At 40.2% G+C, this 72089-nt stretch overlaps 2 protein-coding genes and 1 long non-coding RNA gene across 9 annotated transcripts in view; 1 reads left to right on the forward strand and 2 right to left on the reverse strand.

Annotated features, from left to right (window-relative positions):
* Positions 1-6988: 6988 nt before the first annotated feature.
* Positions 6989-43217, reverse strand: il6st (interleukin 6 cytokine family signal transduce). Of its 2 annotated transcripts, XM_049738450.2 has the most exons (16): positions 42995-43217; positions 42404-42488; positions 41018-41320; positions 40225-40372; positions 39926-40083; positions 38767-38921; positions 38503-38665; positions 37877-37959; positions 37298-37550; positions 35934-36104; positions 20517-20618; positions 15941-16084; positions 15172-15315; positions 13055-13151; positions 12614-12695; positions 6989-11647 (listed from the first exon to the last, which is right to left on the reverse strand). In XM_049738450.2, the coding sequence occupies exons 2-16, from the start codon at positions 42480-42482 to the stop codon at positions 11039-11041; spliced, it is 2691 nt and encodes an 896-aa protein (XP_049594407.1). In that variant the 5' UTR covers positions 42483-42488; positions 42995-43217; the 3' UTR covers positions 6989-11038. The 2 variants fall into 2 exon arrangements, with proteins under 2 accessions (XP_049594407.1, XP_049594408.1); XM_049738451.2 differs by lacking the exon at positions 41018-41320 and having other exon boundaries at positions 42995-43216.
* Positions 43218-45507: 2290 nt separating this feature from the next.
* Positions 45508-72089, reverse strand: part of tpm2 (tropomyosin 2 (beta)) — a 72473-nt gene continuing 45891 nt past the window's right edge. For 2 of the 6 annotated variants that reach the window (XM_068652672.1, XM_068652673.1), the window contains 3 exons: positions 52396-52458; positions 52203-52272; positions 45508-45746 (listed from right to left, as the gene is read on the reverse strand). In XM_068652672.1, coding sequence (XP_068508773.1) covers positions 45664-45746; positions 52203-52272; positions 52396-52458 — 216 coding nt within the window. In that variant the 3' untranslated portion in view covers positions 45508-45663. Of the gene's footprint in view, positions 45747-46878; positions 47250-49593; positions 49680-52202; positions 52273-52395; positions 52459-53028; positions 63369-72089 lie in introns of those variants that run through there. The other 4 variants (XM_049738593.2, XM_049738592.2, XM_068652674.1 and 1 more) reach the window with 3 other exon arrangements.
* Positions 53315-72089, forward strand: part of LOC125979860 (uncharacterized) — a 55792-nt gene continuing 37017 nt past the window's right edge. The window contains exons 1-2 of the long non-coding RNA XR_011087939.1: positions 53315-53452; positions 53532-53742. This is a non-coding gene — a long non-coding RNA (uncharacterized lncRNA). The remainder of the gene's footprint in view (positions 53453-53531; positions 53743-72089) is intronic.

A 72089-nucleotide genomic window follows, 5' to 3' on the forward strand; every position in this document is an offset into this window, starting at 1 on the left:
CGAGGCCTTAAGTCCAGACAGGCTATGTTCACGTATGCTAAATCACAAAGCGAGGCTGCTGCCAAGGCTAGCTTTATTGTGGCAAAAGAGATCGCCAAATCAGCCCGGCCCTTTGCAGAAGGAGAGTTGATCAAAAACGGGTTTTGAGCCTCAGAGCCTAACCCCGAACATTGATGAACTTGTACAAACAATGAGACACCTCTAAGTATCAGGCTCAGCCTCAGACAAGTGAGCATCACAGAACAGTAACGTATTTTCCGTTTTTTAATTCGGTTACATTTTTACATTTGTTTCTACAAGACGTGATTTTTTCTTTGAAGTATTGTTTTGTCTGTGTGCCGTAAATTTTTGAATTTTATTTATTTATATTTATTTTTCAGTTGAATGGACCAAGGGAAAATTGCAGATAAGAGCCATGAGAAAGAATACAACTGATTTGATTATTTATTTATTTTACGATTTGAAAGCAATGATCGGTAGATCATAGAGCAGCACAATAATACATTTTCAGTTTATAATGCATGCACTTTTACTTATGCATTTATGTTGATATTAAGAAACACATTTTGTTTTTAAAACAATTGAATTTTTTGCTGTTTGGCTGTTAAAAATGTTTTCCCTTGAAGTTACTGACAGAGCCATAACAAAATATTGCCATATTCATTTAATCATTAAATAATGTACACTGTGTTAGGTCTTAGTTCAAAAGGCTATGTGCAATCATTCCGATATATTTTAATAAACATTGAACCAGTCCGGCCCTCGGCTTGTAGCAAATTAGTTTTTTTGGCCCTCGGTGTGTTTGACTTTGACATCCCTGATCTAAATGAAGATACAACGATCTTCTTCCAAAGTTCCCAAAGGGGCAGAGGAAGAGTTAGATACCAACAAGGTCGCAAGCCACCATTCAGATCAAAACCCCTATCAGATTCAGACAACTGTTGGAACTGTGGGAGACGAGGACACTATGCAAGAGTGTGTCGTTTTGCAAAACAATATCAAAGGGTGGAGGAAGGAGCAGAGGAAAAGCCAAATTTTTAGCATGACAAGCTTCCTCCTCTTTGACCGCTTATGCTCATACAGACAAAGAAAGAATAGATGCCCATATGACAGCAAAACATGTCATTGTCAGATTATTAGAATTTTTTTTAGATTATTAGAAGTCCTGTCCATCCAAGAAGTATGACAATGCTGTTTGTATGCCCAAATTACAAATGACTAGAGCTCAAATTGTGTTACACTGAAGTTAAAATATGCAAATCAAGTGGTAAAGGAATGCAACTTGCTTCTAGAAGATAAATAAATAAAATTAGAATGTGCTGTCCTCGTGTGCATGGGAGGGACCAGCTCATGATCGACCACAGGAAATGGCCAGCCTGTGACGAATCATTGTTACTGAGACCTACCTTTTGCATGCGAGAGCTGTGCATATGTGTGCGTATATGTTAAAATGATGAACATTGGCTAAAGTTTTAGTATAAAAAAATTTGCTAGACTGTGGTCTATCCAATTTGCACCGCAGAACAGAAATGATTTTGAAAGATAAAAATGAGAGGAAAAAGAGAGAAATCTGTTTGCGAGCAGAAACTAATCCACACTAGTGCATGTTAAGTGTCGAGCCCACATGAGAAAAAAAAAAAAAAAACGACAGAACATGCTTTCAGGAATTGGAAGAAGCTAAATTGTGAATTTAAGATTTTGCAATGCTACATTTAATAGGAATAATTGATTGGTTGTGTTATAAGATTATACAAAATTCTAAATGCAAGCTAAATCTGAGAGATTGAGTTCTTCAAATTTAAAAACAAAGAAAAAAATTCAGATTAATTTGCCAATTGTTTGTTTTAGTGTTTTTTGAATTGGTGGATTGTTCTACCAGGAAACCTGAGTTGAAAATGATATATGAATGTTGTGTGGTGAGCTTGGATGAATTGGGACCAATGTGATAGAAAGACTCCTTTTTGGAGACTGTGTGTGAGATGCAAATGAACATTGATGAATGATAGCCTGAATGTAAAGAAATTACAGGTTGAATGGTTGAAGTCGTTGGCGACTACTATGGAAAATTAGTAGAGCGACTTTGATGAAAGAGTGATTTTGAGCAGGTTGAATGTTAGAAAGAAACACGTAGCTTTTGGATTGATAATTAATTACAGAAAAAAAACTGGAGAACCAATAACACATGTAGAAGATGTGTGAACTGAGAAATTGAGAAGCGTTTTGGAAAGAAAGTCAAATTAAATGATGATGGAATCGTATGTAGTAAAGAACGCATTCTCCCAAAAAGTTTGTCAAGGTGTGAGGCATGGGCGTTGCCAAGCCTCAAAAGGAGGGAGTGAGTAGGACAGATAGTGGAAGATTGTAATAATACAACACTTTATGACAATGAATTTTCTAATACATTTGGTGTTATATTGTGGTAAATTTTTTGTTCTGGTGTAGATAGGTTAGCAACACGAGAGATTTAGAGGTTCAAAAGAAAGACAGTTAAAAGAAAACATTTTTGATTTGGACAATTGCAGGCTAACAGGAACATGAGAACGATAAGAACTACGAGGTGGGATCCAATTTCATTGGGGAGATTGAGAATTCACAGCACCATACTCTAAGTCACATTTTTGAGCAAGCATGACAATAACATGTGAGAGGTCAAGACATACAGATCAGGGCTTGATGTGGAACGCAGACCTCGATGAGTTGATTTTCAATAATGATACTGAAGACAACATAATGTCCGATTAAATTGGAACTATAGATAAAATGTAGCTCAAAAATAGGATGAGTTGCAGGATTTACGATATAAAAACGAGACCGCTGTTATTAGAAGAATTTGAAGTTTGGTAAACAAACGTTACCAGCAAATTGATGGAAGCAGCTACATTTGGAGATAGTCTTACAAGTTTGATGTCCCAGCCTGTCATTCTCAGTGTCAGAGTCCCTGAAACCCAATCCAAGACTTCGCCTGCAGCCGTGAACAACCACAAAATGGTGCCTGGCTCTGAAGCACCTTTGACCTTTGGCGAAGGACAAGAAAAGACTGCTGTTGTGCTTGGAGGAGGACAAGTACACTCCGGAGGAAATACAACATCCTCGGGGACGGAAAAGACAGTGAAAAACGGAGGAACTCACAATGATGAAAATTGACTCATTTGAACAATGGACTCATTCAAGAGTGATGGATGGGGTCGCTCTGAAGCAACAGCCAAAGAACACCAACTTGAGAGGGTGAAGTGCAGCAAAAAGATATGGACTTAGAATGTCCGACGACCAAATCGCAGTCCTTGCTACGGCGTTACCAAATTTGGTGAAGCTTGGTTCAAAGTGGAAGGGAGGTTCATTGTGCACTGAGTTTGACAGAACTAAGGAGATTTGATAAATAAATAAATAAAAATTTGAAAAATACGTAGGGCTACAGAGAAAAGCATTATAATCAGAGATTGAACGGATTTGGATAAAACAAATAGGCTAAAATGGTAGGAAACAAGAGCAAGATCTTATATTTTGGCTCATCAAGCTTAAGACGTAGAGGTCGAGTTATATAAATTTTAGAACAGGACATTTGGCAGTCAGGAGGAAGCTAGGTTGCTCAATGTACCTACTCAATACAATAGTAAGTTTTTTTGCACCACAGTGGAGGTTGGATGGTCAGAAAGTTAGGTACGTTCAATTTTTGACATTCACACAATCATGCATAAGAGCCACACGGCGACAGTTAACAAGACAATGACTGCAATAGGGGCCACCTACGACTGCACCGACATGAAAAAGTAGAAACGAGAGAGCAGAGTATGGGATATGCTAAAACGTCTGCTATACAGTTACCGATAGGAGATTCTATCAAAAGAAGCTACATGAGAGATGGATTAGAATCTCTTTGTGTGTTCTGTTTGTGAGTAATCTCTGTAAAATTGTGACAGTCTTGTTGTCGTTCGTCTGAACTTTGTATGCCGTTTTGTGTATGTGTGCGTGCAGATGTGTGTGTGAGTGTGTGTGTTCACACCCTGTGTGGGTGCGAGCGTGTGAGGAGAAAGAAGGCATGGGTAAGATAATCTCTTTTAAACCAGGAGGCAATAAATGGGAACGCCCCTGTCATAAATAGTTTTTGGTTAAAGGGAATCATTAGGAGGTGTTCAAACTCTTCCCGCAAACACTCCTATTTGCCAGTTAAATGGGCACGACAATTGACTACGAGAGTTGCAAACAACAGATGAAGAGCAGTCCTTGGCAGATTATATGATCAGGACGCTCAAACTGTGTCAAAGACAAATTTACTGCCGCTTGATCTTTCCTCCTCACAGGTCGACAACCCCATCAATCCAGGAGACTGGGTCTACATCGAGGTCATCAAAAGAAGGAACTGGGCCAGCCACGACGGGAGGGACCATTCCAAGTCTTGCTGACTACGCATGTTGCATCCAAGGTTGCAGGACCCACAAATGCATCAACGACGACTGCTCTCCAGGAGGAAACTGGATGGGAGCTTTGGACATCACCGCTGTGTGCCAGGATGAGAGAGCCGTTTTCAAGGTGTAAGGGCTCTACTACCAACATGGCTGCACCATCGGACGGGACCTACTTCATCCAGAAGTTCAGAGGCACTGCCTCACCTGCATCCTAAGAGTGCACGTGCCTGTTCAGTACGGATCATGGTTTTGTGGTCACGAGAGTTGTCCGATGCTGCCTGCCAACTGGACACGAGTGTGTGCGCCAGTGTGTGTGACAGACCTCACCTACAGACTAGAACATCATCAGCTGACGAAAACACGGGCACATATACAACTTCTTAGACGTGACAGTTGTGATAATGATAATGAGACGTGGATTGCGTAGATGCTGTTCTGTTGAGCATGTTTTACAGAAACTTGATGATTTGACCATCGAAAATGCTTCGCAAGTGATGGATACAATGATGTACTGTTTCTGTGTTTTTCTTTTTCTTTTTTATTGATAGCATTCTGGTCGCCTGTGGCACAGGGGCCGTGTAAGAATTTTCCTGCTAATAACATCTGGCCAGCAGGTTTTTCGCTTACACAATAAGTTTGATCTGGGGTATTGAGGTAATGCCTCATCTTCACTGGAAAGTGTTGCTATCATTGTTTGTTGTTTTTATTTTTACCATTCTACTTTCTTCATTATACGTATATATGTTTTTTTTTCTTACTTGTCTTTGTTGTTTGGGGTGACAATCATATGATAAAACAGGAGGGAGATGTTAGGGTTTTCCAGGTTATCTTTATCGTAGGATTATGTTGGAATGTCACCTGTAATAATTACCCTCGCCTGTCCTGTCTTAACAAAAGTAGTAGAACAAAGTGCTAAGATCTTTTGAACTGATTGACTAGCTGCAGAGGAAGCAATCAAAGTTGTTTTGTTTACACAACATCGTGAAAGACCCCCTGCTGTGCTTTGATCAGCAGGCCAGGGCCTTCGGCCCCATCCTGTTTGCTCTCACACCCACTCTCAACCCCCACTCTGTTTCTCTCAATAAAAATGCTCCTGCAAGAGGCCTGAGTCAGACTTCATTCGATCATCGCTGTTCAGACAGCGACGAATGGACTCTCCACCTGCAGGTGCTTAAGAGGACTTACTTGTCTCCTGTTTGGTTCTTGCAAAATAAGTTGGAGTGTGCACAACTCTAACAAGTAGGCTGGTGCATAAATTTGGGCACCACAACAGAAAAATGACATCAATATTTAGTAGATCCTCATTTTGCAGAAATAACAGCCTCTAAACGCTTCCTATAGCTTCCAATGAGAGTTTGGATTCTGATTGAAGGTATTTTTGACCATTCTTCTTGACAAAACATCTCCAGTTCAGTCAGGTTTGTTGGTTTCCGAGCATGGACAGCCCGCTTTAAATCACACCGCAGATTTTCAATCATATTCAGGTCTGGGGACTGAGATGGCCATTCCAGAACGTTGTACTTGTTCCTCTGCATGAATGCCTTAGTCGAATTTGAGCAGTGTTTGGGGTCGTTGTCTTGTTGAAGTATCCAGCCCCTGCGCAACTTCAACTTTGTCACTGATTCTTGAACATTGTTCGCAAGAATCTGCTGATACTGACTGGAATCCATGCAACCTTCAACTTTAACAAGATAGCCAGTACCTGCATTGGCCACACAGCCCCACAGCATGCTGGAACCACCACCAAAATTGACTGTGGGTAGCAAGTGTTTGTCATGGAATGCTGTGTTCTTCTTACTCCATGCATACCGCTCCTTGTTATGTCCAAATAACAAAATGTTAGTTTCATCAGTCCACAGCACCTTATGCCAAAATGAAGTTGGCTTGTCTAAACGTGCTTTAGTATACCTCAAGCGACTGTTTGTGGCATGTGTGCAGAAAAGGCTTCTGCCGCATTACTCTCCCATATAGCATCTCCTTGTGCAAAGTGTGCTGAATAGTTAAATGTACAGTGACACCATCTGGAGCAAGATCATGTTGTAGGTCTTTGGAGCTGGTCTGTGGATTGACTTTGACTGTCCTCACCATCATTCGCCTCTGCTTATCTGAGGTTTTTCTTGGCCTGCCACTCCGGGCCTAAACTAGAACTGTGTCTGTGGTCTTCCATTTCCTCACTATGTTCCTCACAGTGGAAACTGGCAGCTGAAATTTCTGAGCTAGCTTTTTGTATCATTCCTCTCAGGTCATTTGTCAGTTGTTTTGAGGCTCCCATGTTGCCACTCTTCAAAGAAGATGCAAAGAGAACTTGCAACTGGCCACCTTAAATACCCTTTCTCATGGTTGGCTTCACCTGTGTATGTAGATCAAAGGTCAATGAGCTTATCAATGAGTTTACCAAACAAATTTTGTGTTCCAATAATTATTGCTAAAGGTATTCAAATCAATAAAACAACAAGTTGGGGTTTTTGGGTTTTTCCTTGCCCTTCTGGGAGTTAAGTTCAGGGGATGTTGAGAATAATTGTCAATTTTGCCCATGTAAAGCCCTTTCAGACTTTATTTCAAACAACTCCATGTGGCACCGCACCTCTGCTGAAAACAGTGTGATATATCTTTATTTTCATTGTGAAAGTCACTTCAAAATATATTTTAATGAACAGTGAATATGATAGTGTGAGTTGATATGCATATAGTTCACTATGTAGATAAAGACAGTGACCAATGTTACAAAAACAGCAGGACATGAATCAAACAGACTAATCTCAAAGATGCTTAGGTTCAATTCCTGCCACATTCCAAAATGGCACACGCCTCAGCCATGCTCAAGAGATATTTTGAAATGCAATGCAGTATGTGGAATTAACTCAAAGTATTTTAATGTATTTCTGCTATCCTGGTCCTACAAAGTCGATAGAACCTACACACTGGAGTGGTCAACAGTTCACTGCATGGCACATATAAAGCCACATTCAGTCACCCTTTAGGGATATTATCCTTCCCCGTTTGGAAGCAATAACAGTTGTAACTCAATTTCACCTGCTTCCCTCTCCACATCCTTACTTGAAGATTAATGACTAATTTTCTATTTTTACACAGTCAGCGTCATAGGTAGGCAGCATGGTATCTGCAGCACAAATAAGTTACTCCAGTATGGCACAGTCATACCTGCCGTGGCCGGATGGTTTGTTGTGCCTCCCAGCATGTGCATGAAAGCAATATCAGGAAAATGAGGAAATGAAAGAGCATTGCTTGGGTTCCACAAATTGACCTCTAGCAGGCTTCTGGTGAATGTTTCTGCTAAAAATGGATAAATTGCCTTGGGTGGCACCTCCTTGTAGTAGCCAGAGAGATCCTTAAACCCTCTGTCAAAACCACATGCTAGTGTAGTGGGTTCCTTTTGATACATGGAAATTTTGGTCAAATAATTTTCTAAAAACGTGCTCTACCAAATGGTTTGTCACTTTATGGTACAAGTAGTGCAAGCTAAACAAAAGTAATCTAAGAAATACTATTTTCTATGAATAAATACAGCTTATGCTCATGCATTGTTGTTGTCACTATGATATATTGAATGTTTTATCATTATAATATTCTGAAATAGTTCTACAAGAACGATTGTATTCCTGTCTAAAACCATGCTCTACAAAATGGGTTGTTTGTCGATTTATGGTAAAATTAGTGCAAGCTAAGATGAAATAATAATAAAAACATATATTTGCTATGAATGAATACAACTTCTGCAAGTTCATCGTCGTTATTAGGATATATTGAATGTTTTTTCATTATAATATCCTGAAATAGTCATATAAGTATGATCTAATTCAGTGGTTCTGAATCTGGGTTTGATCGAACCCCAGGGGTTCGGTGAGTCGGTTTCAGGGGTTCGGCAGAGCTGGTATGTCATTGCCCCGCCCCCGCCGTCTGCGGATGGCCGAATACACCGGTAGCAAATGGGCCTTTAAATTGTTCTGCCGTGCCAGTTCATGTGGGATAATCCATGATCTACTGCTCTGTCAAGGGGCATCCACCTTCTTCAATGTTGACCAAAGTGAGCAGGACCAGGGACTGAATCTAGGGGCCAAAGTGGTGACAACGTTGTGCAAGATGATCACACTGCCATGGCTTTGAGTCATTTTCTGTGACAACTATTTCACCAGCTTCGCCTTGCTGCAGAACCTGCAAACGACGCTGGGAATAAAGTGCATCGGCACGATCAGATCGAACCACAGTGGTGAAGCACCATTGATGCCAGATAAAGACCTGATGAAGAAAGGACGTGGTGCTTTTGATTACAGGTCTACGGCGGGGGTGATAGCAGTGAAATGGTATGACAACAAATGTGTCAACCTTCTCAGCAATGCCTCTGGCATTGAGCAACCATCAAGCGGTGGAGCAAAGAGGCCAAGGCCAAAGTCGACGCTGCTTTGTGGCATACCACCGCAAATGAATCATCAATCCAAAGCTTTTGTTTGTGGGAGGGCTGGGATTAGGGACAGAAGTATTGCATGTGTGGGACATGTGGGGAAATTCAAATACTTTTTGAGCTGTTGATCGGCTATTTCTCATGTTCTGTCAATTGTTCAGTTATTCATTTTCAAAGAAATAAAGAATGTCCTCCTTTTTATTTGTATTTGTATTTTGCAGTTGCTATTGCAAGGCTGATTATTGATTATTTTTGTTTGTTTGTTTGTTTACATATTCAACTTTTATTCTATTTCAAGTTCATAGTTAAGAGATAAGCGTAAGATAAAATACACTTTTTTTAGTTAAATGCAAATACAGCTAAACAATGTATTACATATTTACCTTACCATAAAGAGGCACCTCTACCATTTGATAGAGGCTTATATTTAAAAAACTGGTGGGTATGTTGAAAACAGAATTGATTGTTGTTATTAGTGCCTAAAGGAAGTAAAACATGGAAAAAAATATTTTTTCTACTGCTTCTTTCTTGGTGGGAACTTTAAAGGGTTAATGAAGGATATCTAATGTGCCGATGCAGTGCTCCAGGTATGGGTGAAAAGTCCCCAGTTAGACCATGTGTCGTGTCATCTCAAGGGCTAAGCCTAGTCATTATACAATGGAACCTCAATTTAACTGGACATAAAATCTAGTCCAGTCCACTCAAAATGCAACTTCGTAAAGTATTTTTCAAAGTCTGTTAATGGCCACAGCGCAAGTACCATAATTTCTGGACTATAGGTGGCACTTGAATATAAGCCGCACGAGCAAAAATTTGGGGAAAATCCTGCTTTGTTCATATATAAGCCCACTGGACTGTAAGCTGCGGGTGTTTTAATGTTTAATTTCCATATACAAACGAATATGCACAAATCATACAATATCATAAAAATCATGAAAAATCCATAGGTAACCTGCATTGGACTATAAACTGTAGGGTTCAAATATTGCGCAGAAAGTAGTGGTTTATAGTCTGGAAAATATGGTAAACAGCGCTGATGTAGGGACTCAACAGACAAACTCGTCACGCGTTTCCCACGAGAGCTGCTTTGTCAGAGATAAAAAGACTTGGAGTAGACCAAAGCAGACTAAAAAGTACGCCATGTGGCGGCCATGTTGGCCGTGACAATTTTCTCAACAAAAGCTGCGCGATACCTGAGATTTTGGTATCGATCAATACCAAGTAAATACTGGCGTCGGTATTACTAATACCGGTACTTTTATTTAAAAAAAAAAAAAAAAAAAAAAAAAAGCGATTTTAAATTGCTTGTCCTAACATGTTTTGTGCAAATTAAGCGTTCTTGTTGAGTTCTTAACCGTGCCATACTTTCTTCAATGGAAACATAGAGCATGGAGATTAGTTTTGCATCATTGAAAGCACACAACTCATAAGGAACGTGTAATATGTACATGCTCAATGATTTTTTTGTGCTCATCGTGTAAATGTCTATTGAACATGCTTTTTGGGAGGATGGGGTATAATACATTGATTTTATTTGTAACGACCTTATCAATAGCATTTAATTAAATGCAATTGTAAGGGAGGTGATAAAGTAACATTGTGGCTCTTGACTGTGACCACCCACCATTATCCTTCCCCAAGCATGAATAAGGAAAGTTTGGATCAACTTGAATACTTTTTAAACAGTTTGAAGTTTTTATATATACATATATTTATAGTAATTACTATTATGTTGTACTGGGAATTTTTAAGCTACAAAAAAAGTAAAAAATAATTTTGTACTGCATTGTGTGGTTTTTAGGACGAGAATTTTTTTTTACTTAGGTGTAATGAACAATAGGCTCTAACAGACAACCCCTTCCACTAATTAGTCCATTGAATTGAGGTTCCAATGTATAAAATACACATAGCAACATGGCAACCATGCATACAGCTTTACTACCAGACAAACTTTGATATTGAGGGATTTGTATAGGCATTTGGGCAGAGCTTTCAGTGATCATTCCGAAATAATGCTGTTCTCAATTCAACAATATAATCAAAGGGTTTTCAACTGGAATATACTCGATGCATTACTATTACTCTTGAAAAGATTAGTTCTGGTTAGTTGAGAGCAAACACAGAACAGAATTAGTCTTTTGCGATCACCAAAAACTTGAAATGACCATGCGACATTAACACAGGCAGATCTATTGTCAATCTCCTGTACGTGTTCTTACTGTGGCCTATAGCCACCAAGCTGTGGCATATAGCTGGAGAGAGATTGGCCACCTGTAAGTGTTTTCTGCTGATTGTCTTTTCCCGAGGTACACGTGTCCAGCGGCAACAGCACTCGGTGTGGCTCCTCCTCCAGGTGGTTTGACTCAGGAAAGCTGCCATTGTCTTGGTTGCATTCACTGTGTGTGAAGCAAGGCAGTCGTGAGAACGGTTGGGAAGCTTTGTTGCCTTCCTGCATTAAAAGGTCTGGGTTCTCCTCAGAGTCCAGGAGTGGTTGTGTGGACTCTGAGCGGGAAAAAATGAGCTGCTGAGGTTGAGCACTCGGGGTCTGGCCTTTGTAACCATTAGAGGCTACCACTGAAGAGTACTGAACAGTGCTGGCAGTGGTGTCAGCAATGTCAGCACTCTCGTCGCTGTCAGACACACTCTGACGAGGTGAGGACATGCAAGAGGAGCCTCCGATACCACTGCTGTGTTCCTCAGACAGATATTTGTCCTTCTTGAGAGCCAGGCTCATTTTGTCTTCCTCAGACACAGATTTTCCATCACTTACATCCACATCAAGCACACTGATGCCAGACAGAGAGTTTTCCTTTGGTGTCTCCGGCTGCAAAGCAACATACAGAGACAATCTTAAAAGAGCACTAGTACAACATTTTGTGAAATGTGTAATGCACATTACGTTCCAGGTAACAGACAAAATTTACAATGTAGTGGAAGTAGCTATGGTATTATTTATATAAATATGTTTCATGCGTACTCTTCACCAACAACGTGAGGTACAGGTAATATTTTTAGGGTTGCCATCCACACATTCCAAAAACAGCTGATGACTATGAATGTGTGGTATGCCTTTAAAAGGCATGTTTGGACTGTTGAGTGATGTGGAAGTGACTATACAGTGTAAGATTGAACTATTTTCTGTAGAAAATAACATTAGCTTTTGTGTTGCACAGTGACATTACAAGTTGAGACTACCATCAGATATACTAAAAATGTGTAATGACTATTTTGCTACCATTTGTTTGCTAATGCGATTAAAGAAGCACCAACAGCTGTTTACGTCATCCCTCTATAACAGGGGTCACCAAGCCCTTGAGGACCGGACCTGGTGAATGATGTTTTCTTTACTGCAGATATGCAATTGAGTAACTTTACTGCACCATACTGTATAATAATAAAACATATATAGTACATATAAACATTTGTAATAACAAAACAAACAAAAATCAGTGATGAATGTACATTTCACATGACCAAAGGAAGTAATAAGCCAATTTAATGGTTGCCAGCTGCCTTGGTACATCCAACATTAACGTCGTATGTTAACTTTCATATTTACTTATGACAAGTAATTAATATTTTAATGTGCGTGACACATGCCCCCGTTGTTCTCCATTCAAATTTGAAATTTTATAGTTTGTGAGAACATCTTATATTTCGTATTCTTGTATGACTGTCAATGTTACATGTTATTTGAAACAATTTTACTTAAAACACTGCCTGCAGAGTTTAAGTTTTTATAATGGCAAAAGACACTGACTATCTTGATTATTTCAATTACAGTCCTTACTTTTAAAGGATAATCAGGTGACCAGTCTCCAATGGTGCTCTTTCTAGGGTTTGGGATCCAAGGCCATAAATTCTTCCTTATCCTGTGCAAAGAAATAGATGACTATAAATTAGCTGCATTTATAAAAGAGACACAAAGCTGCACTTAGTGGCGAGTCACAGCTGACATTTTTTTATCAACAGCCAACCATGGTGCGGTGCATACACTCCCATTGTTTATTTATGGTGTAGACTGAAAATGTTGGTATATCACAACAAAAGAAGAGATTATCAACTAAATATTTATTAATCATAATCAAAAATATCCATTAAATAAATACTCAACTAAATGAGTTAAATTTCACACACTTTATCGCCTCAACAGTAGTGTCTTAAGAGAAGATTTGATAAAAATGTCTTACCTATCGCCTCCAAAACATGCAAACAATTCTTCTTTACTTACACATCTTTTTTGTAGATACACAGCAACATGGTTAAGAGAACCACAAAGAGAAAGCCAAGACTAACTCCAACCACAATCATCTCAATCTCCCCTGGTGCTGTGGGAAACAAACACAATTTCAGGACAATTCTAAAACAGAATCAACAACCTAAATTATAGCTACTCCTATAATGTAAAGTAAATATGCCATGTGCATTTAAAATATATTTAAAAAAAAACAAACACAAAAAAATCAATGTTTTCAATGTTCTGACATTTTTACATAAAGACCTATCATAGCTGCCAATGTTCAGTCCATCCAAGTGTCGTTTTAATGTCACTTAAAGAAAAAAACGCTTGTGTCCATTAACTCCAAAATATTGAGGTGCTCATAGTCATATTTTCCGAGACCTTTGTGAGCATGAGTAAAGATGCGTATGCGAATTTTGGTGACGACAGATAACAGTTTCCTAACTGTCCTGTTCAAACCTATGGCAAAAGCTTGCGTTCTGAAAATGTAATCTTTCTTATGCGTTCTGAAAATGTAATCTTTCTCATCCGAATTGCCAGTGTTCTGCCAGGTGCAAAGCCAGCATTTCTACTTATTACAACTAGGGGTAAAATCAGTGGTGGTCCATCCATCTATATCGCTTGTCCCCACGGGGATCGCGGGCCTATCCCAGCAGTCATCGGGCAGTGGGCGGGGGTCAGCCAATCGCAGGGCACACAGCGACGAACAACCATTCGCACTCGCACTCACACCTAAGGGCAATTTGGAGTGCTCAATCGGCCTACCAAGCATGTATTCGGGATGTGGGAGGAAGCTGGAGTGCCCGGAGAAAACCCACGCAGGCACGGGGAGAACATGCAAACTCCACAAAGGGAGGGCCGGACGTGGAATCGAACGCGTCCGTACCGTCCTAGCTGTGAGTCGGACGCGCTGACCAGTGCGCTAACCCGACACCGAGCCGCCCTCAGTTCATTCGTGTGTCATTCGTGCAAAATCCTTTCAGAATAGCACGTTAAGACGGAGCTGCAATTGGAGGTACAATCAGTGGTCGCAATTCATTCTTTGTAATTTCTGCCAAACCATTTTAACAACCCACAGTATTATTAGGTAACCATTGAATGTTGATCTCGGCCAAATTAACAGCCTTAACTAATAGAGCACCTGTGAGGCGGAGTGATATATGTAAAGTTAAAAGTTCCAGTGTTGTTGTAAAGCGTATTGTCTGTCACTCATGACTAGTACAATTAATCTGATTGGTTAGATTTCACATTTTTATAATCAGCACTAATATTTGGATAGATTACATGAATGAAATTGGATAATTTGCTGCAGCAACCTTCATGATATTGCCGTGGCACTTTGCTTGGAAATTAGTGGCTACGTTTACATAGACAACATTTCTTTAATCTGATCAGATTTCGGGTTAAAATTATGATCGGATCCATTGTTTTCATGGACACAGAAAATATTGATACGAATAAGATTTGCATGTTTATGCTTCACACTCTCAAGCGGAAAAAAGCATTTTGACATGCGGAGATTGACCAAATATACCAGAAATAGTAGAAGAAGAAGCCGTTGCAACTTCCATGTCAACAAAACATTACTTTTCATTTCTATTTTAAAGGTTAATATTTTTCCCCATTTGCGCTAAGTTAACACTTCTTAATGGAGCTGCAATGTAACCTTCAGGAGGACAATTCTTGCACCCGCCATACATTTCGCTCTTTCGCTTCTACTAGCGCTTGGGAATAACAGAAACGCATATACAGACGTCACAGACATGCAAAGTGAAGAAGTTGTATTCAGACATCTCGGAAAAAGTGTTTTCACGCGTGCTGTTCGGATTATCAATCGACATCAAAATAAAATCTTGATTGGAATGGGTTTGACTGGGGCTGAGTATTCTGAATGTGGTGTGCACATAAAGCATTTTTATTCTCATCAGGCTTTCAATCCAAATAAATGCCTCCATGTAAACATAGCCACTGTTTCAGAGCAGCAATATGAATAACGAATCTTCTATTTTGATAAATACTTATAGAAGTATTACTGATGTATTTGAAACATGCAAATTAACAAGCTGAAGTGCCTTAAGAATGTTTGTGCAACAGATGATCCCACTCACCGTATCTCTGGGTAGTAAAAGAGTGGTTTGTGCCATTTGTTGAGCCTCCATTGGTGGTTGCCCTGATCCAGGCATCATACTTGGTGTTAGCTGACAGTGAAGTCAGCACATATGAGGTTACGTTAGCAGGAACAGTGATTGTTGCTAATGAGGGAAAACAGATTTGTGGACAGTTTTTAATACAAGAAAAGTACATGTACACTCCCCTACTGAAGAATTAGATGATTAAAAATGTCGGTTTGCCATCAAAAGAAGATTATGAAACAAAAGCGATATTTATAAGTATTTGCAACTGAATGTGATACACAACTTATAAATAGTGAATAGTTTCTCGGCCTCTGTAATTCACAGAAAATCTTGAATTTGCTCTATTTATGGGTCAAAGCAATTATGACTGGCGTCGTCTGGTGGAATGAGTGCTATTTTAAACTATTTTTTTAGGCAGACAGGGAAAGGTTTTTACCTAATGTACATGTTTCAGCTACTTCCTGTAACCTTCCTCAGAAGCATCACAAGATGACGCTTGTGGGCCGTTCCCAGTTTTACATTTCAGTGTGCTTGTGGCGCAAAATGCAAATGTTGACTCTTGAACTGCGATGTGAATCTGCTATTTTCGAGCCTTGCTCTTGTCTCATATTACTTTCTTGACTTGCAACCGAAAGATTTCAAGCAAAAATAAAGATTTGTTCCAATACATTTAAGGGAGAAAATTACAAAGAGATGTGCAAAACTAATTAGTCTAATTCAGGAAGCTACCACAAATACATACAGAATTCAGTTCCACTTGAATAGAAAATTGTGTAGTTTGTGATAAAGCCTTGTCGTTGATTTTGAGGAATTTCATTCCAGACAAGCTCTGCTTCATTTCGTCCTGGTTTACCATTCAGTCGAACAGAGGGGCCTACCAAAGGAGCTGGGAAAAAAAACAGACCATCAACACAATGTAACCAAATTTATTTAATGCTAATATTAATCATATTTGTGGAAAAAGAGCATACTATATTTTCTGGATTATGAATCGCATTGTTTTTTTTCATAGTTTGGCCCGGGGCGTGACTTATGCTCAGGAGAAATTATGTGAAATTACTAACACATTATTACTTGATCAAATACATTACTTACTCACTAGTACAAATCGGATTCGGTTGAAGTTGGGACATTGTGTAAAATGTAAATAAAACCAAAATACAACGATTTGAAAATCCTTCTCAACCCATATTCAATTGAATACATTACAAAGACAACATATTTAATGTTCAAACTGATAAACTTAATTGTTTTTTGCCAAATAATAATAAACTTCAAATTTCATGGCTGCAACACTTCCAGTAGAAGTTGGGAAAGGTGGCAAAAAATACTGAGAAAGCTGAGAAAAGCTCATCAAACAGATATTTGGAACATCCCACATGTGATCAGGCTAATTGGGAAAAGGTGGGCACCATGATTGGGTATAAAAGAAGCCTCCCCAAACATGCTCAGTCATTCGCATGCAAGGATGGGGTGAGGTTCACCACTTTGTCCACAACTGCGTGAGAAAATAGTTTAACAGTTTAAGAACATTTCTCAATGCAAAATTGCAAGTAATTTAGAGATTTCAACATCTACGGTCCATAACATCATCAAAAGGTTCAGAGAATCTGGTGAAATCACTGCACGTAAGCGCCACGGCCAGAAACCAAGACTGAATGACCGTGACCTTCGATCCCTCAGACGGCACTGCCTTAAAAAACGACATGAGTGTGTTAAGGATATCACCAAATGGGCTCAGGAAAACTTCAGAAAACCACTGTCAGTAAATACAGTTCATCACTACATCAGTAAGTGCGGGTTAAAACTCTACCATGGAAGGCAAAAGCTGTTTATGAACAACATCCAGAAACGCCGCCGGGTTCTCTGGGCGCGAGCTCATGTAAAATGGACTGATGCACAATGAAAAAGTGTTTATTTGAAAAATAAAATAAAGTTTATGAGTTTGAGCATTAAATATGTTGTCTTTGTAGTGTATTCAATTGAATATAGGTTTAAAAGGATTTTCAAATCATTGTATTTTGTTTTTATATACATTTTACACAATTTCCCAACTTCAACCGAAGCCGGTTTGTACATCACTTCACCTGTTATTTTCACACTAAACCGCATGAGGCCGCTCTAGGCCTGTGGAATAATTGGAACTGCAACTGACGAGGAGTCTGACCTCAGCGCCGCATATATTTCTGGAGTCATCGGAGTTGTTTACAAGTGATGCCAGAGGACGAAGATTTGGATGGTTTGGAGTGACACAGATGGTTCGATAAACTTGTTATTTACTATGTTATAGTTATTTGAATAACTCTAAATATGTTATGTCAGGCACGTTCTCAGTTCCTCATTTATGTGTTTATGTGCAGCCTTGGCGGAGTCCAACCCTCACTGGAAACACATCCGATTTACTGCCGGAAATGCGGACCAAACTCTGGCATTGATGATACAGGGACCGAATGGATGGACGGATGGATATATATACATAAATGAAATAAAAATAATGTAAATTAGTTTGAAGTTCACATACTGTAAGTTACAGTAAGTTAAGGAATGTATGTACTGTATTTTCTGGACTATAAGTTGCAGTTTATTTGATAGTTTGGCCGGGGGTGCGACTTATACTCAGGAGTGTGTGAAACTATTAACACATTATATCATTTCACATGTTATTTTCACACTAAACCGTGGAATAATTGGAACTGCAACCGACGATGAGTCTGACGTAAGCCACATAGGAGAGGAAGCACTGCATCTTCTACCTCCGGAGTTAGTGGAGTTGTTTAAAAGTGACACAAAGGATGAACATTTCATTGGATTTAGTGATTTGGAGTGACACGGATTGTTTGGTAAACTTGTTAGCATGTTATTTACGCTATAGATATCTGAATATGTTACGTCAGACACGTTCTCAGTTCGTTGTTTGTGTCATGTAACAATAGCACACCGTACAATTATTCAGCCTGTTTTTGCCTCTATTGTATTTTTATTTTAAATTGCCTTTCAAGATGACATGTCTGTTCTTGGTGTTGGATATGATCAAATTTCCCCCAAAAATGCAACTTGTACTCCAGAGAGACTTATACGTACGTATATGTCTTTTCCTTCTTTATTACACATTTTATGGCTGGTGCGACTTGTACTCTGGAGTGACTTATAGTCCGGAAAATAAGGTACTTAAAATGTAATGTCCTTTGATTGGTTTATCGGGTCTACATACGCCTGTATATTACATCCCTGTGTGGCAGAAGCCACACAAAGCAACTTTGCAGATTTTGGAATTCAGTCCACACAAAAGGTACACCTTATTAAAAGGCGCACCTTTGTTTTTTGAGGAAATTAAAGGCCTTGAAGTGTGCCTTATGGTGTGGAAAATACGATAGTTATATCAGATGAATTGCATCGAAGGTGCTGTATTATTCTCGTGGAACACAATAATGTGTTAAATGCATTTGTTAACTTCTCGCTAACGCTAGTATTACCTCACTGGTTAACTTGACTGCAGTGCTCGTTTACTTAACTTCTCGCTAACGCTAGTATTACCTCACTGGTTAACTTGACTGGAGTGCTCGTTTACAAGACATGTTTATAAATATTGTGAGGGGATTTATTTTGTTACCTGTTATGTATAGTTGCATGGACAAGTCTTCTGCCATTATATTTTTACTCAATCAAAAAGTTTGGGGCAAAAATAAACTCTACCTCTGCTAAAAAACTACAAATATGTCCGACCGGAAAGGGAGGTGCACGTCTTGTGGCTTGGAGGGAGTGGGGTGTGAAGTATGTCATTTGCATTTAAAGAATGCCTTGCTCTGAGATAAAAGAGCGACCTGTGATGCTATCAAAATGGGGAATTCAGACAAAAGCATCGCTGTTACATTTTATATAGACCGCAACTGAATGAGTAAAACGTAAAACAGAAGAATTTATAAACACGATATGTAAGCTGTAAGGAGTTATCATTGGTGTTTTGGCTGTGAAACGAATTAAACGAACTACGGTATTTTCCGCACTATAAGGGGCACTTAAAAACTTAAAATTTACTCAAAAAAAACACTGTGCGCCTTATAATGCAGAGCGCCTTATATATGGATCAATTGATGAATTTGTTGATCCATACTGGTTGTAAACCGCGCTCTGCCAAAATGTTTCAGTACGTTTTAGTACGGCAAGTAAATTACAAGGTCGCATCGCTTTCCAGCATTACGGCAACCGTGGTCAGGGGGCGTCACTGAATAGCTGTTGTACCCGTGAGGCTATTTCATTTAAAAATAGGCTGTTCCGTTATTGTTTTCAAGCACGTTTACGGATCAATATCCAACAGAAACACAAATAAGCAGCACCAATGTGTTAAATCAGTCTTTACTCAGTTCCTATCACTATATGGGAGAGAGTTTGAGAAACGTTTACATGGGGCTGCCACGACACTTTGCTGAGGCTCATGGGAGTCTGCAAGCTGAGGCTCATAGGAGTTTGCGGGTGGCTAATGCTATAATGATAGCTGCTATATGCACGAGGCTATTTCAATTCAAAATAGGCTGCTCCGTTAATGTTTCGAGTAAATTTACGGATCGATATGGAAGGGAAACACAAGTAAGAGTACCAATGTGTTAGATCAAACTTTAGTCAGTTCCTATCATTTTATAGGAGATAGTTTGAGAAACGCGATTGTTTACAGAGGGCTCATTTATTGGCTAGTGGATGCATACTGCAACCCTAGTCAACCTCAGTTTGTTGCAGTATAGCTTCTATTTTATGCGCCTTTTAATCCGGTGCACCCTATGTATGAAATAATATCTAAAATAAAAAAATCAATGAGGGTGCGCCTTATAATCCAGTGCGCCTTATGGTGCGAAAAACACGGTACACTGTATTCTTACAGAAAAAAAAAAAAAGTGTATTCTTATGGAAATATTTAACGTACAAAGTAAGTCCTGGAACGAATAAAATTTTTATGTAGTGGTTTGTCTGTACAGGCTTTATAGAGTCTCTACCTGATTGCGTTGACTGAGCCCCCAATCCCTTTTTTATTTTTATTTCTCAACCCCTATCCTTTTTTTATTTTATTTTTTAACATTATTATTATTTTAGTTTACTGTTTTAACTGTGTTGCGTTTTGATCGAATGCATTCATGAGCATCCTTGGGTTTGAATTTTGGGTTTGAAATGTTTGGAGGCAAGACTTGTATCTGTTGTTTGATGACATTTGTAAACTCCACTAAACAAAGTTGATTAAAAAAAAAGAGAGAAATCTGAACTGTACTGACATGTACTGCCTGGTGGAATTGTCAATTAACATTTAAGAAAAGGTGATTATGCAGTCTTACCTCGTTCCTCGAGAAAAGCTTCTACTCTTGCTGGTTTTCCTGTCCATCCAGAATATATGGGATACACAGATATGTTGTAGCAAAGAAACTTCTCTAGGATGCCTATGTGTAAGAGAAGTAAAGTGAAACATGTTAAGTTAACACTATTGGAAAATAGGCAACAGTGAGATAGAATTTTGACTTTGACATGTTTTTAATGCCTTTATTTATCAAACTCTTTCGAATAAATGCGGAGACTGAGTGGTCATCTCTTAATAGAAAAAAAACAATCCAGCAATTTTGGACGAGTGTTAAAAACAACACATTGATTTATGTAAATGTTGTGTGGCTACCGTCACACAGGAACGTAATATGTAATATGTAACATAATCACATAATGATCAATAATGAGGAAACAGAAGTGGTTAATAGCTTTGTACTCCTTCGGTCACGTATCAATCGCAATGGAGGCTCGACAGCAGAGATCAAGCGTCGATTAGCGCTGGGGCGTACGGCCATGGTAACCATGAACCAAGTATGGAAGTATGAAAGTGTTAGGGTTGACAAATGATCTTGATCGTATGATTTTGTTGGAATGTAGACTACAATTATTAACTTTGTTTAAATCTTTCAGCTTTCCTTGATTCTGGGAAGTTTAACCATTCAGTTGTTGAAACTTTCCAAATAGTGTGGAAACATTCTTGCTTAGTTATCTAAAATGCTCCACCAGTTTTTGTTTACATTAGATCGTAAAACACCCCCTGCTCTGATCTCACCAGACGCCGGGGGTTTCATCAAATCTGTCACCCCCACCCTGCTTGTTCTCAATAAATTTGATCTTGCAAGAATCCAAAGTCAGACTTCGTTCGAATGTTGCTGTATTCACAGTGCCGAACGATTTCTCCACTTGCAAGTGCTTAAAGGGCATACTGTCTCCCGTGTGGTTCTTGCAAATAAGTTAGAGTGAACACCACGCTAACAGAAAGGACATCTCAATCACGACCAAACGAAGGCTGATCATAGCCATCATGTTCCCAATTGCAACATATAGTGTTGGAGAAGACTTCTACGGATTGCGTGGACAGCTAGGGTCAGCAACAAAGCTGTTCTGGAGCGCATCAGCACAGATATCTCCCTGGAGGGCAAGATCACGAGGCAGAGGCTTACGTATTTTGGGCACGTGATGAGGGCCAATTCTTTGGAAAAGGAGATGCTACTGGGAATAGTTAGTGGCAAAAGGAAGCAAGGAAGACCGAAAACCCATTGGCTAGACACCATCAAGAAAGAATGAGCATCGAGCAACTGAAAGAAGCCATGAACAACAGGCGTATCCAAGGGTCGGACACGACTGAACGGATGAGAAGAAGAAGAATATGTAGACCTGATGAATCAATCAGAGGACATTACATTTTACATAGACTGGGGCGGTAACCCAATAAGACAGGCATGTCAAACTCAGTTTGGCTCTGGGGCCGGACTTTCTGTTCTCAGGTGGGCTGGATCAGTAAAAGAATGTCAACTCCAAATATTTTGCTTTGTTTTTCAGTACTATGCTTTATCATTCAGCCTACATTTGTAGCCTACCCTACATATTATAATCACGGATGACAAGGAATCTTTTCTAAGCACAACACATTTTTTTCACAAACAATGAAAAAAAAAAATGATTTCATGGTTCACTGGTTTATTTTAACAATGAAGTGAATGCAGTTTTACACCTGAACCAACTCACCACACTTAACAAACTCAAGTGGGAGCTATGAAAAAAATATTCTCGCCTTAATTGTCGTACTGCCTTGAAATAAATAAAAAAAGAAATACAAAATAAAAGTTATAGCAGTGCATGCTTATACTACATCCGATCAAACTACTAGGCTGGGCCTACTGAAGCTGAGAATATACTGCACAATATTAACTGTCTTTAGTATGAAACCAGATTAATCTTATTTTTAATGATCTGTATTAATGAGTGCAAACAAATTTTGTGTCATCACATTTTTTTCTCTTTCACTGCACTCCTGCAGTCTACTTGCTGCTGCTGGCTCCTGAAACTTGGGATCTTTTTGCCTTCACAAGTGTATCAATATTGGGTGTCAAATCCTGAGTAGCAGCACATTTAACAATATCATTCAAGTGTTTATTTGTTAACCTTGAGTGCTGCTTTGTTTTATTATTGTTCATTACGGAGAAAACCTGTTCACAAAGATAAGTAGTCCCAAACATGGATAGAACGTTTGCAGCCATGGCTGTTAATTTGGGGTAACCTGGCACGAGATATTGATAAAACGTATCCAATCCCACGGACCCAAATTTATCCTTCATAGCGGAATCGCACTGCAAGTCAATAAGCTCGAGTTGAATGTCAGCTGGCATATCAGAAGGCTTCACTGTAAATGGCGAGCGAAAAAAGCCAAATTTGTTCTCAAGTTCACTGAATACCTGAAACCTCTACTCAAACTCTCGCAGAAAATCTGTTATGTTGTCTTTATATTTTTTCAAATCATTATCGGGACGGTCCGGTTCCTCCGGACGAACAGCTGTGAGACAAGAGAAATGCGCAGAGTAACTTCTGTAAATAAATAATGCTCAGTCCATTTTTCCTTGAAAACTGCACTCCGTGTCCACTTTTCTTTGTTTTGACAGTGCCATTTTGGGAAGGGTGTGTTGACCGATAACTTGTGGTAAATTGTGAAGCAAGATTGACGGTTTGGTTTTAGTACTAACTCGTGTCAATGCCGCTGGACGTGAGCTCTTTTACACATTTACTGCCCTCCCGTGGCTGGAGGGAGCACTTAGTTTGTATTTATTTTAAAAAATCATAACTTGTGATAGAAATGACCTAGAGACTCGCTTCTTTTTTTGACATACTCAGAAATTTATGCCGGGCCGGATTAAATGATCCAATGGGCCGGATCCGGCCCGCGGGCCGTATGTTTGACATGCCTGCAATAAGAGGACTGTACGTATACCTCCGCCACCATTGACAACTAAATACCGTATTGGCCCGAATATAAGACGACCCTGATTATAAGACGACCCCCTTTTTCAAGATTCAAGTTTGAAAGAAGACTTTTTGAGCACCAAATTAAAATTTTATACAAAAAATGATTACATCTGAAACAAATGATTATAACAATTTATTCGAGAGAAAAAGCATGTTATTTTGCCTCATTCAAATCATGTAATTGTAAATAAACCAAGCTACAAATGTAAATAATCAGAATCAGAATCAGAAAACCTTTATTGTCATTCTACATAGTACAATGAAATTGGAGACCTCCATCCAGTGCATGAGGTAGATACGAGTAACATAGTCAAGTAATCGACTAATAGAAAAGTAGATGAATAATCGGAAACAATAGTGCGGACAAAGTGCAGTAGTAGTGCAGGAGGAAAGTGTCATCAGTGTCGGCTGGAGTTGAGGGCGGCTATGGCTTGGGGAAAGAAACTATTTTTGAGTCTGTTTGTCCTGGTCTTCATTTGCCTGTAGCGTCTTCCAGAGGGCAACAGGTCAAACAGGGCGGAGCCAGGGTGGGAGCTGTCCGCTGAGATGGCCTTAGCCCTGCTGAGGCAGCGGGTAGTGTAGATGTCCGTAAGGGAGGGGAGAGGGCGGCCGATGATCCTCTGGGCTGCCTTCACCACTCTCTGCAGCTTCTCCCTGTCAGCGGCGGTGGAGCTGCCGAACCATACTACGATGCAGTAGGTCAGTAGACTCTCAATGGAAGATCGGTAGAAGGTCAGCAACAGGTCGGTGTTGAGGTTGTACCTCCTGAGGACTCTCAGGAAGTGTAACCGCTGCTGAGCCTTCTTGACGATGGTGGTGATGTTCTCTGACCAGGAGATCCGGTCAGAGATGTGGACGCCCAGGTACTTGGTGCTGTGGACCCTCTCCACCTGCTCACCGTTGATGAAGAGGGGAGTTGGCTCAGGGCTGTGCCTTCTGAAGTCTATGATGAGCTCGTTGGTCTTCTTGGTGTTCAGAGCGAGATTGTTCTCAGAGCACCAGTCGACCAGCTCCAGGACCTCCTCTCTGTAGGCTACCTCATCGCCATTGGAGATGAGACCGACCACAGTGGTATCGTCGGCGAACTTGACAATCCGGTTGTGGTTGTGAGCCGGTCTGCAATCGTGAGTGTAGAGGCAGAAGAGGAGGGGGCTCAACACACAGCCCTGTGGGGAGCCGATGCTCAGCGTACGGGTGGAGGAGAGGCGGGAGCCAACTCTCACAGCCTGGAGTCGGTTGGTCAGAAAGTCATTAATACAGGCACATGTGAGAGAGGGGAGTCCGAGAGTGTCCAGCTTTGTGGTGAGTCTGTCCGGGAGAATGGTGTTGAATGCCGAACTGTAATCCACAAAGAGCATCCGGACATAGCTCTGCTGCTGCTCCAGGTGGTTCACCGCACAATGGAGGGCTACGGCGATGGCGTCCTCTGTGGATCTGTTGGTCCGGTATGCAAACTGGTGGGGGTCGAGGTGTGGGGGAAGATAATCCTTGATGTGCTGAAGAACCAGCCTCTCAAAGCACTTCATGATCACCGGAGTGAGGGCCACTGGTCGGTAATCATTCAGGCTAGAGATGGCCGACTTCTTCGGCACTGGGATGATGGTTGAGGTTTTCAGGCAAACCAAGCTACTTGCAAACAGCTGAGATAATTGCATGCATATGTTACAATGTCAACATCAAAGTGACAAGGGTGTGAACAGTGCGAGTCTAGGCCCTAGAGTAGACTCACATCCTAGACTTTAGGGCAGATATTGGCAAACTACGGCCCGCGGGCCACATCCGGCCCACGGGTCCGTTTAATCCGGCCCGCCAAACCTGATTAATTGTATTATTAAAAATGTTTTGGGGTCATTTTCCCTGCAATGACTGTTTCCCCAGTAGATGGGGAACCGCCCGCCCGTGCATTTACTCCCGGAAGCCGTGTCAGAAAGCTCAGTGTACACTCACAAGTGCTTGTACGTACTAAGTAGTATGGACCCGGCGCACTCCGCGCTCAATTTCTATCAGTGCCGAATTTTGAGTGCGGGCTGTGACGATAGCATTCTCGTAATTTGCGCACTGAGCTTTCAGATACAGTTTTACGCTAAAGCCACCAACAAACCTTCCCCTGAAATATTTCCATTAAAATGAGTGGCCCAAGGAAAAGAAAGGTGGACTCTGAGTGCCAAGTGTTTAAAAACGAATGGACGACAAAATATTTTTTTGCTGAAGTCCGATCAATGTCGGTTTGTCTGATATGCCAAGAAACGGTTGCAGTATTCAAGGAGTACAATATTAGCCATCACTTTGCTACAAAGGAATGCTAACTACGCTAGCAGTCAACACATGAACGGCCGGCTACAGCGGAGAGGTTGACAGCTACTTTGAAGACTCAGCAAAACTTTTTTCACCGACAAACTGCGGATCAAAAGTCAAGTACAGAGGCAAGTTTTTGATGCACCACCTGTTTTCGACTAATCTTAACTTAAAGTTTTTAAGGCTGACTTTAAGGAAGTGTTTCCCGTTTCCTCACCTCTGTCACCAGGTGTTTGTGAGTGTTGGAATAATTTTAAGTGAAGCTTTGGCCTGCCAGACCTGGAGGCCTCGCCTTTACGAGTTTATCTTTTCCTTTTATCTAGGTTCTTCCTTTTTTTTGATAGGGATGTCTTTTGATCCCTGTCAGCCATTTGTATCCTTCCTGTCCTTATGTTGTCTGTGTGTTTTGGTTCCCGTAAGAGGCCTTCACTAACAATGAGCAGGGCTTAACATGATCTTTGTTTGATTCACAGGAACTTCATTCCTTTTATTTAGTGGTAGGTTTGGTTCATAGCTTGTAGTTTATCAGACCTGTTTTTCTTTGTTAAAGGTTACATACAGTTAGAAGTAGTTGCATAAAAGTTATCCCATATTTACTCAATGTTTGTTTAAGGAACTGCATACCGGTTACCTCACGTTTGCTTAATGTGTGTTGAAATGTTTAGGACAAGTTACTTATTACTATTGTGTGTTAATTACCAAGTAGATAAAGTTAGCAAAGATCTAGTTGCATTTGTTCCACAGCAAAGCGGCAATCAACGTGCGTCAGGGTATTTGTTGACCCGGGTCGAGGAAGAGTCAGCCAACTGAGGGAGGACAGCTGGGGACGGCCTCTGCGGGGGGTCACGAGCCAACAACGAAGTGCTAATTCACATCACACTACATTCTTTTGCTAATCAGCGTTGCTACAGACACAATCCCCCCTCCCTTTAGTGTAGCAACGCCTCTGTAACCAGGGCAACCATAACATTAAAAAGAGGGGCACGTGGAGGAAGGACTCAGAACTGATGGAGGTTGTAACTGAGATTGCTTTCTCTATCGTTCTCCTCGCGAGTAAACCTGTTCTGGTTGTCTTCTCCTCTTCATTCCAGCGAGTGATTTAATGTCAAATCGTATTTAGACCCAACAGTGAGTTAAAGCTCTGCTCTGATTTTCAGCTATCCGTCACCGTGTTGCCGTTTTGATTTCTTTATTACTTTGTTTAGATGTATTCTTTCACTGATTCTTGAAGATAATGTATTTAGTCAGGATGTTTGCCGTTTGATGTGATTTCGCCTCATAAGATAAACATTTTTTATAAATCTGACCTGCAGGCGCTGAAGTGATGGATACTGTTATTCATAATAACAGTGTCGTATTTAATGAGAATCACTGATAGTAGTTTTTGGGTGAAATATTTTATTTAATGCTATTAATGAATGCATTTGTTTTCAAAAAGCTTTTTTTGAATATCCATGCTTTACTACCTACTAAAGGCCAAAACCTTTTATGCAATGACCTTTACATGTCGTTTATATTACTTCACACAAACACCACATCCATCTCCTCCTGGTTCAGCCCCCTCGTCAAAATTTAGAACCCAATTCGGCCCGCAAGTCAAAAAGTTTGCACACCCCTGCTTTAGTGTCTTAAACTTAACTCTTTGGTTGGCAGCACTCCTCATCTGTTAAGCCTCTGATACTATGGTTGATTCTAACAGATCAACATCTCTCCATTTACACTGCAATTGCATTGGCAGATATCTGATACATACCGTATTGGCCCGAATATAAAACGACCCTGATTATAAGACAACCCCCTCTTTTTCAAGACTCAAGTTTGAAAAAAGACTTTTCGAACACCAAATTTAATTATATATCTGAAACAAATGACTATCACAATATATTTGAGAGAAAAAGCATGTTATTATGCCTCATTCAAATCATGCAAAAACTGTCTATCACATCTTAATACCTGAACATTTTAATATGTAAACTAAAGTGCAATCATATTTGTAAATGAATGGCTTCTGGTTTTTGAAATGTAAATAAACCAATCTACTGTGATAAAAGAACAAAATTGCAATAACTGCATTAACCATCAAAGGGAAGTCTAACTGTAACTGTAGTCTCGAAACAAATCTGAATAAGGAAAATCATTGCAATAAAATAATGCAAACTGTTACCGCTATTGTTGGGGAGCCTGAGGACTGTATAGAGGGTTGGCTCGGATGGTTATGCTCTTTTCGACCCCGGGTGTCGGTCAGAACACAGGAGGGAAGACGTGGTTCAGTTTTGATTGCTTTACTGAATTATTGGCAAAAAACTATAAGGCACTGTGGCTCATAGGGGCATACAGGAAAACTGGCAAAAGGGTATAGGCACACGCTTGGTCGTAAGGATGTGAGAGCAGGTGTGTGTAGTGTACATAAGTGAGTCTTTGGGTGTGTGAATGTGATGGGTGTGTGTGTGTGTGTGCGTGTGTGTGTGTGTGTGTGTGTGAATTTTTGATGTAAAGCGGCTTTGAGTGTTTAGAAAAGCGCTATATAAAATCGATCTATTATTATTATTACGAGGGTTGTGTGACGTCAGAAGTTGAGCGTTAACATTCTGTCTGTTGCAGAATCACACAGACACACCCCACAAACCAGTGACGTGCGGTGAGGTTCATGACTGGTGAGGCACTGACGTCACCCCCCCCCCCCCCCTCACAAAAAAGGTTGGGGAACGCTGCTCTAGTGTGGCTTATTCATTATTTAATTTGAACTGTTTTAATTAAAATCTCATATCAGCAGTTTTTACACATAAAAACACTCAAAGCACATGGAATCAAAAACTTGTTTTCAATCGTGCGTACCACTCCGTTCCGAAGTCCCGTTGTCCGAATCAAACCTTTTAACTTTAAGTTGCTCTTCCGTTACTGATGACCTCCTGCTTCTACCAAAAATCCATAGTTGAAAATCGTTTGGACATGTAATCCTCCATTGTAATACGAAATGTAAAAACGGGGGGAAAAAAAAACGAATGTAAAACGAAATAAATGGATGACTGCTCAGTTGCGTACTGTAAATTTGCACTGGAGATCTCTTATTCTACAGGTAGGCGCATGAAACATCCCGGGATCACTAGCACCACCTGCCATAAGGCTGGAGAACCTTTTTTCGTAGCCTCCGTAAGGTCTCTTTTCAAAGCCGTTTTGTTCATCTTAAGAAACACGACGTTACAGACAGATGACAAAAAACACTAGATATTCAATACATCAGCTTAACTACAGAAATGTGTTAATCTAGCCACAGTGTTTGAACACTTAAACAGCGACATAAAGACAGAGAGCAGTTCTGTCTAACTGCATAGCCTGTCAACATAGGCAGCCGTGTGATTACGCAATCCTCAGAGGAGGCTAGACAGAAAGTTGGCTCCTCCGAGCGAATCGTCTTTGGTTTTAAAATAACTATAAAAACTCAGCGATTTTGGTTCAAAATGATACAAAACTATTGAAATTAAAAGGAAAATGACTCTATAATAAAAACAATTGAATTTGCTTTTCCCCTTTTCATGATGGCAGGGGTGGCGTAGCCTTCCTTGCCTCCTTTGACTGCACGTCCCTGATATATGTATCAGTGACGTGTAGTGAGGTTCATGAATGGGGAGGTAATGACGTCCCCCCCTCCCATTAAAATTTGCCCGACACCTAACCGTGTCTCAAAAAAAGTTGGGGATCGCTGCTCTAGAGTAGCGTATTCATTATTTAATTTGAACTATTTGAATTAAAATCCCATGTCAGCAGTCTTCACACATAAAAACACTCAATAAAGCACATGGAATCTGCTCCGAAGTCCCGTTGTCGGAATCAAACTTTTTAACTCCGGAGTTGGTCTTCCTTTGCTGATGACCTTCTGCTTCGATCGAAAATCCATAGTTGAAAATCGTTTGAGTTTGGATATGTAATCCTCCATTGTAAAACGAAATGTAAAAACGGTAAAAAAAAAAGTGAAACGAAATAAATGGACAACTGCTCCTCAGTTGTTCACTGTAAATTTGAACTGGAGATCACTTATTCTACACGATGGCGCATGAAGGATCCCGGGATCACGAGCGTCCCCTGCCATAAGGCTGGAGAACTTTTTTTCGTTGCCTCCGTTGGGTCTCTTTTCAAAGCCGTTTTGCTCATCTAAAGAAACAAGATGTTACAGACAGATGACAAAAAACACTAGATATTATATGGGTCAGCTTAACTACGGAAATTAGTTAATATAGCCACAGTGTTTGAACGCTTAAACAGCGACATAGAGACAGACAGCAGTTCAGTATAACTGCATAGCCTGTCAGCATAGTGATTAAGCAATCCTCAGAGGAGGCAAGGCAGGAAGTTGCCTCCTCCTAGCGCAGGGGTGGGCAAACGTTTTGACTGGCGGTCCGCCAGTCATAAATTTTGATCGGGGGGCCGAACCAGGAGCAGATGGATGCAGTGTCTGTGTGAAGTAATAGAAATGACATGTAAAGGTCATTGCATAAAAGGTTTGTACTTTTAGTAGGTAGTAAAGCATGGATATTCAAAAAAAAGCTTTTTGAAAACAAATGCATTTATTAACAGCATTAAAAAAATATTTCACCAAAAAACTACTATCAGTGATTCTCATTAAATACGACACTGTTATTATGAATAATAGTTTCCATCACTTCAGCGCCTGCAGGTCTGATTTATGAAATATGTTTATCTAATGAGGCGAAATCACATCAAACGGCAAACATTCTGACCAAATACATCATCTTGAAGAATCAGTGAAAGAATACTTCTAAATAAAGTAATAAAGAAATCAATAGTATTGTTGGTCTCCCTTTTTTGCTAGTGCATTATGGTCTGGAGTAAAATTTGTTGTGGTAATTCTTAGGATAGAGCCGAGGTGTCGGTCCGTTAACCTAGAGCTGTGACGGGCTTTGTTGACGTTCATGTGGCGGAACGTCTGCTCACACACGTAGGTCGAGCCAAATTGTCCTCTCTTTTTTTTTTTAAAACACTCGGTACTCAGTGTCCACCTTTCTTTTCCTCGGGCCACTCATTTTAGTGGAAGGATTCCAGGGGAAGATTTGTGGGTGGCATTAACGTAAAACTGTATCTGAAAGCTCAGCGCGCGAATTACGAGAATGCTGACGTCACAGCCCACACTCGAAATTTGGCACTAATGGAAATAGAGCGCGGAGTGCACCGGGTCCGTACTACTTAGTACGTACACGCACTTGTGAGTGTGCACCGAGGTTTCTGACACGGCTTCTGGGAGTGAATGCGCGGGCGGGCGGTTCCCCATCTACTGGGGAAACAGTCATTGCAGGGAAAATGACCCCAAAAAAAGTTCAATAATACAATTTATTCAGGTTTGGCGGGCCGGATTAAACGGCCCCGTGGGCCGGATGTGGCCCGCGGGCCGTAGTTTGCCCATGTCTGTCCTAGCGACTCGTCTTCGGTTTTACCGTAATAAAAATTCTGCAATTTTGGTTCAAAATGATACAAAACTACTGAAATTAAAAGGAAAATGACTTTATATTATAAAGTTTATTATAAAAAAATTTGATGAATATGACAATTGAATTAGTTTTTTCCCCTTTACATAATGGCAGGAGAGGCACGGCCTCCATTGCCTCCCCTGATATATATATATATATATATATATATATATATATATATATATATACATATACGCTCTCGCACGCGCTCTCGCACACGCTCTCGCACTCGCGCTCTCTCTCTCTCGCGCGTTTTTATATATTATATATATATATATATATATATATATATATATATATCTCCATCCATCCATCTTCTTCCGCTTCCGGGGTCGGGTCGCGGGGGCAGCAGCTTCAGGAGGGACTCCCAGACTTCTCCCCGGCCACTTCGTCCAGCTCATCCCGGGGGATCCCAAGGCGTACCCAGGCCAGCCGAGAGACATAGTCTCTCCAGCGCGTTCTGGGTGATTCCCGGGGTCTCCTACCGGTGGGACATGCCCGGAACACCTCCCCAGGGAGGCGTCCAGGAGGCATCCTGATGAGACCTCATCTGGCTCCTCTCAACGTGAAGGAGTAGCGACTCTACTCCGAGTCTCTCCCGGATGACCGAGCTTCTCACCCTATCTCTAAGGGAGAGCCCGGACATCCTGCGGAGAAAACTCATTTCGGCCGCTTGTATCCAGGATCTCGTTCTTTCGGCCACGACCCATAGCTCGTGACCATAGGTCAACCGGTAAATTGAGAGATTTGCCTTTTGGCTCAGCTCTCTCTTTACCACGACAGACCGGTACAGAGTCCGCATTACTGCCGACGCTGCACCGATCCGCCTGTCGATCTCGCGCTCCATCCTCCCCTCACTCGTGAACAAGACCCCAAGATACTTAAACTCCTCCACTTGGGGCAGGGTCTCATCCCCGATCCGGAGAGGGCATTCCACCCTTTTCCGATCAAGGACCATGGACCCGGATTTGGAGGTGCTGACCCTCATCCCGACTGCTTCACACTCGGCTGCGAACCGCTCCAGTGAGAGCTGGAGATCACGGCCTGAAGAAGCCAACAGCACCACTTCGTCTGCAAAAAGCAGAGACGCGATGCTGAGGTCCCCAAACCGGACCTCCTCAACGAGGCGGCTGCGCCTAAAAATTCCGTCCATAAAAATTATGAACAGAATCGGTGACAAAGGGCAGCCTTGGCCGAGTCCAACCCTCACTGGGAACGGATCCGACTTACTGCCAGAAATGCGGACCAAACCCTGGCATCAGTGATACAGGGACCCAACCGCCCTTATCAGTTGGCTCGGCACCCCGTACTCCCGAAGCACCCTCCACAGAACCTCCCGAGGGACACAGTCAAACACCTTCTCCAAGTCCACAAAACACATGTGGACTGGTTGGGCGAACGCCCATGCACCCTCGAGGATCCTGTTGAGGGTGTAGAGCTGGTCCACTGTTACACGGCCAGGACGAAAGCCACACTGCTCCTCCTGAATCCGAGGTTCGACCTCCCGACGGACCCTCCTCTCCAGCACCCCTGAATAGACCTTACCAGGGAGGCTGAGGAGTGTGATTCCCCTGTAATTGGAACACACCCTCCAGTCCCCCTTCTTAAAGAGGGGAACCACCACCCCAGTCTGCCAATCCAGAGGTACTGTCCCCGATGTCCACGCAATGTTGCAGAGGTGTGTCAGCCATGACAGCCCTACAACATCCAGAGCCCTTAAGAACTCCGGGCAGATCTCATCCACCCCCGGGGCCTTGCCACCGAGGAGTTTTTTAACTACCTCAGTGACTTCGATCCCAGAGATTGGAGAGTCCGCCTCGGAGTCTCCAGGCCCTGCTTCCACAATAGAAGGTGTGTAGGTGGAATTGAGGAGGTCTTCGAAGTATTCTCCCCACCGACTCACAACATCCTGAGTCGAGGTCAGCAGCACGCCATCCCCACTGTAAACAGTGTTGACGTTGCACTGCTTCCCCCTCCTGAGACGCCGGATGGTGGACCAGAATTTCCTCGAAGCCGTCCGGAAGTCATTCTCCATGGCCTCGCCAAACTCCTCCCACGCCCGTTTTTGCCTCAGCAACCGCCGAAGCCGCGTTCCGCTTGGCCATTCGGTACCTGTCAGCTGCCTCCGGAGTCCCGCAGGCCCGATAGGACTCCTTCAGCTTGACGGCATCCCTTACCGCCAGGGTCCACCGGCGGGTTCGGGGATTGCCGCCACGACAGGCACTGACAACCTTACGGCAACAGCTCCGGTCGGCCGCCTCAACAATGGAGGCGCGGAACATGGTCCACTCTGACTCAATGTCCTCTGTGGGAAAAGCTCTGCCGGAGGTAGGAGTTGAAGCTCTTCCTGACAGGGGATTCTGCCAGATGTTCCCAGCAGACCCTCACAGAGCGTTTGGGTCTGCCAGGTCGGACCGGCATCTTCTCCCACCATCGGAGCCAACTCACCACCACCATCAGTTGACAGCTTCGCCCGAGTGTCCAAAACATGCGGCCGCAAATCCGATGACACGACTACAAAGTCGATCATCGAACTGCGGCCTAGGGTGTCCTGGTGCCAAGTGCACACATGGACACCCTTATGTTTGAACATGGTGTTCATTATAGAAAATTCGTGTCGAGCACAGAAGTCCAATAATAGAACACCGCTTGGGTTCAGATCGGGGGGACCGTTCCTCCCAATCACGTTCTTCCAGGTCTCACTGTCATTGCCCACGTGAGCACTGAAGTCACCCAGTAGAACGATGGAGTCCCCAGAAGGAGCGCTCTCCAGCACTTCCTCCAGGGACTCCAAAAAGGGTGGGTACTCTGAGCTGCCGTTTGATGCATAGACACAAACAACAGTCGGGACCCGTCCCCCCACCCGAAGGCGGAGGGAGGCTACCCTCTCGTTCACTAGGGTTAACCCCAATGTGCAGACGCCCAGCCAGGGGGGGCAATAAGTATACCCACACCTGCTCGACGCCTCTCACCGTGGGCAACTCCAGAGTGGAAGAGAATCCAGCCCTTCTCGAGAGGGCTTGTACCGGAACCCAAATTGTGCGTGGAGGCAAGTCCGACTATGTCTAGTCGGAACTTTTCTGCCTCACACACCAGCTCGGGCTCATTTCCAGCCAGAGAGGTGACATTCCATGTCCCAAGAGCCAGCTTCTGCAGCCGGGGATCAGACCAGCAAGGTCCCTGCCTTTGGCCGCCGCCCAGCTTGCACTGCACCCGACCCCTTTGGCCCCTCCCACAGGTGGTGAGCCCATGGGAAGTGGGACCCACATTTCCTTTTTGGGCTGTGCCCGGCCGGGCCCCATGGGCGAAGGCCCGGCCACCAGACGCTCGCCTTCGAGCCCCGCCTCCAGGCCTGGCTCCAGAGGGAGGCCCCGGTGACCCGCGTCTGGGCGAGGGAAAACTAGATCCAATTTTCTTAATCATCATATGGGGTTTTGTGAGCCGTGCTTTGTCCGGCCCCTCACCTAGGACCCATTTGCCATGGGTGACCCTACCAGGGGCACGAAGCCCCTGACAACATGGCTCCTAGGATCAAAGGGGCACGCAAACCCCTCCACCACGATAAGGTGACGACTCACGGTCATTATATATATCATTGAAGATTTATTCTTTAACAATATCATGACAATAGCCAAACATTAGCTTACATGTAATGTCATGTTACTTTCTAAATCTACATGCTTGTAAAAGTAAAAACATAGCTTTGTGTTTTTTTTGTTTTGATGTGCTCCTTAATGTTCCTGGCGCCGCGACCGCCATAGCTTATCATATCTTGACAGAGAATACACAAATCCTTCCCCGGGACATCTATTTTACGGATATGTTCCGTCAGGCACGTGGTTACGGACTGTGTTCCGAGTTGTACGATGACGCCGCTGTCAAGCCATGCCATCTGAAGCAGTTCTTGATCCCGTTCGACTTGTCTACCTCCCTGGCACGATCCTTGTCTTTTTTCTCCAAACCTTTCGCGAAAACTTTTGCTGAGTAGGCCCTAGATCTATCTAACTAAATAACCCAATCGCAAATTGTGGCGGTGTAAAAACACTTAGTTCTCCGTGTAAGTTAAGTTAACAAGTGGAAATGATGTGACGAAAGTAGCGCCAAAATGTTGCAGAAAATAAGGCGGATGTTGTCACATCACTGCTGCCAGTAAGTTAGGTTTACAGAGGCAAGCCGATTTCCGTACTCACAGCTTAACTAGTTTTGTTTTGAGATGGGCCAAAAGATGCCGTCGCGGCGGGCGGGCGGGCGAATGCTCGCGAGTCGCTAAGGCTAACGTTCCCCGGCCAGCTGGCCGGCCGTTTCCCTACCCCCCATATAGAAAAAAAAAATTATCAACGGATTTACACGATTCACGAAAATGATACTTTCGACGGAAAAAAACACGGAAATCCGCGGAAAATTCCCATCCCTGAACTATTAACAAAATGTGAGTACAGTAGAGCACAAGTTTAAATAGTAGAATAAAGTACAACGAACTCACTGTCTTGCTTCTGTGACATTTTCCGTTTATCGTAAGTCATGGCATGCATGCGCCCTATAATGCGGTGCGCCCTATGCATGGATTAAATACAGAATAGACCCCGCAATTGAGTCTGTGCCTTATAACCTGAAGCGCCTTATGGTGCGGAAAATACGGTATGTGAAAAAGGAAATTACCTTTTATGGTTGTTTGTTGGGTACTTTTGTTTTCCCTCTGCCAGTCCATGTCATTAGCACTAACCCACTCCACGACATACTGTGTAACAGCTGTATTGTTGGGATGATTCCATTTGAGTAAAAGTTGGTCACCTTGTGAGTGCACTCTAAGCCCCTGCACTGGATCGAGATCTGAAATGTATAGCATCAAGTAAATCTTCCTATTGCCAGTTAAGACATTTCAGGCAAACACGTGACATTAGACACAACATGACTGCAGATGATTTGAAATACACTACTACGCTCATAGCAAATAGCAGCACACACAACCATACTGAGTAGAGACACCATATTTTCCAGACTATAAACCGCTACATTTTGCACAAGCTTTGAACCCTGCCTTGCGGCTTGTAGTCTGGTGCGGTGTCTCTATGGATTTTTCGTGATTTTTTTGACGTCTAATACACTTATACACTCATTAGTAAAAAGGTTGTGGACCGCATGTGCGGCACCGCTTTGCTTGGCAGAGGGATATTTGACCAGACACACTGTCACTGGGGAGAAGATTGGTGTGTTGATCGCATGTCCAGGCAAATAGTGCCGCACAGTTGACAAACACAAGAGACAGAACGAGATCAAGACGGACATTATTGGAGAAAGGAAGCTTTTATACACAAACCCTCATTATGGGGGACAAAAGAAATGCATATGATACCGCTTTTAAGTTAAAGGCAGTCCATTTGGGTCTTAATGAAGGAAACAGAGCTGCTGCATGTACTGTAGAGGTTTCCCCCGGCCACTAGAGGGGCACTGACTATTGTTGATGACATTTTGTTGCCACCATTTCCAGTATTTTTTTTTCATGGGTCATGTCTTCTCCGGAGCTTTACGTGTAGCTCATATTGCATTGGCAACTTTACCCCTGTATGTAGTCCCATTTTTTTTATTAGTAGTTGTGTGTTGCTAGTGATCCCTGCACATTAAGTTTATTATGGTCGTTGCTGAGATTTATTCATGTTTGTATGTTTGCAGAGCTCCTTCATCTGTGTCATGTTGTCATATATGTTAATAAGAGGTATGTGTCACCAAAGAGCCATCTCTTTCCTGACAATCCTCTTTGTGTATATTCTCTTACAAATGAAAATTAAACATTAAAACACCTGCGGCCTATAGTCCGGTGCGGCTCTTATATGAACAAAACAAGATTTTCCTCGAATTTTAGCTGGTGCATCTTATAATCAGGTGCGGTTTATAGTCCAGAAATTACAGCATTCAGTACCAGTTGACAGAGGACTATACAGTATCACAATATTTATGTTTTTGCCTTTATATTTCACTGAAATGTAATAGAGATTTGCTGAAATACTCTAGTGCGGCACACCTACCATGTGCTTTCTCTGGGATACCGAGTGATGCCTGAGGAGACTTCCCCACAGAATTGATGGCACTGACATACACTTGAGCATTCATATTGTCCAGCAGAGTCATCTGTTTTAAGACAGTGAACTTCAGGCGAGGGAAGGTGTTAGCCTTGACAGGAATATTTTCCCACGACATATTTCTACTCATCACACTTTCCTTTTGTGTTTGAACCTTTATATTGTAGCTCATTATCCTTCCATTGGAAAACACAGGATTCTGTCATGGGAAAGTAAGTAACAGATGTAAGAATAATTTCAGGGTGAATCCCAGTTGTAAAGAGATCCCACTGATTTGACAGTTAAGTACAGTCAACTTCAAATCTTCCTTTGGGGGAATTTTGATTAATAATTTCTACAATCATGCATTTTGTGTTTATTTATTTAAATACAGAAAGACAACTCTTCTAGACAAACAGAATCTAGAACAGTCAACTTTCCTTTATAACTAACGTACGTTCAACAGTGCATTTTGAAACCTTGTAAGACCTTAGTGACAGGGCTGTGTGTACTTGGGCTTTAGGTGAATTATATTATGGAACTTACCTTACATATAAACTTCACTTGACGCTCATTAATGCATTCACCTTCAGTAATTATCGTCCATAAATCCGGTTTACTCGTTGGTCCTATAACAAATGAAAGCAAAAAATGAATGGTTGTAGCAAGATCTTATTCGTTGATTTATATCAAATTGGTTAGGGCGGCTCGGTGACGCACTGGGTAGCACGTCCGCCTCACAGTTAGGAGGGTGCGGGTTCGATTCCACCTCCGGCCCTCCCTGTGCGGAGTTTGCATGTTCTCCGGTTTCCTCCCACATCCAAAAAACATGCTTGGTAGGCCGATTGATCACTCCAAATTGTCCCTAGGTGTGAGTGCGAGTGCGAATGGTTGTTTGTCTCTGTGTGCCCTGCGATTGGCTGGCAACCGGTTCAGGGTGTCCCCCGCCTACTGCCCGATGACGGCTGAGATAGGCTCCAGCACGCCCGCGACCCCCGTGGGGACTAAGCGGTTCAGAAAATGGATGGATGGATGGATGGATGGTTTGCTTTAATTGAGAAAATCACTACATGAAATGTAGTCTCACATAATGTAATTCTGTCTGTACAGAAAGGTTTGCTGCCAGCAATGGGTATTACTGTATTTTCTTAAGAATCGCCCATGATACTCACTATCTTCGTATGTTTTCTTGGTAACGTTGGCACTCCAGTTGCTCCAATACCCACATTCCTCGTTGACCTGTTTACAGCGCACTTGAGTTGTATAAACTGTGTCGGGTTGCAGCTTTTGGAGTCTAAAAGATTCGGTCGCTTTGGCAATATCAACATCAGGTACCTAAATGACAAAATAACATAAATAGTAACTTCCTAATCTGTCATTTTGTTACCTTTATCTCTTACAATTAATCTTGGCTCTATAAATAAAAAAACACTTACATTAATCCAACTGTAAGATCCATTTCGGCAATACCGTATTTGGTATTTTAATGCAATCATTAGTTTAGGTATGGGATGTTTCCAGTTTATGAGAAGGGATGTGGGAAATGTCTTTTCTGAAAAGACTTCAACATCTGATGGGGGGTTTGTTTTGGCTGCATGACAAAGAAAGAGTAAACATTAAATCATAAACATTTTCATGTTTACATGTGACATCAGATATGTGACATCCATATTTATTCTCTAAATTGAGGTTAAAATGTTTCGGTTTTAAGCATTTTTTTTTCCCAGAATATTTTGGGGGTTCTCTCTTCTTTTGATAAAAAATATTAAAGTATTTAGGATTTTTCTTTTACCAACATGTTTATTGCAGGGTACTCTATGTTTGACATTTTGACAGTTTGCATCCTAAATCGGTCTTGGTACAGGGCTATGTGATGGTAGTCAAAAAGTCCGCATTTTTCCCCAGGTAAGTGAAAATGTTTTAGTCAATGGCAGCCATGCTTCTAATTTTCTCTGGTCTATCATCATCAACATACACTACTCACAAAAAGCTTCTTCAATTGAATTCATGGTCAACTGTGGACTCAGTACACAGGGGTGTACAAATTCTAATGATCAGAAATCAACAGGGTTTTCATAAGCTGGATAATGAGCCTGACCATTTGAATCGTGTTGCAGCAGGGAGACATAGAAAACACGCAGGACACCGGACCCTAAGGAGCGGCATTGGTGACCCCTGTTGTAAAGCATGTCCAATCAACTGATTTTAATTACCACAGGTGGACACCCAATTAATCTGTTGAAAATTTCAAAAAGATGATCAGCAACTGTGTTAAGATGATGCACCTGAATCTTGAGTTTCATGATAAAGGCTGTGGATACAGTTTGTACATGTAATTTTTTTTAAAATCATTTTCAATAGAAACTAATAATTAGCATGTGTTCATTTTTTAAATAAATCTTTTTTTTTTATTTAAAAATATGATATTTTTCTTTTTAGAATAAAGTTGTGACAACTGTGTCAGAAACGATCCAGGAGTGATGTCATATCAAAATTCATCAAATCGGAAATATTTTATGTCGAAAAATGATTTTCCAAAACATTAGTCATCCCTAATGCTAAAGCAGAGCTGACAATAATTATACAAGGCCTTACCAAACCAGTTAGCTTCTTGTTTCAGACGTTCAGACTCTACAGTTCCCAGTTCATTGTGAGCCACTACCCAAATCTCCAGGTCCAAATGATTTGGGAAACTATTCATTGTCACGGTAGCAGTATTTTCTTCCGTTGACACGTTGTAGGCCTGATTGATGCTGAGAATGCACGCACACACGCGCACACACACACGCATGCACAGTTTATGTCACATATGCCAGGTTTCAGATCATAACCAATCACAGTTCACCTTTAAAAAACTGTTTTTTCTGATACGGGATCAAGGGAATTATACTCACATCATGACTTCAACATGTAATGTATATATTGTTGGCATTTTCTTGGTCTGGTGTTCTGCTGGTTCCCATGAGCATTTGAAGTATTTTGAAATATAATGCCCCTCCTGAATTGCAATACAGGTCACATTCTTAGGTTTCTCTGGAGGGTCTAAAATTGGTATAGTAAAAAAAGCACAAGTCAAAGGTAAAGGGGCTGTATTTGCATTTGAGGAATCCATGCATTCTGTAACTATGAAACTATAATAAACTGAACATCGCGGTTCTAATATACAGGATGTGTATACAGCATAGAACATTTATAATAATCACTGAAAGTCAGAGGAGAACTTGAAATGAAGGTATTCAGGTAACAAAAAATACTGGTCTGCACTTATGTGATCATAACGATCTTGGCCCGAGGACAGGTTTTCAAATCAAAGATCTTAAATATTGGTTCAGAGCTTCAGACCCTTACAATTTAAAAGATCTGTGGTTGGTAGGACGCTTGAAAGGGCCATTTAGTAGTACTACACAAGTTTTTATTTCACAAGGTACATTTCTGTTTCTGGTGTTTTGTGTCTGTTTGTATTGATCTAAACTTTAGACCACTTGGAATAATGGTTTTACAAGTGAAAAGAAGAAAAGAGAAAAAAAGGAAGGTTCTTTCTATTAATGAAGAGTAAATATTAGATTTAGGAACTGCAACACTTAGAAGACAATTAGAATTGGAAGTCAACTCAAATATTTTCTTAGTAAGAATGTTGATTAATGCACCTGTTTTCTGAATGTCATACGAGTTAAAATGTTTACTTACAGACTTTACTTAGGAGGATCGCATTAACAAATTTGCCCTTGTTTATGAAAACATAGGAAGACTTTTCCTTGCAGCGGCAAAATAACCATTCTGACTCCTCATTTTCGACTGGAATGGTGACACTAAGTGCTGACTCGTTGATCTTAGTGTACTGATTTCTTGGGATAATGGTCTGGGAAAGATTCCAGTACAGGTCATCTGATGTGGCTTCAATTGTGTCAATGATCACACATGTAGCTGTGAAGTTAGTTCCAATATGTAGCACTGGAGACTGCGGTGTTATCACCAAATGTCTTCCAGTTTCTGAAATAGAAATTATAACTGTGATATTCAGTCAATAAATTTGACAGTATGCAAAACACTTCCAATAACATATCTATCTGTCTCTATGTAAAAAGTAATTGTACCCTGAAACTAAAATATAGTTGTCCTACTCTTGGCAGCAATAACTGAAATCAAAATTGAAATTTGTGATAAATAATTGTGAGTTGTTTGCATCACTCTGGACACTTTTCAAATGTAACAGTAGAAATACATGGTTATTGTACCTAACAAGGCTCAAAATAGGCAGATTTGTGTTGCAATTCGTGAGTCAAAACTTGCATTTTACACTTCAAACAAACACATTAGTGATGTATGATAACTACCTACGGCTGCTCAATTATGGATAAAATCATTATCACGATTATTTTGTACAATATTAAAATCATGATTATTTACACAATTATGTTTTTGAAGTTAGAACAGGATTTATTAAACATGTTTAAAAAAAACACTCCGGTTAACAGTGTTGGGAATTTGGGATTTTGTTCAAATATTAAAACACCGATTATGTTCTTGAAGTTGGAACAGCATTTAAGTTAAGTTAAAAGTTAAAGTCCCAATGATCGTCACACACACATCTGGGTGTGGTGAAATTTGTCCACTGCATTTAACCCATCCCCGTGTGATTTTGATCCATCCCTTGGGGGAGAGGGGAGGCGTGAGCAGCAGCAGTGCCGCGCTCGGGAATCATTTGGTGATCTAACCCCCCAATGCCAACCCTTAATGCTGAGTGCCAAGCAGGGAGGCAATGGGTCCCATTTTTATAGTCTTTAGTATGACTCGGGCGGGGTTTGAACTCACGACCTTCCAGTCTCAGGGTGGACACTCTACCACTAGCCCACTGAGCTGGTATTTATTGAACATGTTTAAAAAATAATAAAAAACACTCCGGTTAACAGTGATTGGAAAGTTAATTTTCTACACAAACTGGTTGAAAGTTCAGTCCACAAATTTTAATGTTCCAAATTGCAAAGAATCGGGTTTTATTTTACACATTTTCACAATGTGGACCACACAGCAAGATTGACGTAAACGGCACTTAAAAACATAAACTGTACAGACCTGCTGAGGACGAAGCCGAAGCCGAAGCCAAAAATGCAAGCACAAATAGCTGGAGCATTCTTGCCGACACCATGGTCATAATGGGCTGTGAAGAAAAATGGTCAGACATTTAATTTGCAGAATGTTGACGCCTTCCAACATTTACCGCTTCTGCGACTACGTATATACAGAGACGTATAGAGAGACGTCATAACTTCAGCCCTGACAATTTATAATACACGTATAATGTTATACGTTCGTACTCATTTATTTTTTAACGTGATATTAATCCCTGATGGTCCAACGCCGCGGCCTGAGCCGATTCCCGGTCAGGGAACCATATGCAGCCATTAGGGGTCTCCCCGAGTCCCAAGCTCCGGCAAATGCGTCAGGAAGGGCATCGTCGTAAAAAGTGTGCCAAAAAATACTTCTCTTGCGAACCATCTGGACAAAAACCGGATGTTTCACTGTGGCGACCCCTGAGGTGAAAAGCCGAAAGGAGCCACCACTGACAGAAACATAAATGTTGATTTTGTGTAATCACCTCACCCCACCAACCCGTTAGCGCCATATTGTCTTCACGGCCGGACAGGGAAAAAAGGTAGTACTTACCTAAATTGTGTCAGTATTAGTCCATGTACGATCTTACTATCTCATTAACGTTATTTGAGTCGAAAAATTATTAAAACAAGTTGTGAACGTCCCATCTTTGAGTTCAGGTCTGCGCTACTGGCCGTACTAGGACCACCCATTTCCCGTCAAGGAAACATGGTGTCGTAAGCCCCATTAGATCTCACAAGTTACGTAGGGACAAACTACATATGATCGCAGAGGCTCTGGTAGTATATGGATCTGTTCGAAGCCCGATCGCCGTGGTTTCTGATTCGTCATTATTACTGTCTGTCAATACCTTTGGCCAATCGCACGTTTAAGATTGCACTTTTCATGGAGCGTTTTCCAGTAAGTCTCCGCCTCTGTTCCCACAGAAAAGGATATGGCAACAAAACAGTCCGGTAAATAATGATCCAAAGAGTTAAAGAATGATTTAGTAGCATAACGTTACATTCTCAAGGAATTAATTTTCCTCCTACTGGTAGAAACATTCCGTTAGGCAAGACACAGCGTGGTTATATCTGAGACACTATAGGGTGGCAATACATTTTGTGATTTTTATCTTTAAAGCAGTACTTCTCGGAGAACATGCTTTTTTGGGCTGTAGTACTAGATAAACGGTCATTAGCCAGCCACAGCAGTAGGTGGGCGTGGCTTTATCATTTTAAGAGTGTGCGGAGGGAGCATTCGCTCTCGTGCACGGAACATACGCACACGCAGTACAAAGCAGGCGGTAAAAAGTGCAGTTGGACACCATGGAAAAATATTGAACAGGGTTGAAAAAAACAGCGGAGAGAAACAGAGATGAGGGAAATGAGTCACTCGAAAGCGAACGCAAGGAAATATGACGAAGAATACGTAGCACTCGGCTTCAGTGTGACTACTGTGGGAAACGAGGAAAAAACAGTGTTTACTGTGCCTTAAAATGTTGGCATTGGACAGTATGAAGCCAAAAATATTAAGGCGGCAGTTAAAGACATTGCATCCCAATCACGCTGATAAGATTCTTGAGGGTTTTTGTTTTTTTTCAGCGAAAACGGGCTGAATATTGCCAACAATCATCCCGCTTTGTGAACCCTACTTCAGTGAATCTGCGAGTACTGTTAGCATCATATGTAGTTTACTAAATTGTTCAGTGCAAAAAAAAAAAAAAAACACCATTGCAGAAGAGCTGATACCGCCTGCAGCCGTACATATGGTTTCTGTCATGCTGCCTCATTTTGATTTAAAAAAAAAAAACAGCACAAATAGTTTTATTAATTTTTCTTTTGTAGGTTAAAATGTTTTATATATTGTGGTCCTGAGTCAATGTTGTTGATTACTTTGAAGTGAATATGATTCATTGCTGTCATTTAATATTATTTATGTTTATATTATTTTGTTGTATTTTTTCAGCATAAAATGGCAGTTGGTCATGTATGTTTATAGTTTAAGTAAATCTAATTTATTTTTTTAATTTCAGGCAAAATGATGCACTTGGAATCTGATCTGTTACAGATTAAAAAACAATGTTAAATAAAGTTATTCTTTGTTGTAAGTTGATCTTTGTTTTTTGTTTTCTTTCATGTTAATAAGGGTACAACCATGGGGTGCGCGAAATGTTTTCTGTTCCATAGGGGGGCATCACAGAAAATAGGCTCCAGCACGCCAGCGACCCCCGTGGGGACAAGCACTACAGATAATGGATGGATGTATTTAGTGTTCCGATTGGTCTTTGAACGCACCTCATGTCAACGGCAGAACGCGAATGAACTTAAAATAAAATAAAAAAAAACCTTTCTAAAAATGGAAGTTGACTGACGCAAACGTGTGTTCATGTTTTTACTGAAAGCAAGGTGGTACTGTCTGCCGTACGGCATCGGTTTCCGCTTTCCACTCAAGGCGTGCGCGCTCGCTCCCGCGGCAAGGGATACCAATTTTCGCGGGGGTAACTACTTTGGCACGACACCTGTTTGTCCTTTGGAAAACATTGTACACACGTCACTTGTGTCAAAATAACCAGCCCCAAAATGTGTGCAGCCCTCTCTACTTAGGCCATAAAACAATTCGCCTTTCTACAGCTGATTTGAAAATAGCAAGAAATGTGCAGGGGTATTTAGTAATTAGAGCGTACAGAGGAGAAATGTTGATTAAAAGCAGAAACATGTTGTGGGTCATTGAATATCTCATTAGCAACTCTAAATTGAGGTGCAACAGAGAAACAGCGCAGCAGCGGACTGATGACAGGTGGCGGCACACTTGCGGGGTTAGGACAGACAGGCAGGTAGGCAAGCAGAGGTCGTGGCGGCGGGCGTTGTCAAAGCAGACAGAGGCAAGCTGAGAGCGTGGTCAAGGACAGTCAATGGATCGGACCAGGAGTTACTTGGAGAAAATCCACGCAGGCACGGGGAGAACATGCAAACACCACACAGGAAGACTGCAGTCGTAATCCTGCACCTCTGAACTGGGAGGTGGGTGTGTTAATCATTTATACATTTCTTAAAACTAACCTTTAATAGGAAAGAAAAGTTACATTTTCTTGAGCACATAAACATTTTTATTTATTATGTATCAACATTTCATGAAGCCTTTCAATTGGTTTCTGTGTGCATCTTGAAAATCCTTGTGTGCATGTTGATGTTTAAGTGGGATTCCATTGTACAGAGAGAGTTGTGGCTGGGAAAATCACGTTATAGGTTGTTAAGCTCCAAAAGAGTTTGGTCCAACACCTGGTGCATGTCCAGGTTTTCCTCTTTGGCATAGGCCAGTTTTTCTGCAAGTTAAAAAGAAACATGAGCTTCCAAACACACATTAAATCGAGAACTCAATCAGGCAACATACGTTATAGAAGATATTAAATTATGTACTGTCCCCTACAACAATTAAATAACTTACCGTAATAAATAGCCCTTCAACGTTATAAATCCATTTTCATAGTTTTTTTTCCCTAAATTGCAAATGGTACAAACCTTAACTTTATCGATTTAAAACAATCTATTGGTTCAGTCTGATTATTATCAACAAACATTGCTAATACTATGTACAACTTGAGCAGTCAGAATTATATCCATAAACTGGGGACAGCGCGGTGAAGCACTTAAAGCTCAGAGGGTGCGGATTCGATTCCACCTCCGGCCCCTCCTGGGTGGAGTTCGCATATTCTCCCCGTGCCTGCGTGGGTTTTCTATGGATCCTCCGGTTTCCTCCGACATCCCAAAAACATGCTTGGGAGGCCGATTGAGCACTCCAAATTGCTCATAGGTGTGAGTGCGGATGGTTCATATCTGTGTGCCCTGTGATTGGCTGGCAACCAATTTGGGGTGTCCCCCGCCTACTGCCCGATGACTGCTGGGATATGCTCCAGCAAGCCCGCAACCCCTGTGGGGACAAGCGTATGGATGGATGGATGGATGGATGGATGGATGGATGGATGGATGGATGGATGGATGGATGGATGGATGGATGGATGGATCAAACTGTGTTTGCAGTTGCAGATCGCCGTAATTCACAAACAGATCTCTGTAACTTGAATAGTAGATATATGCGCTAACAGTATAGCTGTAGTTAAAAATCACAGTCCTATGTGATCTTGTTGGAACACAATGTTCCAACTTCACTGCTTTTCACTGGAGTTTTGTATTTAAGGAGGAAAGGAAGGTTGTGAAGCATGGCATCACCCCCTACACAAAAAAAATTAGGTTACATAGATAGGAAAAAAGTGCATGGTGAGTTGTAAAACAAAGTTTTATCAGAAGAAAAGAAGAAAAGAGCAAACATCTTTTTGAAAAAGTTTACTGTTTGGTTTAAAAATGAATTATAGTCATTTCAAAATATGTGATGGGAAAAAATGCAGGCGGGGGCTTTGAAAGATAGTAAAAAAGAAGAGACTGGAGTGACACAAAGAATGAAGAGAGTTTAAATACATTTATTACAACGGAGAGTTGCAGAGTGTTTTGCAACTGAAGAAATGTGTGGGAGTAGTGTGACCACTGCAAAATACTTGGCACTGACTGGATGAGCTGTAACCTACAATGCTTTCAAGAGGTCGATGTTCCAGCAGCGCAATGATGGGTGAACATGACATTTCAAGATTTTTTTTTTTTCCAGCTTGATAATACCACAGTTGAATGCAGTAATCCGGCAGCAAGCAGACAGGGAAAAGATGAAAGAGGAAGGAGAAGAAGTGACAGCTTCTACAGGGTAGTCATATCATTGAGGGCTAGGTCCAGCTCCTCACTGAGAGCCTTGCCCTTCAGCTTCTGAGCATACACTTCATCTGCAGGAGAACACACACAGAGAAACACACACACGCGCAGGCATGCACGCACGCACGCACGCACCCACGCACACACACACACACACACACACACGCACACACACACACACACACACACACACACACACACACACACACACACACACACACACACACACACACACACACACACACACAACGCCAGACAGGATAGAGAGAAATTTACCAATACTGTATTTATAACCAAACATTATTATTAACCAAACTGTTATCGGGAGACATCATACTTAGTCTTTATATGCACTGAGCACATCATGCAAGACTATTGACGTACATACAGTCTGCAATATAGAGTAGAAAACAGTGGAGTTGAGTGTATATTGTTTTCTTAATGTGTTATTCCTCTGATTTAGTCGCAATCACTGCAGAAGTTTGCTATATTCCTCTACCATCAGTACTGCACGGAGCTGCAATAGCGAGCGTAAGGTGCTAAGTGTCGCTGTGTGTGTACATTACATATTGCGTGTAAAGAAAGATCAATGAAAAAACAACAACTGTCATCCCGTTATGATTTTTGGGTTATTGTCTTGTCTTTTTTGTTGAATTGTCACTTCCTGTTTTATTTTGATAGGTAACTCATCTCGTTTCAGTTCGTAGGCCTTCCTCTGTGCGTCAGTCTGATTGTCTTCCCTGATCCTAATTGTGTGCACCTGTGTCCTTGATCCTAATTGTGTGCACCTGTGCCCTTACCCTTCTGTGTGTATTTAGTCAGCGTCTTCCCCTTGTCTTGTGCCAGAACGTCTTGTCTCGTCAGGAGTACTAGCGATCACGTAAGCTGAAAGATACTTTTGAATACCTTGTCTAGTTTTTTGAAGAACCCTTTTATTCTCGCTTTACCCAGAGAACTATTTTGTTTGTTTGTTTGTTTTGCCTGGATTTCCCTCTTCGAGGTGGTTTTGATTTTTGCCGGCTCTCGCCTGTCAAAATAAATTCCTCTTTTTTTTGGTTACTCTGCATCCGAGTCCTCTCCTTGTTCCTAGCCTGACAACAACCAGAGTGTGTCATCTACCTATTCTTCCAGTGGACAGAAAACAGGCAACTAAAACAAACAGCGCTTATACTTCCTCTACCATTAGTACTGCATGGAGCTGCAATAGCGAGCGTAAGGTGCTAAGTGTGGCTGTGTGTGTACATTACATATTGCGTGTAAAGAAAGATCAATGAAAAAACAACTGTCATCCCGTTATGATTTGTGGGTTATTGTCTTGTCTTTCTTGTTGAATTGTCACTTCCTGTTTTATTTTGATAGGTAACTCCTCTCGTTTCAGTTCGTAGGCCTTCCTCTGTGCGTCAGTCTGTCTTCCCTGATCCTAATTGTGTGCACCTGTGTCCTTGATCCTAATTGTGTGCACCAGTGCCCTTACCCTTCTGTGTGTATTTAGTCAGCGTCTTCCCCTTGTCTTGTGCCAGAGCGTCTTGTCTCGTCAGGAGTACTAGCGATCACGTAAGCTGAAAGATACTTTTGAATACCTTGTCTAGTTTTTTGAAGAACCCTTTTATTCTCGCTTTACCCAGAGAACTATTTTGTTTGTTTTGCCTGGATTTCCCTCTTCGAGGTGGTTTTGATTTTTGCCGGCTCTCGCCCGTCAAAATAAATTCCTCTTTTTTCGGTCACTCTGCATCCGAGTCCTCTCCTTGTTCTTAGCCTGACAACAGAGTGTGTCATCTACCTATTCTTCCAGTGGACAGAAAACAGGCAACTAAAACAAACAGCGCTTATACTTCCTCAACATTTTTTTTTTGTGATGGGCTACATTCTTGGCCACTTCGCCAACAAATTAATTAGATAAATGATTAATGAATTAGATTAATGATCACAACAATTACTATAATTTTTCGACTATAATACTCGTTTTTACCCCCAATGGTACGAACAGTGTACAAGGGAGAATACAAGGAAAATAAAACGTTTTTGTCACATTGTGTATGTATACTGATAACTAAGGGTTGTGAGAAAAGTATGCAGTACTTAAATTCTGATATAATCTGTAATGTGCAATGTCCCTCCACTGATAGATTTTCTTTAGCTTATCCATTAGATCGCAAGAGCAGCAGCTTTATCAGCAAAGCCCAGTCACTTCATCCAGCTCTTCTGGGGGAATTCTAAGCCGTTTTCCAGGGCCAACCAGGAGGCATAGTGTCTCCAGCATGTGCTCCCCAAGGAATCCTCCCACTGGCATGCCACCAGGGAGGTGTCTAGGAACCATCATAATTAGACACTTAAGCCAACTCATCTGTGTTCTTGATGCAGTGGAGCCCCTCCTGGATAACCGAGTGTCTCACCCCATCTCTCAGGGACAACCCAGAACACCCATGCAGAGGAAACTCATTTCGGGCGCTTGCATCTGGGCTCTTGTGTTTTTGTTCTCGGTTCTGGTACACAGCTTGTGACTATAGGTGAGGGCAGAAATATAGATCGATGGGTAAATCAAGAGCTTTGCCTTTCGACTCAGCTCCTTCTTTACCATGACAGATCTTTGAGTCCGCATCACTGGAGATATTATTGCTATTATTATGTAGTAACGGTGTGTACTGATACCAGGTATCAGTAGCAGGCTTATTTCATAGTATCAATACTTATGACGTTGACAGGTACCGGTATCTGCTGCTCTATTGTGGCCATTTTACGATCAGGAACTTAAAATTAGAACAGAGAAATGTCATTCATGAATTTCATTAATTTTAAGGAAAATTGCTGCAAAATTGGAGTAAAATTTTAGTTTTTTGTTTTTTAAATAATGTCATTGTTTTGGGTGAAATTTTATGTATCAAATATTCTAGTGATATTGGTGCTTGATATTAGTATCAGTGACTTATCAAAATGATGTATGTGGTATCGAACATCCCTATTAATAAGATGTAATTACATTTTTAACACATTAAAATTTCTTGGCAACAAGAAAAACTGTTTGCGGCCATTAAAACTGTTTGGTATCTGATGTTTTTGCAACTTAATTTTACTACGTGCGCAAACACTTGCAAGCATTTACTGCTCAGTGAGATTCCACCTTCAAGTTTGAAATCCGGAAACTAGTTTTTCAATGAACGCTTGTCTATTTTAGATTAGCTTTACGTACTTACATAAGCAAAGTTGCGATGCTACGCACCGGAAATTAGAATTACGAAAAACAGCAAAACCAGTAGGCAAGAGTCATCCACTGATTACAGGGATGAGAACGGCAAATGAAAAAAAACACTGAAAAGTAGCCGGGGTCTGGGGGCCACATGCCGCAGGGGGCCAGAGGCCGCAGCGCCCCCATTGCCACAGGCCCCTATTGGGGTCCACAGGGCCCACAGGCCCCCATTGGGGGCTGCAGGGGGCCAGGGGCAACGCCCCAGAGGGGGCTCAGGGGGAAAAGCTCCCTGGAAACTCCTGGATTTTGGCAGGATAGCAGCCCCAAAACTATTAATTTCATCGCTCAATTCCAACAGTTTTGTTAAAAAAAATTTCCTGCTTGGTGGGCTACCAAGGTGAATATAATACAGTCAAGCCTCGGTTTTCGACCACAATCCGTTCCAGAAGGCGGTTCGGGAAGCGAATCGGTCGAATTCCGAATCTACTATCCCATTACAAATAATGGAAACATTTTAATCCGTTCCAAGGCTTTAGGCATTTTTTCATTTGCGCATTTTCGTCCGATCGCGCAACTGCAGCGCACCGCCGAACGCGCAACCGTAGCGCGTCGCCGACCGCACAACTGCCCCGCGCTGGTTGCATTATTGTGACAGAGCCATCGCTAAAATTTAGAAAATATTTTTAAACTCCTGATGTACTTTCCAAAATCCAATTGGACCTAAGCGCAGGGAGCTTAATTTTGGCCGATCGCGCAACTGCAGCGCACCGCCGAACGAGCAAACGTAGCACGTCGCCGACCGCGCAATTGCACCGCGCTGATCGCATTATTGTGACAGAGCCGTCGCTGAAATTTAGAAAATATTTTTAAAGTCCTGATGTATCAATATTTAAGTGGACCTCAGTGCGCAGGGTGCTTAATTTAGTCCGATCGCGCAACCACAGCGCGCCGGGCGCTCACTGTAGCATTGCTTAAGAGCGTCTTTGTGTTCCGAGTTGTAAGATTACGCTGCTCTCGAGCCATGCCCATCTGAAGCAGTTCCTGATCCCGTTAGACTTGTCTATTTCCCTGGCACGATCCTCGTCTTTTTTCTCTAAACCTTTCGCCATGCTGGCTAAAACTTTTGCTAATTAGGCAAATGAATAGGCAAATGATATGACGAAAGTAGCGCCAAAATGCTACCGAAAATAAAGCGACTGTTGTTGCAATACTGTTGCCAGCCGCCCCCCATATAAAAACAATTTTATCTACAAAATCAGAACCTACACGATTCACGAAAATGATACTCCCTACGGAAAAAAACCACGAAAATCCGCGGTTCCGCGGAAAATTCTCATCCCTGCTGATTAAAAGAAAAGTAGCTCCCAAACTCCACAAAATCAAATTCTCCATCTAACAGTTTTAAAAAGATGATGGGAAAAGGAACATTTATACAGACTTTAGGGCACAGTCAGGTGCAAACTATTTTCAAATCAAAAGATGTCAAGCAATTTAAGCAGGACCTTTGTCTGATGTTAACCAATTACTGTATTTGTAGCATAATTGACTTATTTGCACATATAGTTGTGTTGTACAATAAATAAGAATGCATATATTTATAAAAGCTGTTGCTGGAGTAATTTAGTCTTATCGAATTGTAATGCACTATTAAATCTTAAATAATTATACTGAATGTTGTATTGAATGCTCAGTTATACGTAAAATTGAGCACAACTTCATTAACATGAATAGCAGGCAGAGGGTTGGCGATTCTGTTTTTTGTTACTGTCACGTTATTCTATTTAGTGTAGTTAGTGGACACAGCAAGGATAGGACAGAGACAAAAAAAATAACTGAATACCTTCGAGATCATCAATGGTCTTCTCCAGCTTGGCCACAGATCGCTCTGCAAACTCTGCTCGGGTCTCAGCCTGAAACGCACAGCGAAAATTGTGTTAATGTCTCACATACATTTACATTCTTCACTTATTCAAATGAGCAGTTCTTAGCAGAAACGGAATCACACAATGAAACAAACAAGAAACACGACTTACCTCTTTAAGTTTGTCAGTAAGAAGTTTTATTTCTTCTTCATATTTGTCCTCCTTCTGTGAGTACTAAAAATAATAATAATAATAATTATTAATAAAGAATGCAATCAAAAGAATGTATGGGCCATTGACAAAAGTAACTCATCAATCTAGACCAGGGGTGGGCAATTAATTTTTACAAGGGGCCACATGAAAAACCTGAGTTGTGTCAGAGGGCCACACCTACGATAACTTAAACCTGCTCAATTTTCTTCCATTGTAAAATGCACTAAATTATTTATTTTAAATAGTTGGTATTGGTAATTAGAAGAATACAATTATTCTGTTTATGTTTATATTAAGCTATGTGAAATTGTGGGGTAAAGGTCAAATAAAAAAACAATTATTAATCAGTACAATTTATTCTTAACTTCTTTAACTTTTCCTCAAATGACAAAGCCGCTCCATCTCTGGGTGTGAAGTTTGATAAAAAGTCCTTGTTGGGCTTGCAGTTTTGCTAGCAATGCATCAGCCTCAGATGCGCCCTGTTTATCAGACAGATGTATTTTTTCTCATGCTTGGTCGTGTAGTGGCGACTCAAATTATATTCTTTAAACACAGCGACCTGTGTACCACAAATCAGGCACATGGCTTTACCTTTCATTTCTGTAAAGAAATACTTGGCAGTCCATGTCTTGTTGAAAACACGGCGCTCCTTGTCAACTTTTCTTTTCTGAGGGTCAGCACACGTTTCTCGGGCAGCATTACTTCGCACTGTTCACTTTCACGCACAGCTCACATACACGTACGTTACACGGAAGTGCGACGCCTTTCAAAATAAAAGCGAAACAGTTGTACGCACGACACAAATTTTTTATTTTTTTTTAAATTACGACTGGCCTCATGCGGGCCGGACAGGGACGCACAAAGGGCCGGATGTGGCCCGCGGGCCGTAATTTGCCCAGGTTTGATCTAGACAAAACTTTTTTTTCTCCATTAGGTATACAGTGATCCCTTATTTATCACGGGAGAAGTGTTCCAGAACCATCCGCAAAAATTAAAAATCTGCATAGTAGAAACGGTATGTATATTAGAAAAAAATTAACACATTGTATTGTGTTGATTGAAGAATCCACCCTTACTTCTGGTTTGTCACGTAGAGTGCGCGACAGCGACGTCGGAGAGGCGACCTACATTTTTACATTTTTTTTCCTAGTTTCCCTCACTCGCCTTTAACGTTTTTACTCCACTCTTGGGAGTTAACTATTGTTTGTAAGCTGCAGACCGTCAATCCTTGCCATTTTGACCACGTCACTGCTCGGCTTTCAGCGGAGCTTCGTGGCTGTCTGTCTACCGTCGTTCACCGAACACGTAAGTATGGCTTCAAATCAACAGATTTGTAAGGCTCCATGCACCACCTGCACCCTTCTTTTAGAGAGGTTGTCCCTGCTAGAGGGGCGTGTCCGCCAGCTAGGGCAGAACAACTCAATAACCGTAGATGTGGCGGACACAAAAGCGGGCTGTAGTCAAACCGCGACCTAAGTTAGCATTAGCCCCAAGAGGCTTGCTAAGCCACCTCGGTTTACTGGCTCTCGCACTTTGGTCATAGTAGACTCCATTACCCGTAACATCTCGCTAAAAATCCAGCCACAGTAATGTGTATCCCTAGAGTCGGAGCACCAGACATTGAATCTAACCTTAGGGAGCTGGCTTGCAATAGGCCGAGTCAACAGCGTGGCACCAACAACACTCGTTACTCAAATATAGTGATACACGTCGGCTCCAACGATACTGTGAAGATGCAATCAGAGATCACAAAGAAAAACATAGCGTGGACTTGTGATCTCGCCAGAAAGATGAGTCAGTATTGAGTAATTGTCTCTGGCCTTTTGCCAGCAAGAGACAATGATGAGAGGTTTAGCAGATTATTCTGGCTTAATCAGTGGATGGCTGGTTTCTGCAAGAATCAGGGACTTCAGTTTATAGATAACTGGTCCTCCTTCTGGGGCCGCGCCGACCTGCTGAGGAAGGACGGCCTTCATCCTAACCGTGAAGGCGCCATCACTCTTTCTAGCGGCATGGACTTCTTAACTCTAGCCGCTTCCCCGTGTGAGTTCGATTCCGACTGGGGGTATTGTTTTTTTTTCCTTTTTATTCACTGCTTAATATTTTTAACGCTTATGATTTGTAACTTGTCATTTTTTCATTTATTCTAATAATAATTTATTTTCCTTTTTATTCTTCCCCCTTATCATTTTTAACGCATATCATTTGTAACACTCGTCATTTTCCCATTTATTTTATAATAATTTAATTTCCTTTATATTCTTCCCGCTTATCATTTTTAACGTTTATCATTTGTAACTTTTGTCATTTTCCTATTTATTTTATAATAATTTAATTTCCTTTTTATTATAAGAATGGTAAGCGAGAAAAAAATAAGCAAGAAAAATGGTAAGCGTAAAAACAGTAGGCGAGAAAAACGGTAAACCAGAAAAACGGTAGGCAAGAGAAACGGTAAGCCAGAAAAACAGTAAGCAATAAGTAATTATTATTCTTATTTTATTAACGTTTATCATTTGTAACTCTCGTCATTTTCCCATTTATTTTATTCATCATTTATCATCATTTATTTCCCTTTTTATTTTTCCGACATTTCATTTTTCCTATTTATTTTATTTATCATCATTTATCATTATTTATTTCCCTTTTTATTTTTCCCACTTATTTTTCTCATTTATTTCATTCATCATTTATTTCGTTTTTTTAATTTTCCTGCTTATCATTTTAACACATCATTTTACCCATTTATTTTATTCATCATCATTTATCATCATTAATTTCCCTTTTTTATTTTTCCTTTTTTTCATTTCAGAAAAAGTAGAATAAAATAGTGCGAAGGTCTTCGCCTTCACACGCAATTTCTCCAGAAATTGCAATTCTAGTTATTAGTGTGAAGGTGAAGACCTTCACACTATTGTTATTGCTGTCCTTTATTAGTGTGAAGGTGAAGACCTTCACACTATTGTTATTGCTGTCCTTTATTATTATTAGTGTGAAGGTGAAGACCTTCACACTATTGTTATTGCTGTCCTTTATTATTATTAGTGTGAAGGTGAAGACCTTCACACTATTGTTATTGCTGTCCTTTATTATTATTAGTGTGAAGGTGAAGACCTTCACACTATTGTTATTGCTGTACTTTATTATTATTATTATTAGTGTGAAGGTGAAGACCTTCACACTGTTATTGCTGTCCTTTATTATTATTATTAGTGTGAAGGTGAAGACCTTCACACTATTGTTATTGCTGTCCTTTATTATTATTATTAGTGTGAAGGTAAAGACCTTCACACTATTGTTATTGCTGTCCTTTATTATTATTATTAGTGTGAAGGTGAAGACCTTCACACTATTGTTATTGCTGTCCTTTATTATTATTGTGTGAAGGCGAAGGCCTTCACACATTGTTATTCTACTTTATTATTATTATTATTATTATTATTAGTGTGAAGGTGAAGACCTTCACACTATTGTTATTGCTGTCCTTTATTATTATTAGTGTGAAGGTGAAGACCTTCACACTATTGTTATTGCTGTCCTTTATTGTGTGAAGGCGAAGCCTTCACACATTGTTATTCTACTTTATTATTATTATTATTATTATTATTATTGTGTGAAGGCGATGGCCTTCACACATATGTTATTCTACACCATTCTCTATTATTGTGTGAAGGCGATGGCCTTCATTTGTAACTCTCTTAATTTTTTTATTTATTGTATAATAATTTAATTTCCTTTATATTCTTCCCGCTTGTCATTTTTATCATTTATCATTTGTAACTTTTGTCATTTTCCCATTCATTTTATAATGATTTAATTTCCTTTTTATTCTTCCCGCTTATCATTATTAACACTTATCATTTGTAACTCTCGTCATTTTCCCATTTATTTTTTTCATCATTTATCATTGATTATTTCCCTTTTTTTCCCACTTATAATTTTTCCTATTTATTTTATTTATCATCATTTGTCATTATTTATTTACCTTTTTATTTTTCCCATTAATTTCATTCATCATCATTTATTATCTATTTCCCATTTTATTTTTCCTGCTTATCATTTTAACACATCATTTTACCTATGTACTTTATCATCCTCATTTATCATTAATTTCCCTTTTTCATTTTTCCTGTCTTTCATTTCGAAAAAAGTAGAATAACAATAGTGCGAAGGTCTTCGCCTTCACACGCAATTTCTCCAGAAATTGCAATTCTAGTTATTATTATTATTATTGTGTGAAGGCGAAGGCCTTCACACATTGTTATTCTACTTTATTATTATTATTATTGTGTGAAGGCGATGGCCTTCACACATATGTTATTCTACACCATTCTCTATTATTGTGTGAAGGCGATGGCCTTCACACATATGTTATTCTACACCATTCTCTATTATTGTGTGAAGGCGATGGCCTTCACACATATGTTATTCTACACCATTCTCTATTATTATTATTGTGTGAAGGCGATGGCCTTCACACATATGTTATTCTACACCATTCTCTATTATTATTATTAGTGTGAAGGTGAAGACCTTCACACTATTGTTATTGCTGTCCTTTATTAGTGTGAAGGTGAAGACCTTCACACTATTGTTATTGCTGTCCTTTATTATTAGTGTGAAGGTGAAGACCTTCACACTATTGTTATTGCTGTCCTTTATTATTATTATTATTATTATTATTATTATTATTATTATTAGTGTGAAGGTGAAGACCTTCACACTATTGTTATTGCTGTCCTTTATTAGTGTGAAGGTGAAGACCTTCACACTATTGTTATTGCTGTCCTTTATTATTAGTGTGAAGGTGAAGACCTTCACACTATTGTTATTGCTGTCCTTTATTATTATTATTATTATTATTATTATTATTATTATTATTAGTGTGAAGGTGAAGACCTTCACACTATTGTTATTGCTGTCCTTTATTATTATTAGTGTGAAGGTGAAGACCTTCACACTATTGTTATTGCTGTCCTTTATTAGTGTGAAGGTGAAGACCTTCACACTATTGTTATTGCTGTCCTTTATTATTAGTGTGAAGGTGAAGACCTTCACACTATTGTTATTGCTGTCCTTTATTAGTGTGAAGGTGAAGACCTTCACACTATTGTTATTGCTGTCCTTTATTATTATTATTATTATTAGTGTGAAGGTGAAGACCTTCACACTATTGTTATTGCTGTCCTTTATTATTATTAGTGTGAAGGTGAAGACCTTCACACTATTGTTATTGCTGTCCTTTATTATTATTAGTGTGAAGGTGAAGACCTTCACACTATTGTTATTGCTGTCCTTTATTATTATTATTAGTGTGAAGGTGAAGACCTTCACACTATTGTTATTGCTGTCCTTTATTATTATTATTATTATTATTATTATTCTACTTATTCCGCTCACTTTTTTGACGCTTAACTCCTTCCACATACTTCAACCGATTCACTCCGTTCCACTTTGCACTTATTCCAAATATTCATGACACGGCTGCTTACATTTTTTTTGTTCGAAAAATTTTCCGTTTTCACAAAATTCACGATTTTGTGGCATTTTTTTCCCCATTCATTCTTAATGGCAGATTCAACATTTCACATTTTTGTTGTTCCAGTTTGAAATTCACTTATTTCAACACATTCAAATCACATTGGGGACATTCCCAAACTTGCCAAATTCAAAAATTTCACGTTTTCACTTTTAAAATTTGCACAAAATTTTGCAAAATTTCACAAAATTTAGTTTTTCACTTCTAGTTTCTACATTTTTCCACCGATTCAACTCGTTCCAACTTTCAACTGTTCATCTTTTGCCTACCTATTCCACACCTTCCCACTTAGCAAAATTTCCAAATTTTCAATTTTGAAATTCACACCAAATTTTCCCAAAATTTAGATTTTCCCTTCTAATTTCTACATTTTTCAACCGATTCAACCCATTCCAACTTTATTCACTTTGTTCACCTTATGCTTACCATATTCACCCCCTTCACCCCCACTTCCACAATTCAACCCTTGACCCCCACTTCCAGAGTGGCGGCCATCTTGGATTGACCCTGAAGTGCCCCAATGAACCCGGAATGAACTGGAAGTGCCCCAAATCAAACCGGAATTGACCCCAAATGAACCGGAAGTGACCTCAGGTAAACCGGAAGTGACCCCAAATCAAACCGGAAGTGACCCCAAATCAAACCGGAAGTGACCTTTTTAAACCGGAAGTGACCCCAAATAAACCGGAAGTGACCTCAGCTAGACCGGAAGTGCCTCTAATCAAACCGGAAGTGACCTAAATAGACCGGAAGTGCCTCTAATCAAACCGGAAGTGACCCAAATCAAACCGGAAATGACCATATTTCAACATTAAGTGCCCTAAATACCTACATTTGCGCTAACTTTTGCAAATTTTGCCCGATTAAACCCATTTCAACATTTTAACCCCAAAAGTGAACCTCCTGAAGCCGTTTCTTTCCTTTTGTTCCAAATTTCAGAACCTTTTGGTGCAATTTTTTTTTCTTTTAATTCCCATTCATTCTCTATTAGGATTCAAGATTTGCTCTAACTTCTACATTTTTTAACCGATTCAACTCGTTCCAACTTTCAACTGTTCCTCTTTTGCCTTCCTATTCCACAACTTCCCACTTACCAAAAATTCTCTACAATTTTGTTTTTCTACTCTAATTTCTACATTTTCAACTTATTCAACCCATTCCACCTTTCAACTGTTCATCATTTTCCTACCTATTCCACAACTTCCCACTTACCCAAAATTCCAAATTTTCAATTTTGAAATTCACACCCAATTTTCCCAAATTTCCTTTTTCCCTTGTAATTTCTACATTTTTCAACCGATTCAACTCTTTTCAACATCATTCTGCAACATTCCCCAAGTATTTATTCAACCTCTTCACCTTCACACGCAATTTCTTCAGGAATTGCAAATTCTAGTTATTAGTGTGAAGGTGAAGACCTTCACACTATTGTTATTGCTGTCCTTTATTATTATTATTATTATTATTATTATTCTACTTATTCCGCTCACTTTTTTGACGCTTAACTCCTTCCACATACTTCAACCGATTCACTCCGTTCCACTTTTCACTTATTCCAAATATTCATGACACGGCTGCTTACATTTTTTTTGTTCGAAAAATTTTCCGTTTTCACAAAATTCACGATTTTGTGGCATTTTTTTCCCCATTCATTCTTAATGGCAGATTCAACATTTCACATTTTTGTTGTTCCAGTTTGAAATTCACTTATTTCAACACATTCAAATCACATTGGGGACATTCCCAAACTTGCCAAATTCAAAAATTTCACGTTTTCACTTTTAAAATTTGCACAAAATTTTGCAAAATTTCACAAAATTTAGTTTTTCACTTCTAGTTTCTACATTTTTCCACCGATCCAACTCGTTCCAACTTTCAACTGTTCATCTTTTGCCTACCTATTCCACACCTTCCCACTTAGCAAAATTTCCAAATTTTCAATTTTGAAATTCACACCAAATTTTCCCAAAATTTAGTTTTTCCCTTCTAATTTCTACATTTTTCAACCGATTCAACCCATTCCAACTTTATTCACTTTGTTCACCTTATGCTTACCATATTCACCCCCTTCACCCCCACTTCCACAATTCAACCCTTGACCCCCACTTCCAGAGTGGCGGCCATCTTGGATTGACCCTGAAGTGCCCCAATGAACCCGGAATGAACTGGAAGTGCCCCAAATCAAACCGGAATTGACCCCAAATGAACCGGAAGTGACCTCAGGTAAACCGGAAGTGACCCCAAATCAAACCGGAAGTGACCCCAAATCAAACCGGAAGTGACCTTTTTCAACCGGAAGTGACCTCAGCTGGACCGGAAGTGCCTCTAATCAAACCGGAAGTGACCCAAATAGACCGGAAGTGACCCAAATCAAACCGGAAGTGACCATATTTCAACATTAAGTGCCCAAAATACCTACATTTGCGCTAACTTTTGCAAATTTTGACCGATTAAACCCGTTTCTACATTTTAACCCCAAAAGTGAACCTCCTGAAGCCGTTTTTTTTCCTTTTGTTCCAAATTTCAAAAGATTTTGGCGCAATTTTTTTTCTTTTAATTCCCATTCATTCTTTATTAGGATTCAAGATTTGCTCTAACTTCTACATTTTTTAACCGATTCAACTCGTTCCAACTTTCAACTGTTCAATTTTGGTTTTCTACTCTAATTTCTACTTTTTTCAACTTATTCAACCCATTCAACTTATTCAACCCATTCCACCTTTCAACTGTTCATCTTTTTCCTACCTATTCCACAACTTCCCACTTACCCAAAATTCCAAAATTTCAGTTTTGAAATTCACACCCAATTTTCCCAAATTTCCTTTTCCCTTGTAATTTCTACATTTTTCAACCGATTCAACTCTTTTCAACATCATTCTGCAGCATTCCCCAAGTATTTATTCAACCTCTTCACCTTCACACGCAATTTCTTCAGGAATTGCAAATTCTAGTTATTATTATTATTCTACTTATTCCGCTCACTTTTTTGACGCTTAACTCCTTCCACATACTTCAACCGATTCACTCCGTTCCACTTTTCACTTATTCCAAATATTCATGACACGGCTGCTTACATTTTTTTTGTTCGAAAAATTTTCCGTTTTCACAAAATTCACGATTTTGTGGCATTTTTTTCCCCATTCATTCTTAATGGCAGATTCAACATTTCACATTTTTGTTGTTCCAGTTTGAAATTCACTTATTTCAACACATTCTAATCACATTGGGGACATTCCCAAACTTGCCAAATTCAAAAATTTCACGTTTTCACTTTTAAAATTTGCACAAAATTTTGCAAAATTTCACAAAATTTAGTTTTTCACTTATAGTTTCTACATTTTTCCACCGATTCAACTCGTTCCAACTTTCAACTGTTCATCTTTTGCCTACCTATTCCACACCTTCCCACTTAGAAAAATTTCCAAATTTTCAATTTTGAAATTCACACCAAATTTTCCCAAAATTTAGTTTTTCCCTTCTAATTTCTACATTTTTCAACCGATTCAACCCATTCCAACTTTATTCACTTTGTTCACCTTATGCTTACCATATTCACCCCCTTCACCCCCACTTCCACAATTCAACCCTTGACCCCCACTTCCAGAGTGGCGGCCATCTTGGATTGACCCTGAAGTGCCCCAATGAACCCGGAATGAACTGGAAGTGCCCCAAATCAAACCGGAATTGACCCCAAATGAACCGGAAGTGACCTCAGGTAAACCGGAAGTGACCCCAAATCAAACCGGAAGTGACCCCAAATCAAACCGGAAGTGACCTTTTTAAACCGGAAGTGACCCCAAATAAACCGGAAGTGACCCCAAATAAACCGGAAGTGACCTCAGCTAGACCGGAAGTGCCTCTAATCAAACCGGAAGTGACCCAAATACACCGGAAGTGACCCAAATCAAACCGGAAATGACCATATTTCAACATTAAGTGCCCTAAATACCTACATTTGCGCTAACTTTTGCAAATTTTGCCCAATTAAACCCATTTCAACATTTTAACCCCAAAAGTGAACCTCCTGAAGCCGTTTCTTTCCTTTTGTTCCAAATTTCAGAAACTTTTGGTGCAATTTTTTTTTCTTTTAATTCCCATTCATTCTCTATTAGGATTCAAGATTTGCTCTAACTTCTACATTTTTAACCGATTCAACTCGTTCCAACTTTCAACTGTTCCTCTTTTGCCTTCCTATTCCACAACTTCCCACTTACCAAAAATTCTCTACAATTTTGTTTTTCTACTCTAATTTCTACATTTTCAACTTATTCAACCCATTCCACCTTTCAACTGTTCATCATTTTCCTACCTATTCCACAACTTCCCACTTACCCAAAATTCCAAATTTTCAATTTTGAAATTCACACCCAATTTTCCCAAATTTCCTTTTTCCCTTGTAATTTCTACATTTTTCAACCGATTCAACTCTTTTCAACATCATTCTGCAACATTCCCCAAGTATTTATTCAACCTCTTCACCTTCACACGCAATTTCTTCAGGAATTGCAAATTCTAGTTATTATTCTACTTATTCCGCTCACTTTTTTGACGCTTAACTCCTTCCACATACTTCAACCGATTCACTCCGTTCCACTTTTCACTTATTCCAAATATTCATGACACGGCTGCTTACATTTTTTTTGTTCGAAAAATTTTCCGTTTTCACAAAATTCACGATTTTGTGGCATTTTTTTCCCCATTCATTCTTAATGGCAGATTCAACATTTCACATTTTTGTTGTTCCAGTTTGAAATTCACTTATTTCAACACATTCAAATCACATTGGGGACATTCCCAAACTTGCCAAATTCAAAAATTTCACGTTTTCACTTTTAAAATTTGCACAAAATTTTGCAAAATTTCACAAAATTTAGTTTTTCACTTCTAGTTTCTACATTTTTCCACCGATTCAACTCGTTCCAACTTTCAACTGTTCATCTTTTGCCTACCTATTCCACACCTTCCCACTTAGCAAAATTTCCAAATTTTCAATTTTGAAATTCACACCAAATTTTCCCAAAATTTAGTTTTTCCCTTCTAATTTCTACATTTTTCAACCGATTCAACCCATTCCAACTTTATTCACTTTGTTCACCTTATGCTTACCATATTCACCCCCTTCACCCCCACTTCCACAATTAAACCCTTGACCCCCACTTCCAGAGTGGCGGCCATCTTGGATTGACCCTGAAGTGCCCCAATGAACCCGGAATGAACTGGAAGTGCCCCAAATCAAACCGGAATTGACCCCAAATGAACCGGAAGTGACCTCAGGTAAACCGGAAGTGACCCCAAATCAAACCGGAAGTGACCCCAAATCAAACCGGAAGTGACCTTTTTCAACCGGAAGTGACCCCAAATAAACCGGAAGTGACCTCAGCTAGACCGGAAGTGCCTCTAATCAAACCGGAAGTGACCCAAATAGACCGGAAGTGACCAAATCAAACCGGAAGTGACCCAAATAGACCGGAAGTGACCCAAATCAAACCGGAAGTGACCCCAAATGAACCGGAAGTGACCTCAGGTAAACCGGAAGTGACCCCAAATCAAACCGGAAGTTACCTTTTTCAACCGGAAGTGACCTTTTTAAACCGGAAGTGACCACAAATAAACCGGAAGTGACCTCAGCTAGACCGGAAGTGCCTCTATTCAAACCGGAAGTGACTCAAATAGACCGGAAGTGACCCAAATCGAACCGGAAGTGACCCCAAATGAACCGGAAGTGACCTTAGGTAAATCGGAAGTGACCCCAAATCAAACCGGAAGTGACCTTTTAAAACCGGAAGTGACCCCAAATCAAACCGGAAGTGACCTTTTTAAACCGGAAGTAACCTTTTTCAACCGGAAGTGACCCCAAATAAACCGGAAGTGACCTCAGCTGGACCGGAAGTGCCTCTAATCAAACCGGAAGTGACCCAAATCAAACCGGAAATGACCATATTTCAACATTAAGTGCCCTAAATACCTACATTTGCGCTAACTTTTGCAAATTTTGCCCGATTAAACCCATTTCAACATTTTAACCCCAAAAGTGAACCTCCTGAAGCCGTTTCTTTCCTTTTGTTCCAAATTTCAGAAACTTTTGGTGCAATTTTTTTTTCTTTTAATTCCCATTCATTCTCTATTAGGATTCAAGATTTGCTCTAACTTCTACATTTTTTAACCGATTCAACTCGTTCCAACTTTCAACTGTTCAATTTTGGTTTTCTACTCTAATTTCTACTTTTTCAACTTATTCAACCCATTCCACCTTTCAACTGTTCATCATTTTCCTACCTATTCCACAACTTCCCACTTACCCAAAATTCCAAATTTCAATTTTGAAATTCACACCCAATTTTCCCAACTTTCCTTTTCCCTTGTAATTTCTACATTTTTCAACCGATTCAACTCTTTTCAACATCATTCTGCAGCATTCCCCAAGTATTTATTCAACCTCTTCACCTTCACACGCAATTTCTTCAGGAATTGCAAATTCTAGTTATTATTATTCTACTTATTCCGCTCACTTTTTTGACGCTTAACTCCTTCCACATACTTCAACCGATTCACTCCGTTCCACTTTTCACTTATTCCAAATATTCATGACACGGCTGCTTACATTTTTTTTGTTCGAAAAATTTTCCGTTTTCACAAAATTCACGATTTTGTGGCATTTTTTTCCCCATTCATTCTTAATGGCAGATTCAACATTTCACATTTTTGTTGTTCCAGTTTGAAATTCACTTATTTCAACACATTCAAATCACATTGGGGACATTCCCAAACTTGCCAAATTCAAAAATTTCACGTTTTCACTTTTAAAATTTGCACAAAATTTTGCAAAATTTCACAAAATTTAGTTTTTCACTTCTAGTTTCTACATTTTTCCACCGATTCAACTCGTTCCAACTTTCAACTGTTCATCTTTTGCCTACCTATTCCACACCTTCCCACTTAGCAAAATTTCCAAATTTTCAATTTTGAAATTCACACCAAATTTTCCCAAAATTTAGTTTTTCCCTTCTAATTTCTACATTTTTCAACCGATTCAACCCATTCCAACTTTATTCACTTTGTTCACCTTATGCTTACCATATTCACCCCCTTCACCCCCACTTCCACAATTCAACCCTTGACCCCCACTTCCAGAGTGGCGGCCATCTTGGATTGACCCTGAAGTGCCCCAATGAACCCGGAATGAACTGGAAGTGCCCCAAATCAAACCGGAATTGACCCCAAATGAACCGGAAGTGACCTCAGGTAAACCGGAAGTGACCCCAAATCAAACCGGAAGTGACCCCAAATCAAACCGGAAGTGACCTTTTTAAACCGGAAGTGACCCCAAATAAACCGGAAGTGACCTCAGCTAGACCGGAAGTGCCTCTAATCAAACCGGAAGTGACCTAAATAGACCGGAAGTGCCTCTAATCAAACCGGAAGTGACCTAAATAGACCGGAAGTGACCCAAATCAAACCGGAAGTGACCCCAAATGAACCGGAAAAGACCTCAGGTAAACCGGAAGTGACCCCAAATCAAACCGGAAGTGACCTTTTTCAACCGGAAGTGACCTTTTTCAACCGGAAGTGACCCCAAATAAACCGGAAGTGACCTCAGCTGGACCGGAAGTGCCTCTAATCAAACCGGAAGTGACCCAAATCAAACCGGAAATGACCATATTTCAACATTAAGTGCCCTAAATACCTACATTTGCGCTAACTTTTGCAAATTTTGCCCGATTAAACCCATTTCAACATTTTAACCCCAAAAGTGAACCTCCTGAAGCCGTTTCTTTCCTTTTGTTCCAAATTTCAGAAACTTTTGGTGCAATTTTTTTTTCTTTTAATTCCCATTCATTCTCTATTAGGATTCAAGATTTGCTCTAACTTCTACATTTTTTAACCGATTCAACTCGTTCCAACTTTCAACTGTTCCTCTTTTGCCTTCCTATTCCACAACTTCCCACTTACCAAAAATTCTCTACAATTTTGTTTTTCTACTCTAATTTCTACATTTTCAACTTATTCAACCCATTCCACCTTTCAACTGTTCATCATTTTCCTACCTATTCCACAACTTCCCACTTACCCAAAATTCCAAATTTTCAATTTTGAAATTCACACCCAATTTTCCCAAATTTCCTTTTTCCCTTGTAATTTCTACATTTTTCAACCGATTCAACTCTTTTCAACATCATTCTGCAACATTCCCCAAGTATTTATTCAACCTCTTCACCTTCACACGCAATTTCTTCAGGAATTGCAAATTCTAGTTATTATTAGTGTGAAGGTGAAGACCTTCACACTATTGTTATTGCTGTCCTTTATTATTATTATTATTATTATTATTAGTGTGAAGGTGAAGACCTTCACACTATTGTTATTGCTGTCCTTTATTAGTGTGAAGGTGAAGACCTTCACACTATTGTTATTGCTGTCCTTTATTATTATTATTATTATTATTATTATTATTCTACTTATTCCGCTCACTTTTTTGACGCTTAACTCCTTCCACATACTTCAACCGATTCACTCCGTTCCACTTTTCACTTATTCCAAATATTCATGACACGGCTGCTTACATTTTTTTTGTTCGAAAAATTTTCCGTTTTCACAAAATTCACGATTTTGTGGCATTTTTTTCCCCATTCATTCTTAATGGCAGATTCAACATTTCACATTTTTGTTGTTCCAGTTTGAAATTCACTTATTTCAACACATTCAAATCACATTGGGGACATTCCCAAACTTGCCAAATTCAAAAATTTCACGTTTTCACTTTTAAAATTTGCACAAAATTTTGCAAAATTTCACAAAATTTAGTTTTTCACTTCTAGCTTCTACATTTTTCCACCGATTCAACTCGTTCCAACTTTCAACTGTTCATCTTTTGCCTACCTATTCCACACCTTCCCACTTAGCAAAATTTCCAAATTTTCAATTTTGAAATTCACACCAAATTTTCCCAAAATTTAGTTTTTCCCTTCTAATTTCTACATTTTTCAACCGATTCAACCCATTCCAACTTTATTCACTTTGTTCACCTTATGCTTACCATATTCACCCCCTTCACCCCCACTTCCACAATTCAACCCTTGACCCCCACTTCCAGAGTAGCGGCCATCTTGGATTGACCCTGAAGTGCCCCAATGAACCCGGAATGAACTGGAAGTGCCCCAAATCAAACCGGAATTGACCCCAAATGAACCGGAAGTGACCTCAGGTAAACCGGAAGTGACCCCAAATCAAACCGGAAGTGACCCCAAATCAAACCGGAAGTGACCTTTTTCAACCGGAAGTGACCCCAAATAAACCGGAAGTGACCTCAGCTAGACCGGAAGTGCCTCTAATCAAACCGGAAGTGACCCAAATAGACCGGAAGTGACCCAAATCAAACCGGAAGTGACCATATTTCAACATTAAGTGCCCTAAATACCTACATTTGCGCTAACTTTTGCAAATTTTGCCCGATTAAACCCATTTCAACATTTTAACCCCAAAAGTGAACCTCCTAAAGCTGTTTTTTTCCTTTTGTTCCAAATTTCAAAAAATTTTGGTGCAATTTTTTTTCTTTTAATTCCCATTCATTCTCTATTAGGATTCAAGATTTGCTTCTACATTTTTTAACCGATTCAACTGTTTCCAACTTTGAACTGTTCTTCTTTTGCCTTCCTATTCCACAACTACCCACTTACCAAAAATTCTCTACAATTTTGTTTTTCTAATCTAATTTCTACATTTTTCAACTTATTCAACCCATTCGACCTTTCAACTGTTCATCATTTTCCTACCTATTCCACAACTTCCCACTTACCCAAAATTCCAAATTTTCAATTTTGTTACTCACACCCAATTTTCCCAAATTTCCTTTTTCCCTTGTAATTTCTACATTTTTCAACCGATTCAACTCTTTTCAACATCATTCTGCAACATTCCCCAAGTATTTATTCAACCTCTTCACCTTCACACGCAATTTCTTCAGGAATTGCAAATTCTAGTTATTATTATTATTATTATTATTATTCTACTTATTCCGCTCACTTTTTTGACGCTTAACTCCTTCCACATACTTCAACCGATTCACTCCGTTCCACTTTTCACTTATTCCAAATATTCATGACACGGCTGCTTACATTTTTTTTGTTCGAAAAATTTTCCGTTTTCACAAAATTCACGATTTTGTGGCATTTTTTTCCCCATTCATTCTTAATGGCAGATTCAACATTTCACATTTTTGTTGTTCCAGTTTGAAATTCACTTATTTCAACACATTCAAATCACATTGGGGACATTCCCAAACTTGCCAAATTCAAAAATTTCACGTTTTCACTTTTAAAATTTGCACAAAATTTTGCAAAATTTCACAAAATTTAATTTTTCACTTCTAGTTTCTACATTTTTCCACCGATTCAACTCGTTCCAACTTTCAACTGTTCATCTTTTGCCTACCTATTCCACACCTTCCCACTTAGCAAAATTTCCAAATTTTCAATTTTGAAATTCACACCAAATTTTCCCAAAATTTAGTTTTTCCCTTCTAATTTCTACATTTTTCAACCGATTCAACCCATTCCAACTTTATTCACTTTGTTCACCTTATGCTTACCATATTCACCCCCTTCACCCCCACTTCCACAATTCAACCCTTGACCCCCACTTCCAGAGTGGCGGCCATCTTGGATTGACCCTGAAGTGCCCCAATGAACCCGGAATGAACTGGAAGTGCCCCAAATCAAACCGGAATTGACCCCAAATGAACCGGAAGTGACCTCAGGTAAACCGGAAGTGACCCCAAATCAAACCGGAAGTGACCCCAAATCAAACCGGAAGTGACCTTTTTAAACCGGAAGTGACCCCAAATAAACCGGAAGTGACCTCAGCTAGACCGGAAGTGCCTCTAATCAAACCGGAAGTGACCCAAATAGACCGGAAGTGACCCAAATCAAACCGGAAGTGACCATATTTCAACATTAAGTGCCCTAAATACCTACATTTGCGCTAACTTTTGCAAATTTTGCCCGATTAAACCCATTTCAACATTTTAACCCCAAAAGTGAACCTCCTAAAGCTGTTTTTTTCCTTTTGTTCCAAATTTCAAAAAATTTTGGTGCAATTTTTTTTCTTTTAATTCCCATTCATTCTCTATTAGGATTCAAGATTTGCTCTAACTTCTACATTTTTTAACCGATTCAACTTGTTCCAACTTTGAACTGTTCTTCTTTTGCCTTCCTATTCCACAACTACCCACTTACCAAAAATTCTCTACAATTTTGTTTTTCTAATCTAATTTCTACATTTTTCAACTTATTCAACCCATTCGACCTTTCAACTGTTCATCATTTTCCTACCTATTCCACAACTTCCCACTTACCCAAAATTCCAAATTTTCAATTTTGTAACTCACACCCAATTTTCCCAAATTTCCTTTTTCCCTTGTAATTTCTACATTTTTCAACCGATTCAACTCTTTTCAACATCATTCTGCAACATTCCCCAAGTATTTATTCAACCTCTTCACCTTCACACGCAATTTCTTCAGGAATTGCAAATTCTAGTTAGTGTGAAGGTGAAGACCTTCACACTATTGTTATTGCTGTCCTTTATTAGTGTGAAGGTGAAGACCTTCACACTATTGTTATTGCTGTCCTTTATTATTATTATTATTCTACTTATTCCGCTCACTTTTTTGTCCGTTAACTACTTTCACATACTTTAACCGATTCACTCCATTCCACTTTTCACTGATTCCAAATATTCATGACACGGGTGCTTACATTTTTTTCGTTCAAAAAATTTTCCGTTTTCGCAAAATTCACAAAATTCCGGCAAATTCTTCCCCATTCATTCTTAATGGCAGATTCAACATTTCACATTTACGTTGCTCCAGTTTGAAATTCACTTAATTCAACACATTCAAATCACATTGGGGACATTCCCAAACTTGCCAAATTCAAAAATTTCACGTTTTCACTTTTAAAATTTGCACAAAAATTTTGCAAAATTTCACAAAATTTAGTTTTTCACTTCTAATTTCTACATTTTTCCACCGATTCAACTCGTTCCAACTTTCAACTGTTCATCTTTTGCCTACCTATTCCACACCTTCCCACTTACCAAAATTTCCAAATTTTCAATTTTGAAATTCACACCAAATTTTCCAAAAATTTCGTTTTTCCCTTCTAATTTCTACATTTTTCAACCGATTCAACCCATTCCAACTTTATTCACTTTGTTCACCTTATGCTTACCATATTCACCCCCTTCACCCCCACTTCCACAATTCAACCCTTGACCCCCACTTCCAGAGTGGCGGCCATCTTGGATTGACCCTGAAGTGCCCCAATGAACTCGGAATGAACCGGAAGTGCCCCAAATCAAACCGGAATTGACCCAAAATGAACCGGAAGTGACCTAAGGTAAACCGGAAGTGACCCCAAATCAAACCGGAAGTGACCTTTTTAAACCGGAAGTGACCTTTTTAAACCGGAAGTGACCTCAGCTAGACAGGAAGTGCCTCTTATCAAACCGGAAGTGACCCAAATAGACCGGAAGTGACCCAAATCAAAACGGAAGTGACCATATTTCTACATTAAGTGCCCTAAATACATACATTTGCACTAACTTTCGCAAATTTTGCCCGATTAAACCCGTTTCAACATTTTAACCCCAAAAGTGAACCTCCTGAAGCCTTTTTTACCTTTTGTCCCAAATTTCAAAAAATTTTGGTGCAATTTTTTTTCTTTTAATTCCCATTCATTCTCTATTAGGATTCAAGATTTGCTCTAACTTCTACATTTTTTAACCGATTCAACTCGTTCCAACTTTCAACTGTTCCTCTTTTGCCTTCCTATTCCACAACTTCCCACTTACCAAAAATTCTCTGCAATTTTGTTTTTCTACTCTAATTTCTACATTTTTCAACTTATTTAAGCCATTCCACCTTTCAACTGTTCATCATTTTCCTACCTATTCCACAACTTCACACTTACCCAAAATTCCAAATTTTCAATTTTGAAATTCACACACAATTTCCCCAAATTTCCTTTTTTCCTTGTAATTTCTACATTTGTCAACCGATTCAACTCTTTTCAACATCATTCTGCAGCATTCCCCAAGTATTTATTCAACCTCTTCACCTTCACACGCAATTTCTTCAGGAATTGCAATTTCTAGTTATTAGTGTGAAGGTGAAGACCTTCACACTATTGTTATTGCTGTCCTTTATTATTATTAGTGTGAAGGTGAAGACCTTCACACTATTGTTATTGCTGTCCTTTATTAGTGTGAAGGTGAAGACCTTGTCCTTTATTATTATTATTATTCTACTTATTCCGCTCACTTTTTTGACGCTTAACTCCTTCCACATACTTCAACCGATTCACTCCGTTCCACTTTTCACTTATTCCAAATATTCATGACACGGCTGCTTACATTTTTTTTGTTCGAAAAATTTTCCGTTTTCACAAAATTCACGATTTTGTGGCATTTTTTTCCCCATTCATTCTTAATGGCAGATTCAACATTTCACATTTTTGTTGTTCCAGTTTGAAATTCACTTATTTCAACACATTCTAATCACATTGGGGACATTCCCAAACTTGCCAAATTCAAAAATTTCACGTTTTCACTTTTAAAATTTGCACAAAATTTTGCAAAATTTCACAAAATTTAGTTTTTCACTTATAGTTTCTACATTTTTCCACCGATTCAACTCGTTCCAACTTTCAACTGTTCATCTTTTGCCTACCTATTCCACACCTTCCCACTTAGAAAAATTTCCAAATTTTCAATTTTGAAATTCACACCAAATTTTCCCAAAATTTAGTTTTTCCCTTCTAATTTCTACATTTTTCAACCGATTCAACCCATTCCAACTTTATTCACTTTGTTCACCTTATGCTTACCATATTCACCCCCTTCACCCCCACTTCCACAATTCAACCCTTGACCCCCACTTCCAGAGTGGCGGCCATCTTGGATTGACCCTGAAGTGCCCCAATGAACCCGGAATGAACTGGAAGTGCCCCAAATCAAACCGGAATTGACCCCAAATGAACCGGAAGTGACCTCAGGTAAACCGGAAGTGACCCCAAATCAAACCGGAAGTGACCCCAAATCAAACCGGAAGTGACCTTTT

The sequence above is a fragment of the Syngnathus scovelli genome, chromosome 13, assembly GCF_024217435.2.
Source record: "Syngnathus scovelli strain Florida chromosome 13, RoL_Ssco_1.2, whole genome shotgun sequence".
In the NCBI taxonomy this organism is placed as follows: Eukaryota; Metazoa; Chordata; class Actinopteri; order Syngnathiformes; family Syngnathidae; genus Syngnathus; species Syngnathus scovelli.

Excerpts from the sequence above, each read along its gene's own strand:
- il6st (XM_049738450.2), bottom strand. The coding sequence starts at position 42,482 with ATGACCATGGTGTCGGCAAGAATGCTCCAGCTATTTGTGCTTGCATTT. Across the intron at positions 15,316-15,940 it reads TTCAAGTGGAACTGAATTCT|CAACAATCACTGTTCCTGCT; the intron begins GTATGTATTTGT and ends TTCCCTCATTAG. Across the intron at positions 11,648-12,613 it reads CACCTGATTATCCTTTAAAA|CCGGAGACACCAAAGGAAAA; the intron begins GTAAGGACTGTA and ends GTTGCTTTGCAG.